Genomic DNA, 70938 nt, shown 5'->3' with positions numbered 1-70938 from the left:
TGGAATACTGTGTCCAGTTTTGGTCGCCATACCTTAAGAAGGATATGGCGTTACTCGAGAGAGTTCATAGAAGAGCGACACGTCTGATAAAAGGAATGGAAAACCTTTCATACGCTGAGAGATTGGAGAAACTGGGTCTCTCTTCCCTGGAGAAGAGGAGACTTAGAGGGGATATGATAGAGACTTACAAGATCATGAAGGACATAGAGAAAGTGGAGAGGGACAGATTCTTCAAACTTTCAAAAAATAAAAGAACAAGAGGCCATTCGGAAAAGTTGAAAGGGGACAGATTCAATACAAATGCCAGGAAGTTCTTCTTTACCCAACGTGTGGTGGACACTTGGAATGCGCTTCCAGAGGACGTTATAGGGCAGAATACAGTACTGGGATTTAAGAGAGGATTGAACATTTTCCTGCTGGAAAAGGGAATAGAAGGGTATAAATAGAGGATTACTGCTCAGGTCCTGGACCTGTTGGGCCGCCGCATAAGCGGACTGCTGGGCAAGATGGACCTCAGGTCTGACCCAGCAGAGGCATTGCTTATGTTCTTATGACATACTAGCTGATGCCCCGGCGTTGCACGGGTATTTAATTATAGCAATAACACTGTAAATGGATTCAAATAAAGATACTTTATAGTGGTGAATGAAATTATTTTTTTACAGCTTAATAAAAAGTACAATATTCAAATTATAATGTGAAATATTTGACAAAATGAATACAATACAACTAACGCAAAACGTGATTATAAATAACAATTTTAGTTTCACCTCCTGGAGCAAGAACATATAAATTATTGGGTGAACCCACCCTTGAGCAAGCAACATAGAGTTGTGGGCCGAGAGACCCCCAGAACATATCACCCCAGGTAGTGAGGGATCTGCATACCAAGTTTCGTTCAAATCGGGCAAGCCGTTTTTGAATTACAGTGAGAATGGCAGCTTTTTACATAATTTCCATTGACATGAATGGGTGAAATCTGATTTTCTGTTTGTAGCTCCGCCCACGTGTGCAGGTGGGCTGCGAGACCCCCAAAACATATCACCCCAATCAGATTTCACCCATTCATGTCAATGGAAAAAATGTAAAAAGCTGCCATTCTCACAGTAATTCAAAAACGGCTTGACCGATTTGAACGAAACTTGCTATGCAGATCCCTCACTACCTGGGGTGATATGTTCTGGGGGTCTCGCGGCCCACAACTCTATGTTGCTTGCTCAAGGGTGGGTTCACCCAAGAATTTATATGTTCTTGCTCCAGGAGGTGAAACTAAAAATGTTGTTTATAATCACGTTTTGCGTTAGTTGTATTGTATTCATTTTGTCAAATATTTCACATTATAATTTGAATATTGTACTTTTTATTAAGCTGTAAAAAAATAATTTCATTCACCACTATAAAGTATCTTTATTTGAATCCATTTACAGTGTTATTGCTATAATTAAATACCCGTGCAACGCCGGGGCATCAGCTAGTTATATATATTAGAAGGCAGGAGCATGCAAGTCGATGTAGAGGAAATCATTTTTGAGGAGGTTTTCATTGATGTGAATGATTGTTATGACGATGAGTATTGTTCCAGATTCCTGCTTGGAAGGAAAGTGTCTTGTCGCGGAATCTTTTGAATTGGCATTCTTTGGGATTCGGAAAGGCGAATAATAATGTTCTGTGTGAGAGGTGGAGTTTGTTTTGGAGAACAAAGTGCTTCAGAAGGTAGGAGGGTGCGGTACCAAATAGTGTTTTGAAACATAGGGAACTAAATTTAAAAATTATTCTGGCCTCTTTAGATAACGGTGTGCAAAAAAACTAATGAAAAGGAAAGAAAAAGGAAAAAAACGGAGAAAAGTAAGCCCAGGCAGAGGAAACCTGTTTAAAAGCCAAAAAGAGCCAAGAAATACCTCTCGATGTCCACTTAGAAGCCTTAAAAATGCTGAATAAAAAAATACATAATATATTTTAACATTACTAATTGTGGACCTTTAAAAAAAAAAATTTTAATAAAAGGTCCACGTTTTAAAAGGTGCCCAAAATTAAAAAACAAATCTAAAAGGGACTTACCAATTCTGAAGAACGCTGCAAACTGCAAGACATCGCTACTACATGACGGTGGAAAGTCACTGGACTAAATGTGCAGCTCTTGATGGAGACTACCTCCAACTTTGTTTGTTAGACTGAGAACTTTTCAGTGGCCCCTCATACAGAAAGAGGAAATCTATAGCTGGGCCCTGGAGGGGGATCCCTTTCTCCTTGATAAAACCTGCTTCCTTGGAGAAGAGCAAGTGTGTGATGAGCAAAGAAGGAGAAAGAAATGGGGGGGGGGGGGGGGAGATTGTTCTGAAGAAGGTCTCTTGGGTGTGGACCCCACCCCTTACAGAAGCTTTAAATCTGTCTGCTTGTAAGCTATTTTTAAACCCATAGCTCAGAGGAGCACAGGGAATCCAGGGTTCAAATCCTGCCTTAGGCAAATCACTTATTTATTTATTTAGATTTTTATCCCGTTCTCCCAGTAGCTCAGAACGGTCTACAGATAAACATACACAATGGAGAGTAATTAGACAAATAAGATGTACTATAGGTTAAGTGTTTGGACATACAGGACTGTGAAGTAGTTAAATACAGGGAGTATACAGCAAATTAAGAGTAGAGTTTAAGTATAAGTAGTTTAGTTTAGTATCAGTCGTTTAGATTGGTATGAGTAGTTTAGTTTAGTACAAGTTATTTGAGTTTAGATACAATTTATCCGAGTACAGACTAAGAGAGGACTGTACCGAAATTTAGGGAGAAATTAGACAGGGGAGGGAAGAGAAAGGGGGGTTTAAGGGGTGTGTGGCCTGAGGGTGACCTTAGTTGAAGAGGAGGGTCTTTACCATTTTACGGAATGTCAATAATGAGTTCTGTTGTCTGAGTTGAGGGGGGAGTTGGTTCCAGAGATGTGGAATGAAGTGGCTGTAGGATCGTTTGCGGGCAGTTTCTGAGAGGAGGGACCTTCCAGGGGGAATGCGTAGGCGTATTTCCGATTTTGAGCGGAGGGTGCGAGTGGGTGTGTAAATGGGAAGCTTGGATTTTATGTAGGAGGGGGTGGTGGTATAAATTCTTTTGTGGGCTATTGCTAGGGCCTTGAAAGCACAGCACTGGCTAATTGGGAGCCAGTGTTCAGCGCGGAGTGCCGGGGAGACAGGATCATGGTAGTTGAGGTTGTGTAGGAGGCGGATAGCTGTATTTTGGACCCGTTGGAGGCGTTTGAGATTATTTTTGGTTAGGCCATTAAATAGGGAGTTACAGTAATCCATTCTGGAGAGGACATATGTGTAAAGGAGTTGGGCGAGGTCAGGTGTGGAGATGTAGGGTTTGATCCTTTTCAGTTGGCGGAGGTAGTAGAAGGAGGTGGAGATTACTTGGGATATGTGGGCAGATAGGGATAGGTGTCCGTCTAAGGTTACTCCTAGGCTGTGTACCTGATCTGTTGCAGTTAGTAGAGTGGAGTCCCATGCTGGTGTGGGACGTGTGTATTTGGTGCTTTTTTTCCTCATCCATAAGAGTTCGGTTTTAGAGGCGTTAAGTTGAAGTTTGTTGTTTGACATCCAAGCTTTCATGTCAGATAGGCATTGTTGTAGGTTAGCAATTTGGGACGACTGGTTCTCGCCTAGTGGGAGGAGCAGCTGGATGTCATCTGCATAAGAGTGTATTTTAATGCTATATTTCTGTGCTATATCAATGACAGGCCTGATGTAGAGGTTGAATAGGAGGGGAGATAGAAGGACACCTTGAGGAACACCATATTTGATAGGCTTGGGGTGAGATTTGTGTGTCCCTAGTAGGACAGTTTGGGTCCTTTGATGGAGGAAGGAGGTGATCCATTGGAGGGCTGTGTCCTTGATTCCGAGGTCATAGAGTCTGGATGTGAGGAGGTGGTGGTCGACTGTGTCAAAGGCAGCGCTGAGGTCAAGTAGGACTAGTAGGGCATCACTGCCTTTGTCGAGTATTGCCCAGCTGTCATCAATGATATCAAGGAGTACTGACTCTGTGCTGTGGCCTTTTCGGAAGCCGGACTGGGCAGGGGATAGAGCAGCTTGTTCTTCAATGAAAGGGTGTAGTCGGTGGAGCACAATTCGTTCAAGGAGTTTGGAGACAAATGGGAGGTTGGAGACTGGGCGATAGTTGCCGGGTTCGTTAGGATCAAGGGTGGGTTTTTTGAGAGTAGGCTTAATAATAGCTGACTTCCAGCTGAGGGGAACAGTCCCAGTGGTTAGAGAGGTGTTAATGATGGGGAGGATGGATTCTGCCATAGCGTCTTCTGTGGACAGCAGGAGGCTGGATGGGCAGGGATCGAGGATGGTGTTGGAGGGTTTGAGTTCTCTCAGGGTTTCGAGGACCTCGGTATGAGTGGCCATATGAAATTGGGAGAGAGCGACGGAGGATGGGGTATTTGGAATCAGTTGGGGATGAATAGGAGTGGGTTTGGTGTTGGTGTCAAGATTATCTCGGATGGTTTGTACTTTGGACTGGAAGAAGTCCGAGAGAGTCTCACTATCAAGTCCTGTTTGATTGTTGTGACTTTTTCTTTGGGCGCTGGTGAAGAGTTAGTTTGTGAGGGTGAACAGTTGTTTGGATCTAGAAGGGGCTAGTTGAAGGAGGCGAGAGTAGTAGGTCTTTTTCGCTTCTAGGATGGCAGCTTTGTAGGTGATGGATATGTTATTCCAATGGGCTTTGGTTTCTGAGTTCGGGTGTTTGATCCAGATCCTTTCTGCTTTCCTCAGTGATCGTTTTATGGATCTGAGGTCACTGTTGTACCAGGGAGCAGGTGCTTTGTTGGTGATTATTTGGGTTGTTTTTGTCTGGACGAGGCTATTGTAGAGGGATTGGATGTTGGAGTGCCATACGGAGGCTGCCTGGTCAATGGAGTGGGGATGTCGGGTGCAGGTTTCGTTTAGGGTGCGAATGCCCGCGGCCATGGCTGGAGGGCTGACTGAGTTAGGGAGTTGACGTAGGGTGGGAGGAGTAGGGTCTTTGCGCGGGGCTAGGGTAGTTTCAAGTGGGAGTTCGAATTCAATGAGGTGGTGGTCTGACCATGGGACTGGTGTGGTGGCATAAGTTGTTTGTTGGGGCTCTGCAGTTGGGCCTCTGAGGGTGAAGAGCAAGTCTAAGATGTTGCCTGCTGAGTGCGTGGGGGTGGTTATAGCTTGATGAAATCCCAGGTCGGTGAGGGAGGAGAGGAAGTTGTCAATTTGTCCTGAGGTGTTGGGGTAGTCTGGGAAATTGAAATCTCCCAGGATGGTCAAGTGTTTGTATGAGATGGATAGTTCAGTGATGAATTCGAGGAGGGTCTCTAGGGTATCTGTTGGGGAGCTAGGGGTTCTGTAGAGGAGTATGAGGGCGATTTTGTGTTTGTGGCCTATGGTGAAAGCAAGGGCTTCTAGGGAGGGTATATTGATGGAGTTTATCAGTTTTGGTGTGGTGGAGGTCTTGATAATGGCAGTCACTCCACCTCCTTTTCCAGCGGTACGTGAGCAGGCTAGGGCCTGGTAGCCTGGAGGACAAAGTTTGCCTAGTGTTATCCCATCATTGCCTTGGAGCCAGGTTTCGGTGATCATGAGGGCGTCCCAAGTTTTGTCATAGATGAGGTCGTGTAGGAGGAAGGATTTGTTGTTAACTGATCTTGCATTTATGAGTGCCAGTTTGAGTGTCTTGCTGGAAGGGGCTTGTGGAGAGGGAAGAATGGGGATGAGGTTGGCAGGGTTTCTGGTGCGGCTTTTACTAAGCAGCGTTACGAAATGGACTTAGAGCGTCCTTACGCGGGTCTTCCCCATGCGCTGAACTCATTTCTAGCATGACGTAAATTCAGCCTTTTTCTATTTTCTTTTGGCCGGATGCTAAGATTATCATTAGTGCACAGCTATTTGCAAAAAGGACCACAGGAGCACGTAACGCCTCCAGTTTACAAGGCGCTTAGGGATCTGCATTATGGACACAGAACCCAGTTATGTCAGCAAATCCACCCCTATTCTCCACCTCTGACATAAAAATGCACAGAGATGCCAAAACTAATGCAGAACGCTTTAGCTTGTCGTGCACCTTAGGTGAACATTAGCGCCTGACGTAGCTTAGATTGTGAACTCTCTGGGGACAGGAATAGAACTAGTGCTCCTGAACATAACTCCCCTGAAACTACTTCTGAAAAATGCAAAATCCCTCCTCACTGGGTCACATTTGAAATATCCATTTACCCACAAATACATCCCTTTGTGGACTTTCTTGGACATGGCAGAGGTTTACTGGGAGCTTCTTTCTCGGTGACAGGTGCAGGCAGGGACAACGACCATGACGCAGAGGGGAGGCAGAGCTGGCACAGGTGAAAAGACAACACTGGCCTGCAATGGATGGTTATTACAGTTGCTGCCTGATAACAGATTCCCAGCCCTGTGACTACAACAGAGATTTGTGGGCAAGAGTTTAAAAATCCACCTCTTTCAGACTGCTTTCAAAGCCTAACTCCTCTCACCTTGGCTTCTGCATTCCCAAACCTATATGTCATGTCTGTCTGTCCAAGTTAGATCGTAAGCTCTTCTGAGTAGGGACCGTCTATAAATGTCAGCCCATCTCTTTGAGAGTGCTTACGACTCCTAACTCCTCTCACCTTGGCTTCTGCATCCCCAACCCTATATGTCATGTCTGTCTATTCAAGTTAGATCGTAAGCTCTTCTGAGAAGGGACCGTCAATAAATGTCAGCCCATCTCTTTGAGCCTGCTTTCGACTCCTCTCACCTTGGCTTCTGCATCCCCAACCCTATATGTCATGTCTTGTCTGCCCAAGTTAGATTGTAATCTCTTCCGAGCAGGGACCATCCTTGAATGTCAAAATGTACAGCGCTGTGTAGGCCTTTCAGTGCTATAAAAGTGCTAAGTAGCAGTAAGAATGTTCCTTCCCATGGTTCAGTTTTGCAATCCATCGGGTGTGAAGAGTTAGCACATGGATCAGGAGAGTCCAAAGGGGTTTATTTCCAGACATTCCCTTCTCGGAAAAGCTTACAATCTAACTTGGACAGACAGACATAACACAGAGGGTAGGGGATGCTGTAGCGATTGGAGTTAGGAGTTGAAACTAGCAGCAAGACAGAGAAACTGCTCGTGTTGGTGAAGATTTAAAGAGACTCTTTTGCCTCTCTTTGATCCGCTGCCGCAAAGCCCGCGGAACTCAGCCCACCCTCCAGGTCTGCCCTTGATCTTTAAATTCCACTTCACACAAGCCCGTTTCAGTTCTTATTAATCCCCCCTTTTACAAAATCACAAAAGCATTTTTTAGCACAGGCCAGTATGCTGAATGCTCTGCGATGCTCCCGACACTCGTAGAGTTCCTATCAGCATCTGGAGCAGCGCAGAGCATTCAGCACACTGGCCTGTGCTAAAAAACGCTCTCACGGTTTTGCAAAGGGGGGGGAGAGGTAAATTAGGCAACGTGGGCATATGTGAAGAGAACATGGGCCTCAGCACCACACAGTTCCTCTGCCCACTAGGGGTTGGCAGCCACAGCAGCTTTGTTTTGCATTTTATAGCAATTTTTGTGTGGCTGTCTAGAAAAGGTATGCAGGCAGATTAATAGGCTTAAAAATGATAAATCCCCAGGACCGGATGGCATTCATCCGAGGGTAATCAAGGAACTGAAAGGGGCTATAGCTGAACTGCTTCAACTAATAGCTAATCTGTTGATCAAATCTGGAAGGATTCCGGAAGACTGGAAGGTGGCGAATGTTATGCTGATCTTCAAGAAAGGTTGGAGGTGAGATCTGGGAAACTACAGATCGGGAGCGGTGGTAGAGGCATCATTGATCACCTTGATGGACACAATCTGATGAGGACCAGCCAGCACGGCTTCAGCAAAGGAAGATCTTGCTTGATGAACTTGCTGCACTTCGAGGGAATAAATAGTCAGATAGACAAGGGTGACCCAGTCGACATTATATATCTGGATTTTCAGAAGGAGTTCGACAAAGTTTCGCATGAACGACTACTTTGAAAAATTGCAAGCCATGGAATCGAAGGTGAAATATTCACGTGGATTAAAAACTGTCTGGCGGATAGGAAACAGAGAGTGGGAGTAAATGGACAATACTCGGATTGGAAAAGCGTCACGAGTGGAGTGCCGCAGGGTTCGGTGCTCAGACCCGTGCTCTTCAACATATTTATAAACGACCAAGAAATTGGTATGATGAGTGAGGTGATTAAATTTGCAAACAATACAAAGTTCTAAATCGTCGTAGAATGAATGATAGAATGTTTTTCTACTTTTTACCTTAAAAAATATTTCAGCCTTGGTCTGGGTACACATTTCTCATTTTCCAGGTACAAGTAAGTGCTATATACCTGCAAGTTAATCTAAGAAACACCGGGGAAGTACTTAGACAGTGAATCGAGGGAAGCAAGGAGGGTGAAGCCATGGGGAGTTGTAGCACTAACATGGATAATTATTGTGGCCCTATTGTAACAAGCTGTGCTAATCTTTTAGCCTGATACTCAATCTACTTCCTTGGGATTGAGTCAACGCTGAACCCTAATGCCAAGACCACGCCCCCTCAACCGCAGAGTGCTAGCTCTCGCCGGGAAAGTAGCCAGTCTGAGGAGGCAGACTCCATTTCTCAGGAGGCTGAAGCACTTGAGGAGATCGTATCTGTGGTGAAAACAGCGATGGAGAAAGGAGAAAGACAAGGCTTACAGGGGGAGAAGATCCCATAAACTTCAAGCTGGTTCAACATCTGCAAGTATATTTTCAATTGCTAAACCCACTAATGTTACCCTTGACTCTTTATGGGATTCAGTAGTTACGTTAGGATGGGCTGTGTCACCACACATTAAGGACTTAGAAAAGAAAGTCTTAGAACAAAAGGAGGACTTAAAATGAACTTAAACAGGATAATATTGTTGTAAAAGCATACATGGAAAAAAATTTAAAAAAGATATTGGAAGTAGATCATGTACAAACAACCTTAATTAGAGATAGCCTTAATTTAAGAAGAAAGGTGGAAATGTTGGAAAATAATAATCATTTAAATAATCTCAGATTATTGAATTTTCCAAAAGTACCTTCATTGTCTGCTAAAGAAGTCTTAAAGAAATATTTTCTTGAAGTATTTAATGTTCTTGAAGATACTTTTCCTCCTTTTTCAAAAAAATATTGGAGGAACAACGTTCTTTAGAGGGTGAACAGATGGCCTTAACAACGATCCTAGAAACCTCAATGAAGAAGGTAGTTAGGCCAGTGGTTCTGTCACCCGATAAGAACTGGACATTAAAGTTGTACTTCAAGAACAGACATAAAGAATTTCTTGGTCAGAAAGTTCAGATATTTCCTGATGTGACAAAAGAAACCCAGAAACATAGAAAACAGTTCTTGCTTCTTAAACCAGGGGTTACTGCAATGGGTGCATTATTTTTATTACGTTATCCATGCAAATGTATTGTAAAGTATAATTCTTGTAATTATATATTCTTCAAACTTTCACAGTTAACGGGATTTCTCTCAATGAAATGTCTTAATTAATTCGAATACAGTGGTGCCTCGCATAACGAACGCCTCGCACAACGAACGCTGCACACAACGAACTTCATGTCTTGATTCACACAACGAACTTCGTTTCACACAACGAACTTCGTTTCACACAACGAAGTCGCCCGAGCTGCCGATGTATTGCATCCTTCCGCGCAAGCACTGCAGGCAGTCGTTAGTCACTGCGCTTAACTGCCCTCTCTCACTGTATACAGTCGTCCTTTTAAGATAAACTCAATATTTTTTATATATCATGGCTTCTAAAAAAAGCAGGAAGGTGATTTCTGTTGAAATGAAACGGGAAATAATTAGAAGGAGTGAATGTGGGGTAAAAACAGTGTGACCTCGTCAAAGAGTTTGGCCTCAGCAAGACCACCATTTTCACCATTTTGACAAATTTATCTTTTTTTATGTCATCTTAGCATATTTTATGCTGCAGAACGAATTATTTTTTTTAACATGTATTGTTATGGGAAAACGCGTTTCACATAACGAACTTTTCGCATAACAAACTTGCTCCTGGAACCAATTAAGTTCGTTGTGTGAGGCACCACTGTACTCTTGTAATCATTTTCAGCTATCCACCTAATTGGTAATTTGATATCTTCTTTTTTCTTCATTTTGTTCTTTCACTCATGATTAGCACCTTGGATCTCTATATTTGGGACTTTAAAATTGATTAAGCAAATAATTTTTCTTGTAAATTAGTATTTCTTTCTTTTTTGTAACATTATTGATTATCTTAACCATATTCTGTACAATAAGTTTATTCTTGATAATTTGCTCAAATAAAAATAAATAATAATAAAGTTTAAAAATCATGCTAGGGCTTATTTTTGGGGAAACATGGTACTTAAACAGCACAAAGGATCTAATGTATACCACACAAACACTGCCACAGAACAGCACTGAGTGGAGTGGAATAAGCTTCCGGGATATTTACGACAGCAAACAAGATCGAGTAGTTTTAAGAAAATATTGAAGAAACACTTCTTCTGTAAGATGAAATATGGGACTTAGTCTATAGTTTTTTGATGCTTTAGGAGGTTTAACATTATCACTGTTATGTTTTACTGATGTTTGATTTGTTGTACTGTATGTGATTTTCTTTGTGTATGTACTCTTTTGTGAACCGTCTTGGGAAAGGCGGGGTTTGAATAAATAAATACAAATACACTGCTGAATTTTATTTATTTTTATTTTCATCTCGTTCCTTGTAATTTGAAGTTTGAACTGTACCAGTTACAGCTGGCAACATGAACAATTCTAAGGGTTGAGTCCCACGAGAGCCCATCAGTAACGGCTTGGAAAGAGTGAGGGAGAGTTCGCTTCTTCTCTTCCTTACCGAGCTCCCTGGCTGATGTTCACTCTTTCTTGAAGATCATCTTAGCTTTTGTTCCTTCATAACATAATGACTAAAATAGAAACAAAGCAAAAGATGTTTAACTAACCAGTTCCATGTTGCATCTATTTGCATATAACGGAGGCAGTGCATGGAAATGGGTCTCATGTAAATGGTGAAGTCCTGAACACCTAACTGGGTCGCAACCCTTGAGGACTGAGCTTGCCCACCCAGATTTCAGGATAACCCCAGTAGTTTGTAAGTCTTGTGCATAGGAGCCAACTTTTCAAAATGGTTAGGAGTGCTGATCTCCTGGTCAGAGTAAGGAGTTTGCTCAATATTGGGGGTGCTCAGAGCTGGCTCCTCTGGTCCTGTGGAATCAATGGAGGGAGTGCATGAGAGATTCTGAACCACTTTACAAAAGGCAGCGGTGCAAGGGTTAAGGACTGTAATCTCAATTCTGAGCTGCCAAACAAATTCAGTTTGTGGAATATCAAGGCAAGGATATCCCAGCTGCCAGCCATAGCAGTTCGGCCACTTGTAGTATCAGGGTCTTATCCAGAAGTCTGGTTAGATGAGTGTTTAGATCCCAAAGATTTGAAAGCTTGGTATGGGGCTACCAGCTGCCAAAACGAATAAGGGAAAGCGATATTCATAGAACAGTTTTGAAGTGGTAGAGGATCTGTGTGTGGAAGGGGGAAGGGTGCTAAACCCTGGGATAAGCTGAGGAGAGGAGAGAGCCCTCATCTCTCATGTTGCACTCAGTTCTAGGAGGAACCTCATAAGTGTCATTGTGCGTTCTCCAATTATTATTGTTTGGCGTTTCAGCGCCACTACACATGGCCACATGTATGTACACACTCTTGGGAAAAGGGCTGCCCTCTTTCCAGCGTGCTTTATTTTTGGCAAACAAGACAGCCACACAAAAATTGCTATAAAACGCAGAACAAAGCTTCTGTGGCTGCCAACCCCAAGTGGTCAGAGGAACTGTGTGGTGCCAAGGCCCATATTCTCTTCACACGCACCCTCGTTTCCTAATTTATCCTCCTTTACAAAACCACAAAAGCAGTTTTTAGCACAGGCCAGTGTGCTGAATGCTCTGCGCTGCTCTGGATGCTGATAGGAACTCTACAAGTGTCGGGAGCAGCGCAGAGCATTCAGCATACTGGCCTGTGCTAAAAACTGCTTTTGTGATTTTGTGATTAATAAGAACTGAAACGGGCTTGTGTGAAGTGGACTGGCTCTGGACACATTAACAGCGGTACTCGGATGTTCCTTATTCTGGCTTGGGATTTATTAACCGCATTTTTCATGAAGAGATTCAGGTACTCAAGTAATTTGCAAGATCTATGGACCTTCTCCAGCTTTCATCAGCATTTAACTCAAACAAACGCTCTGGAACTTTCTGGGAAAAGAGAAATCAGAGGCTTACCTGTATAAGCTCACCCCCGACAATTTCTCGTGTTGTGTTCAATACTTTGCCGTTATCTTTCCGAGTAAACACACCTACCATCTTATCTTTTTCTAGATTCCAAGTACCCTAAAACCAGATGGAACATGATATGAAAAGCTGAAGGGGAGAGAAGTCACCAGTCCGACACAGGAGACATATGCAATATAAGCTTATCTGGACGGCTACAAGAGGGGAACCATTTCTACTAATTGACCAGATAATTGAGGTTTTTGTGCATATTTTCATGGCCTTTTGTATAACATAAAACTAAGCAGTTTATGTAAAATTAATTGTTTTACTTTTTTAAAAAAAATTTTATAATGTTTAATATACAATTATACAAACTATACATCACAATTGGTTAACAAGGCCCTCTCTACAAAAGTAGGGGGAGACAGGCTAAACCAAGATATCATCAGAGAAATATTTACATGTAATGTTCAAGAAATGAATCAAAAGAAATTGGAAACAAACAAAACCCCAAATCCTTTTCACCATTTGCCCCCATTTAACCAGCCTAGCTGGAGCTTGATATAATGTAGTGATCATCAAATCCCAGATACAAATCGATGCACCTCATTTCTCCACTCAAGATGAGTATTCCAAACTTTGTGAAAGGGTCCCACTGTACCATATTTCTATGCAGTCAATTTTGACATGAGACATATATAATCTAATTTATGCAGCACCTTCTGTATAACAGAAATCTCAGCCTATATCAATGAAAGAACTATAAGCAACGTTGAAGTCCCTTAGAGTTGGATCCACTCCAGGTGGTGATGGGTTCACTCTAGAGTTTTACAAATCATTTCAAATTACTCTTTTACCTCATCTTTTAAATTTATATCAGGCTCAATTAACTAAAGGTTGTATTACAGGTATTATGGCAGAATCTTTAACTATGGTTTTGTCAAAGCCAAATAAAGATCCTACGTTAGTTTCAAATTACAGGCCTATTTCTTTGATTAATGTAGTTGCAAAACTTCTGGCTAAGTTATTGGCTTTACGTTTAGCCAAGGCTCTCCCTTATATTATTGTTATGCACTAAACGAGGTTCGTTGTAGAGAGTTGCGCGGGGACAGAAATCCCACCCATCCCCACCTGTCCCCGTCAAAGTCCCACCCGTCCCCACCCATCCCCGTGAGGAATCCCACCCGTCCCCACCCGTCCCTGCGAGGAATCCCTCCATCCCCACCCATCCCCGTGAGGAATCCCCTCCGTCCCCACCCGTCCCCGCGAGGAATCCCCTCCGTCCCTATAAACTACAGAAATAGTTATTTCATTTAATTGTGCTACTGAATTAAAGGCTCTGGTAGAAACCCATTTACAAATAAGCAAAAAGATTTTATTAATTTGGAAATATTAATTGGGAAGAATACATACTTTGTAAACGGGTTTCTACCAGAGCCTCTAATGTTTATAAATTTTTACCAACACAACTAATATACTACTTTATCCTAAAGCAAAAAAAAAAAAAAGAATTTTTTTCCTACCTTTGTTGCCTGGTTTCTGCTTTCCTCATGTTCTCATTCAATTCCTTCCATCCACTGTCTCTCTTCTCTCTGCGTCTTCCATTTGCTCTGTTACTGTGCCTCTCCCTTTCTCCCCCCTTCCAAATTGGTCTGGCACCCATCTTCTTCCCTCTGCTCCCCCATAGTCTGGCATCTCTGTCTTCTTCCCTGCCAGCGTCTTCTCCCCACTTTCTCTTCCCCTTTTCCTTTCAGCGTCCTTCTCCCCCCCATCTTCCCCATGTCCTATCAGCGTCCTTCTCCCCCCCTCTGTCTTCCCCATGTGCTTTCAGTGTCCTTCTCCCCCCTCTGTCTTCCCCATGTCCTTTCAGCGTCCTTCTCCCCCCCGTCTTCCCCATGTCCTTTCAGCGTCCTTCTCCCCCCGTCTTCCCCAAGTAATTTCAGCGTCCTTCTCCCCCCATCTTCCCCATGTCCTTTCAACGTCCTTCTCCACCCCTTTGTCTTCCCCAGTGCTTTCAGCGTCCTTCTCCCCCCTCAGTTTTACCTTAAGCGTCTTTTCCTCTCCACTCCACCTTTCCTCCCTTTCTCCCTCCCTGCCCCTTACCTTTGTGGCGTTTCCCCGCCCAACTGACAACAGAACAGGCCCGGTCCGACAAGCCTCCCTGCCCTGTAGCCGCAAATCTAAATTACCTTCTTACAGCAGCTGGAGTATTGAAGCTGCAGTAAGAAAGTAATTTAGATTTGCGACTACAGGGCAGGGAGGTTTGTCGGACCGGGCCTGTTCTGTTGTCAGTCGGGCCGATAACAGAACAATGCTTGGACGTTTATGCCTCTGGCCCTGAAGCAGTGGATTGATAGTTGTATCCACGAAACACTGGCCGCGTCGGCAGTAGACTGGCAGCATATATGGCAGCATATGACAGTACACGTAGCAATGGCAAAAGCTGAGATAAGTGTTTAGCTGTCAACTATTTTTTCAAACCGAGGGAGTAATGCATCTATGGATATGTATGGGATATTATGAGACAGTTTTTAAGTTGAGCTTAAGCCCCTAAAAAGTATATTATTTAAAACTATTAAAAAAATTATTAAGAATAAATTATTAAGACTAAGCAAGGAATTAAGCTAATGAGAAATGACTGAAAATTATTATAATATAATCTCAGGTTTTTCTGGCCGATGTCTGGAGCAAGGAGCAGAAAACAGTACGCTGATGGTTCAGTCTATGATAAGACTGTGCGTAGGCTCCAATTCTGAGGCCTTTTCCTGAATAAGTCTCTAGTTATACTAGAAATAAGATACTGCTAATAGAGCTACACCATAGAATATTCTGGATGCACCTCCTATGTAAAGTGGTATAGATTTGTTAATTTGGTATAGTGTTTCTTTAGCCACTTTGGGTGATAAATTTTTTAGACTTTATTTTTTAATCATCTTTTCTCAATCTCTGGTTGCACTTCCTTTTGTCTGTGCTCTTAACTCTGTTTTCAAGACCTTTTTATCCATTTGCTGATTTTCTTTTCTTCACTTTCTGCCCTACATCCATCGTTGGCATTAACCTTTAAAATTCAACTTTCTTCCATTTTCCTGCTTCCTTCTCAATCTGTTTCCATGTCTTCTCCTCCTCTCCATCCATGTGCACCATCTCCTCCCTCTTTTTCCCCTATTTCTATCAATCCTAAACAGCAATTCTTCCATCTTTGTTTCCTTCCCCACTCCTCCCATTCCTGTGCACCGTGTCCTCCCTCTCCCCCCCCTTCTGTGTTCCAATGTCTCTGTTTTCCCCCTTCCTATGGTCTGTATTTTTTTTTCTCTCCTTCCCACAGTTTGGCATCTTCATCCCTTCCTTCCTTTCCCTCCTTCCCCTTACTGTGGTCTGGCATCTCTCTCTTCCTTCCCTTCCCCTTCTTCTGGTCTGACATCTCTCCTTCCATCCTCCCTTGCCCTGATCTGGTATCACTTTCTTCTCCTTCCCGCAGTCTGGCATATCTCTCTCACCTTCTTTCCTTCCCTCCTCTCCCCCTTCCCGTGGTCTGCTATCTCTCTCCTCTCCTCGCAGTCTATCATATCTCTCTCTCCCCTCCTCCCCTTCCATCCCTGCTCTGCACCATTGTCTCTCTCTCTCCCTTCTGTTTTCCTTCCTATTCCCCTCTATCCCACCCCAGCCTCCCCCATTCTACTTAAGAAGCTGTTCCAGGGGCCTTCCTGACCTGGCATTTCCTCTCCTTTCTGTCCATGCTGGTCCAACATCTTCCTCACCTTCAGGCTTACAGACACATCCATTTTTGTTGCATGGGACCACAGCCTTGGCAGCAATTTTCAAGCGCCACATGTGACGCCTTTCTGTGCTTTCCTTCTGCTGCAGTCAGTCCCCAATGACGTAACTTCGGTCACAAGAGGGCACCCGCTTAAACTCAGAGGAGGGAAATTTAGTGGTGACACCAGGAAGTACTTCTTCACGGAAAGGGTGGTGGATCATTGGAACAAACTTCCTAGGCAGGTGATCAAGGCCGCCAGCGTGCTCGACTTTAAGAATAGATGGGATATCCACGTGGGATCCCTACGAGGGTCGAGCTAAGGAACTAAGTCATCAGCATTCAGACTTAATGGGGAGGGTCAGTAGAGTGGGCAGACTTGATGGGCTGTGGCCCTTTTCTGCCGTCATCTTTCTATGTTTCTATGTTTCTAACTTCCTGTTTCTGCCTGGATGAACTGTAGCAAAAGGAAAACCTGCAAGTACTGTATTTTTCGCTCTATAAGACGCACTTTTTTTCACCCAAAAGTGGGTGAAAATGTCGCTGCATCTTATGCAATGAAGATACTTTTTAAAAAAAACAACACCCCACCCCCACCCCATCGTACTTTTTTAAAGGCCTGTGCCCAATATGGCTCTCCCTAATGTCGGTGAGGTCCTTTGTAAGCCTCCTTTCTCTCCCCCCGAGTGTCCAGATCCAGTGTCCTGCCCGGGCCTTCGCGATGGGTGGGGCCTTACCTCCAAGCCGCTTGCTGCACTCAGTGAAAGATCATCTTCCGTGCTATAACCGCCACTGAAATAATTACAACAGCCTGCTGAGTGACCGTAGCAGGCTGCCATTGGCCTCCGAGGCACGTTGCCTCTGCCTTGGTCTAGCCCCTGATGTCGGAGGAGGGGGAGGGACTACGGCAGAGGCAATGTGCTTCGGAAGCCAATGGCAGCTTGCTGCGTTTGCTCAGCAGGCTGCTGTAATTATCTCAGCGGCGGTCACAATGCCGAAGATAATCTTTTGCTGAGTGCAGCAAGTGGCTTGTAGGTAAGGCCCCGCCCATCGCGAGGTCCCCGGCGGGACAATGGATCTGGAGTCTACAGCACTTAGACACATCAAAGGCACCATTGGTTAATAGGAAGCCTAAGAGAACAGATAAATATCAAGTCTTATCTGCCTAAAAGTTGGAACATCCAATAGAGTATAGAGACGGTGAAGCTATTTTCATATCTGGGTCTTTGACAGCTGCTGCAAATAGCTGAACACAGCTAGTTCTTAATAATTGTAGTGTATTAAATGTTTTTTTGTAGATTTATGATTTGTCTGTACAATTACATTCTGTAATTTTAAAAAGCACCTTAGCCACTGCCCATGGAAGAGCATTTTTGGCACATGCGGACTGGAAAAAATTGCATGAAGACTTTAGGAAATTGGAAAACTGGGCATCCAAATGGTAGATGAACTTTAATGGTGATGCATAATAATCCAAATCATAGTTACTGAATGCTAGGGTCCACCTAAGGGTCAGCACCCAAGATTCTGGTCACCAGGAGGGGGGGGGAGGAGAAAGACAGAAAATGACCTGGGGGGAAGAGAGAAAGAGACAGAAAAGGACCTTGAGGAGGGGCGGGATAACAGACTTAAAGACAGGGCAGATGCTGGACTAGAGGGTGTAGAGAGGGGAAACACAAAATGTTAGCAGAAGGAAGATAGAGGGAGAAACCTGAAACAAAGGGGGAGGCAGAAGAGAGGGGTGCAGATGTTGGACTTGGGGGTGTATAGAGGGAAGAGAGAGAGAGAGAGAGACTGCAGAGAGGTGGAAAGATGTTGGACCAGGGAGGGAGGAAGGAAGGAGAAACAGAGAAGCAGAGAAAGACCTGAAAGAAAGGAGGACAAATGCTGGACATGGGGATGGGATGTGGAGTTGTAAGCAAAAGAGAGAGAGAGAGGCCTGGAGCAAAGAGGAAAGACAGGAGGCAGATGCTGGACTATGGGAGGTACAGACAGAAGAGACAGAGGGGGAGAGACCCTGAAGAAGAACAGAGTTGCAAGATCATAACAGAGGAGGGAGAGAGAGGGAGACCTAGAACAAAGGTGGTGGTTGGACACTGGATCTGGGGAGGGTAAGCGGAGAGAAAAGAGATAGAGACCTGGACCCAAAGGGGATGGGGCTGGATTGTGAAAGAAATGTTAGATGCACAGTCAGAAGGAAGTCCAACCAGAAATTAATTAAATCACCAGACTACAAAGGTAGGAAAAATGATTTTATTTTCAATTTAGTGATCGAAATGTGTCCGTTTTGAGAGAAAATGAAAGGAGAAAATTGCATTACAATTAGTAGGGGAGGGGGGACAGGGTGCAGAGCCTGGCAAGGAGAGTGGGGTTGGGTGCAGAGCCTGGCAGGGAGTGAGGTGGGCTGGGTGCAGAGCCTAGTATATGTTAGTACACAATTTGGTTCAGATTGGTTTTTTCTTGTTTTCCTACTCTAAATCTAGGGTGCGTCTTATGGTCAGGTGCGTCTTATGGAGCAAAAAATACGGTAGTTGCTGAGAATCGGTGCCATGGACGGCAATCCCCTTAACAAAAATGGATGTGTCTGCAAGACCAGGAGAGGAAGACGTTGGACTGGCGTGAATAGAAGGGGGTGGACATGCTGACCCACTAGGGGCCCCTCAGAGCTCAGGGCAGCTGTCCTGTTTCCTCCCTCCTAACGCCGGCCCTGATTAGACTTGTTGTCCCTGGACTCTTACCTCAACCTCTGTGCCGTCAGCCAGGGAATAATCAAATTGTACTCCGAGTGTGAAGTTGATGACTATGGTACAGAAAGTGCTCGATTCTGTGAGGTTAAATTTGTTTCCATTCTGCTTAATTGTGATCTTCATGGGGTCATGAGCCGCTAGCTTCCTCTTTATTGCATCCAAACCTGCAAAAAGAAAGAAGTTTTACTTAGGCCCTGGGGGGAGTACTCTGTCAAAGTAAATACCAAACTCTTTCCAGATGAATGTGCAGGAAGCGAGCGCCTTAAACCCCCCCCCCCCCCAAATGTCTGGAAGGAAGACATAGGCTGGAGAGAAAAAGGAGGACGGATTGTGACATCTGGGTTTTACTTCCATTGAAAGCAACGGAGGCAAAGAGGACAGATTGAGACAACTGGGGGAGAGGGGGAGGGGGTTCTACTGAAAGCAATGGAAGTAAAACCCAGAAATCTTAATCCGTCCTTCTTTTTTTATATGGTAACAGGGGGAAACTCAGCAGAGCATCAGTACATGCATGGAATTGTGGAATAAATGGAATGAACTGAAGGGTCTCAAGAAGCCTATATGAGGCAGAGCAGCCAAGTTATTCAGTCCAGAAGGGAAACTTTTTGGCCAGTCCTGGATTTCTGCCAACCTCATCTTGGTGCATTATGGGACCTGCAGCACTGATTTCAATGGATAGAATCAGGGACTACAAATACCACACTGCTTTAGGATGTAATTTTAAAACCAGGACTGGCCAAACCGTCTCCCTTCTGGAATGGATAGCCTGGTTCCCCTACAGATATGTCACCTAATACAAGCTCAGAAAAAGGTCTCAATGATATAATATGCCTCATCTCATCACCACATGTTCAATTTAAGACTAGGGACAAATCTTTAGTGCGCTTTGGTTAGCGTTACTGATTAGCTCCTTGTCCATCACCCTGTGTGCTTCTAATGCCCTGGAAGAAGGTGCCAGAGGGGTACAAAAAGCCCAGCTGGGATCCAGGGATTTCCTTTCCCCTACTCACTTTTTCCAGAAGTACTCTAAGCCACCTTTTGCTGCCCCTCCAAGAGGAGGAAGAAGTTACCCCATTTAAGGAAATTCCTAGTAGGGATACAGAAAGCTCACAGTCCTCTACAAGTCATGCACTGACCATGCAAAGAAAGCAGCTGGGCACTTCTGTTCGCAAAGGGCTGAGATCCGGCTCACCCATCGTTTCCAAGAACTTTTCATAATTTTCATTGCAATCCACCGTCCAGGTACCATCAAAATACATGCTGGTGAGGGAGGGAGAGGAGGCTCGTCTACAGCGTCTTTGCTCAAACTGAGATGAAGGACAGCTCTGCCCAGCTGCAATTTATGAACTCCCTGCTAATGTGGCCGGCTAAAGCTCAGAGGCCACCCACTGGCCACGCCCTGATACCTGCAGCTCAGAAGCCCGGAGGGGGCACAAGGGCTGCCTGGCATGTGCAGTCCTGCTGACTGTAAAAAAAGAGCTCTGTGGCAGCCACTCCTCCCTGCATGTCACATTCTCTCTCCTGCTTTCCACCCTCACCCACATGCCCAGGAGCAAAGGAGAAGCTTGGTTTAATGTGGAAAGCTTGGTTTAATGTGGAAAAGTGCTAAGTAATGCATTTAGGCAGAAAGAACAAGGAACACGAGTATAGAATGTCAGGTGCAACTCTGGGTAAGAGCAAACAAGAAAAGGACCTGGGTGTACTGATAGATAGGACCCTGAAGCCGTTGGCACAATGCGCGGCAGCGGCAAAGAAAGCAAACAGAATGTTAGGCATGATAAAGAAAGGAATCACGAGTAGATCGGAGAGGGTTAAAATGCCACTTTATAGAGCAATGGTCAGACCACACTTGGTCTCCCAACCTAAAGAAGGATATAAAACTGCTGGAGAGGGTGCAGAGACGAGCAACGAAGCTAATAAAAGGTAAGGAGAACTTGGAATACGAGGAACGACTTAAGAGACTGGGATTGTTCTCCCTTGAGAAAAGGAGACTGCGAGGGGATATGATCGAGACTTTCAAAATACTGAAAGGAATTGACAAAATAGAGCAGGAAAAAAAATTATTTACAATGTCCAAAGTGACATGGACAAGAGGACATGGACTGAAGCTAAGGGGGGGACAAGTCCAGGACAAATATCAGGAAGTTCTGCTTCACACAACGAGTGGTGGACACCTGGAATGCTCTCCCAGAGGAGATTATTGCGGAATCCACCATTCTAGGATTTAAAAGCAAACTAGATGCACATCTCCTTGCGAGAGGCATAGAGAGATATGGGTGACTAAAATTACGCCAGGTGTACACCTGACTGGGCCTCCACATGTGTGGATCACTGGACTTGATGGACCAAAGGTCTGATCTGGAGATGGCAGTTCTTATGTTAGTGAGCCCAGTCTAAGACTACTTTCCAGCTCTCTCGCCTTTGAAATGCTCCCTGATTTTAGGGAGAGATTTAAGAACTGGGTGAATTTTCTCCTAACTCCTCTGTCCTTGGGTTCAGCACCCCCTACCCTCTATGTCATGTCTGTCCAAGTTAGATTGTAAGCTCTTCCAAGCAGGGACCATCCATGAATATGAAAATGTACAGCGCTGTGTAGGCCTTTCAGTGCTATAGAAGTGCTAAGTAGAAGTAAGAATGTTCCTTTCCATGGTTCAGTTTTGCAATCCACTGGGTGTGGAGAGATGGCACATGGCTCAGAGGAGAGTCCAAAGAGATTTCTTTCTGGGATTCCTCCTCCTGTGCCACAGGGCAACCGATACTCAGCCTGGTACCATTGGTGCTGTTAAGGTCACATCCGCATGCTGGGTGGAGGCTGGCAGGGAAGAGATGTCTGTGCTCCCAGTACCCTGTGGCAGCACCAGTGAGAGTCAACCAAGAAGCAGGAGTGGGAGGAGAGCTATGGGGCCACCTGCTTTGATAAGATAGCCTGGAGTTCTCCTGCTACATTTCCAAAAGCAACAAATATCAACTTTTCCCCATGTATCAAGACGCTCACTTTTTATTTCCTGTGTTTGTTGACTAATACTGCTACTAATCACTTATGTAGTGCTGAAAGATGTACACAGTGCTGTTCATTTATAGACAGTCCCTGCTTCGAAGAGCTTACATTGTAATTTGGACAAACAGACATGACATAGAGGGTAGGTGTGATGAACCCATGGTGAGAGTTGAAAGCCATTGACATTTATAGACGGTCCCTGCTCACAAAAGCTTACAATCTAACTTGGACAGACAGACATGACGTATAGGGTTGGGGATGCAGAACCCAAGAAGAGAGGAGTTAGGCTTTGAAAGCACTCTCAAAGAGGTGGGCTTTTAAACTCTTGCCCACAAATCTCTGTTTTAGTCACAAGGTTGGGAATCTGTTATCAGGCAGCAACTGTAATAACCATTCATTGCATGCCAGTGGTGTCATTTCTCCTGTGCCTCCCCCTCTGTGTCCTGATCTTTGTCCCTGCCTGCAACTGTCTCATGAAGCTCCCAGTAAACCTCTGTCCAATAAATTCCACAAAGGGGTGTATTTTTTCGTAAGCAGTCTGTTTGAACAGAGCACCTGTTATTTTGTGACTTACAACTTTGCAGGTTTGGTCGTATTTGTTATTTTACTGGTTGTCCTGTGTTTGATATTTTTCTATGTGTTATGAATATTTTTAGCAGTTGCATTACTATTTTTATTTGATTCAGTTGAATCGCCTTTTTGGTATCTGTTATTTATCTTTATGAATTCTCAATGCACATTTTTATACTTACTCATTATTTATATTTATAGGATATGATTAAATATTTTTATTCATGTTTTTATGCTTAGTGACCCCTGATGCAGGTGTCGTTCAGTCACCGAAACACAGTGCTGTGTCTAGCTCCACAGTGGAGTGTTCATTCTCCGTTCCCACTTTCTTCTGTGTGTTTATGTTCAAATATATTTTATTGAGCTCAACAGAAAAAAACAAGCAACAGCATATAAGATATCAAAAACAAGCTCAAGTTATATCAAATGAACCCACAACATCGGACAAACCATCCTCCTCCACCCACCCCACCCCAGGTCCTCCTTCCAAGTATAACCCCTAAAATGAACTGTAGTACAGTGCAAAAATATTTAGGCATACACAAAAGAACACAACAATATAGAAAAAGATATCAACAGTTAAGCAAGCGGCTACGAGCCAAGGGAGTCATGGTGGTCCAAAAGGGCTCCCAAGTGTGTTGAAAAGAGCGCCCAGAGAGAGAGGAAAAGTCCAGCACATCTCGTTGTTCCCACATCAGGAGAGTAAACATCCGGCACCGCCAGAAAGAGTAGTCCGGCCCCTCCCCATCAAGCCATTTAATTAGAATACATTTCAATGCAATAAGAATTGTCCACTTAAGGAATGCAGCAGCCAATTGGCCCATCCAGTCTGCCCATCCGCAGTAAACATTATCTCTTTCTCTCTCCCAGAGATCCCACGTGCCTAACAGAAACATAGAAAGATGATGGCAGATAAAGGCCAAATGGCCCATCCAGTCTGCCCATCCGTAGTAACCATTATGTCTTTCTCTCTCCGAGAGATCCCATGTGCCTAATAGAAACATAGTAAGATGATGGCAGATAAAGGCCAAATGGCCCACCCAGTCTGCCCATCCGCAGTAACCATTATCTCTTTCTCTCTCCCATAGATCTCACGTGCCTAACAGAAACATAGAAAGATGATGGCAGATAAAGGCCAAATGGCCCATCCTGTCTGCCCATCTGCAGTAACCATTATCTCTTTCTCTCTCTCAGAGATCCCACGTGCCTAATAGAAACATAGAAAGATGATGGCAGATAAAGGCCAAATGGCCCACCCAGTCTGCCCATCCGCAGTAACCATTATCTCTTTCTCTCTCCGAGAGATCCCATGTGCCTAATAGAAACATAGAAAGATGATGGCAGATAAAGGCCAAATGGCCCACCCAGTCTGCCCATCCGCAGTAACCATTATCTCTTTCTCTCTCCCATAGATCTCACGTGCCTAACAGAAACATAGAAAGATGATGGCAGATAAAGGCCAAATGGCCCATCCTGTCTGCCCATCTGCAGTAACCATTATCTCTTTCTCTCTCCCAGAGATCCCATGTGCCTAACAGAAACATAGAAAGATGATGGCAGATAAAGGCCAAATGGCCCACCCAGTCTGCCCATCCGCAGTAACCATTATCTCTTTCTCTCTCTCAGAGATCCCACGTGCCTAACAGAAACATAGAAAGATGATGGCAGATAAAGACCAAATGGCCCATCCAGTCTGCCCATCCGTAGTAACCATTATGTCTTTCTCTCTCCGAGAGATCCCATGTGCCTAATAGAAACATAGTAAGATGATGGCAGATAAAGGCCAAATGGCCCACCCAGTCTGCCCATCCGTAGTAACCATTATGTCTTTCTCTCTCCGAGAGATCCCACATGCCTAATAGAAACATAGAAAGATGATGGCAGATAAAGGCCAAATGGCCCATCCAGTCTGCCCATCCGCAGTAACCATTATGTCTTTCTCTCTCCCAGAGATCCCACGTGCCTAATTGAAACATATAAACATGATGGCAGATAAAGGCCAAATGGCCCACCCAGTCTGCCCATCCGCAGTAACCATTATCTCTTTCTCTATCCCAGAGATCCCACGTGCCTAATAGAAACATAGAAAGATGATGGCAGATAAAGGCCAAATGGCCCACCCAGTCTGCCCATCCGCAGTAACCATTATCTCTTTCTCTCTCCCAGAGATCCCACGTGCCTAATAGAAACATAGAAAGATGATGGCAGATAAAGGCCAAATGGCCCACCCAGTCTGCCCATCCGCAGTAACCATTATCTCTTTCCCTCTCCGAGAGATCACACGTTCCTAACAGAAACATAGAAAGATGATGGTAGATAAAGGCCAAATGGCCCACCCAGTCTGCCCATCCGCAGTAACCATTATCTCTTTCTCTATCCCAGAGATCCCACGTGCCTAACAGAAACATAGAAAGATGATGGCAGATGAAGGCCAAATGGCCCACCCAGTCTGCCCATCCGCAGTAACCATTATCTCTTTCTCTCTCCCAGAGATCCCACGTGCCTAATAGAAACATAGAAAGATGATGGCAGATAAAGGCCAAATGGCCCACCCAGTCTGCCCATCCGCAGTAACCATTATCTCTTTCCCTCTCCGAGAGATCCCACGTTCCTAACAGAAACATAGAAAGATGATGGCAGATAAAGGCCAAATGGCCCACCTAGTCTGCCCATCCGCAGTAACCATTATCTCTTTCTCTCTCCGAGAGATCCCATGTGCCTAATAGAAACATAGAAAGATGATGGCAGATAAAGGCCAAATGGCCCACCCAATCTGCCCATCCGCAGTAACCATTATCTCTTTCTCTCTCCCAGAGATCCCACGTGCCTAATAGAAACATAGAAAGATGATGGCAGATAAAGGCCAAATGGCCCACCCAGTCTGCCCATCCGCAGTAACCATTATCTCTTTCCCTCTCCGAGAGATCCCACGTTCCTAACAGAAACATAGAAAGATGATGGCAGATAAAGGCCAAATGGCCCACACAGTCTGCCCATCCGCAGTAACCATTATCTCTTTCTCTATCCCAGAGATCCCACGTGCCTAACAGAAACATAGAAAGATGATGGCAGATGAAGGCCAAATGGCCCACCCAGTCTGCCCATCCGCAGTAACCATTATCTCTTTCTCTCTCCCAGAGATCCCACGTGCCTAATAGAAACATAGAAAAATGATGGCAGATAAAGGCCAAATGGCCCACCCAGTCTGCCCATCCGCAGTAACCATTATCTCTTTCCCTCTCCGAGAGATCCCACGTTCCTAACAGAAACATAGAAAGATGATGGCAGATAAAGGCCAAATGGCCCACCCAGTCTGCCCATCCGCAGTAACCATTATCTCTTTCTCTATCCCAGAGATCCCACGTGCCTAACAGAAACATAGAAAGATGATGGCAGATGAAGGCCAAATGGCCCACCCAGTCTGCCCATCCGCAGTAACCATTATCTCTTTCTCTCTCCCAGAGATCCCACGTGCCTAATAGAAACATAGAAAGATGATGGCAGATAAAGGCCAAATGGCCCACCTAGTCTGCCCATCCGCAGTAACCATTATCTCTTTCTCTCTCCGAGAGATCCCATGTGCCTAATAGAAACATAGAAAGATGATGGCAGATAAAGGCCAAATGGCCCACCCAGTCTGCCCATCCGCAGTAACCATTATCTCTTTCTCTCTCCGAGAGATCCCATGTGCCTAATAGAAACATAGAAAGATGATGGCAGATAAAGGCCAAATGGCCCACCCAGTCTGCCCATCCGCAGTAACTATTATCTCTTTCTCTCTCCGAGAGATCCCATGTGCCTAATAGAAACATAGAAAGATGATGGCAGATAAAGGCCAAATGGCCCACCCAGTCTGCCCATCCGCAGTAACCATTATCTCTTTCTCTCTCCGAGAGATCCCATGTGCCTAATAGAAACATAGAAAGATGATGGCAGATAAAGGCCAAATGGCCCACCCAGTCTGCCCATCCGCAGTAACCATTATCTCTTTCTCTCTCCCAGAGATCCCACGTGCCTAATAGAAACATAGAAACATGACGGCAGATAATGGCCAAATGGCCCACCCAGTCTGCCCATCCGCAGTAAACATTATCTCTTTCTCTCTCCCACAGATCTCAAGTGCCTAACAGAAACATAGAAAGATGATGGCAGATAAAGGCCAAATGGCCCATCCTGTCTGCCCATCTGCAGTAACCATTATCTCTTTCTCTCTCCGAGAGATCCCATGTGCCTAATGGAAACATAGAAACATGATGGCAGATAAAGGCCAAATGGCCCATCCAGTCTGCCCATACGTAGTAACCATTATCTCTTTCTCTCTCCCAGAGATCCCACGTGCCTAATAGAAACATAGAAACATGACGGCAGATAATGGCCAAATGGCCCACCCAGTCTGCCCATCCGCAGTAAACATTATCTCTTTCTCTCTCTCAGAGATCCCACGTGCCTAACAGAAACATAGAAATATGATGGCAGATAAAGGCCAAATGGCCCACCCAGTCTGCCCATCCGCAGTAACCATTATCTCTTTCTCTCTCCGAGAGATCCCATGTGCCTAATAGAAACATAGAAAGATGATGGCAGATAAAGGCCAAATGGCCCACCCAGTCTGCCCATCCGCAGTAACCATTATCTCTTTCTCTCTCCCATAGATCTCACGTGCCTAATAGAAACATAGAAAGATGATGGCAGATAAAGGCCAAATGGCCCACCCAGTCTGCCCATCCGCAGTAACCATTATCTCTTTCTCTCTCCCAGAGATCCCATGTGCCTAATAGAAACATAGAAAGATGATGGCAGATAAAGGCCAAATGGCCCACCCAGTCTGCCCATCCGCAGTAACCATTATCTCTTTCTCTCTCCCAGAGATCCCACGTGCCAAATAGAAACATAGAAAGATGATGGCAGATAAAGGCCAAATGGCCCACCCAGTCTGCCCATCCGCAGTAACCATTATCTCTTTCCCTCTCCGAGAGATCCCACGTTCCTAACAGAAACATAGAAAGATGATGGCAGATAAAGGCCAAATGGCCCACCCAATCTGCCCATCCGCAGTAACCATTATCTCTTTCTCTATCCCAGAGATCCCACGTGCCTAACAGAAACATAGAAAGATGATGGCAGATGAAGGCCAAATGGCCCACCCAGTCTGCCCATCCGCAGTAACCATTATCTCTTTCTCTCTCCCAGAGATCCCACGTGCCTAATAGAAACATAGAAAAATGATGGCAGATAAAGGCCAAATGGCCCACCCAGTCTGCCCATCCGCAATAACCATTATCTCTTTCCCTCTCCGAGAGATCCCACGTTCCTAACAGAAACATAGAAAGATGATGGCAGATAAAGGCCAAATGGCCCACCCAGTCTGCCCATCCGCAGTAACCATTATCTCTTTCTCTATCCCAGAGATCCCACGTGCCTAACAGAAACATAGAAAGATGATGGCAGATGAAGGCCAAATGGCCCACCCAGTCTGCCCATCCGCAGTAACCATTATCTCTTTCTCTCTCCCAGAGATCCCACGTGCCTAATAGAAACATAGAAAGATGATGGCAGATAAAGGCCAAATGGCCCACCTAGTCTACCCATCCGCAGTAACCATTATCTCTTTCTCTCTCCGAGAGATCCCATGTGCTTAATAGAAACATAGAAAGATGATGGCAGATAAAGGCCAAATGGCCCACCCAGTCTGCCCATCCGCAGTAACCATTATCTCTTTCTCTCTCCGAGAGATCCCATGTGCCTAATAGAAACATAGAAAGATGATGGCAGATAAAGGCCAAATGGCCCACCCAGTCTGCCCATCCGCAGTAAACATTATCTCTTTCTCTCTCTCAGAGATCCCACGTGCCTAACAGAAACATAGAAATATGATGGCAGATAAAGGCCAAATGGCCCACCCAGTCTGCCCATCCGCAGTAACCATTATCTCTTTCTCTCTCCGAGAGATCCCATGTGCCTAATAGAAACATAGAAAGATGATGGCAGATAAAGGCCAAATGGCCCACCCAGTCTGCCCATCCGCAGTAACTATTATCTCTTTCTCTCTCCGAGAGATCCCATGTGCCTAATAGAAACATAGAAAGATGATGGCAGATAAAGGCCAAATGGCCCACCCAGTCTGCCCATCCGCAGTAACCATTATCTCTTTCTCTATCCCAGAGATCCCACGTGCCTAATAGAAACATAGAAAGATGATGGCAGATAAAGGCCAAATGGCCCACCCAGTCTGCCCATCCGCAGTAACCATTATCTCTTTCTCTCTCCCAGAGATCCCACGTGCCTAATAGAAACATAGAAATATGATGGCAGATAAAGGCCAAATGGCCCACCCAGTCTGCCCATCCGCAGTAACCATTATCTCTTTCTCTCTCCGAGAGATCCCATGTGCCTAATAGAAACATAGAAAGATGATGGCAGATAAAGGCCAAATGGCCCACCCAGTCTGCCCATCCGCAGTAACCATTATCTCTTTCTCTCTCCCATAGATCTCACGTGCCTAATAGAAACATAGAAAGATGATGGCAGATAAAGGCCAAATGGCCCACCCAGTCTGCCCATCCGCAGTAACCATTATCTCTTTCTCTCTCCCAGAGATCCCATGTGCCTAATAGAAACATAGAAAGATGATGGCAGATAAAGGCCAAATGGCCCACCCAGTCTGCCCATCCGCAGTAACCATTATCTCTTTCTCTCTCCCAGAGATCCCACGTGCCTAATAGAAACATAGAAAGATGATGGCAGATAAAGGCCAAATGGCCCACCCAGTCTGCCCATCCGCAGTAACCATTATCTCTTTCCCTCTCCGAGAGATCCCACGTTCCTAACAGAAACATAGAAAGATGATGGCAGATAAAGGCCAAATGGCCCACCCAATCTGCCCATCCGCAGTAACCATTATCTCTTTCTCTATCCCAGAGATCCCACGTGCCTAACAGAAACATAGAAAGATGATGGCAGATGAAGGCCAAATGGCCCACCCAGTCTGCCCATCCGCAGTAACCATTATCTCTTTCTCTCTCCCAGAGATCCCACGTGCCTAATAGAAACATAGAAAAATGATGGCAGATAAAGGCCAAATGGCCCACCCAGTCTGCCCATCCGCAATAACCATTATCTCTTTCCCTCTCCGAGAGATCCCACGTGCCTAACAGAAACATAGAAAGATGATGGCAGATAAAGGCCAAATGGCCCACCCAGTCTGCCCATCCGCAGTAACCATTATCTCTTTCTCTATCCCAGAGATCCCACGTGCCTAACAGAAACATAGAAAGATGATGGCAGATAAAGGCCAAATGGCCCACCCAGTCTGCCCATCCGCAGTAACCATTATCTCTTTCTCTCTCCCAGAGATCCCACGTGCCTAATAGAAACATAGAAAGATGATGGCAGATAAAGGCCAAATGGCCCACCTAGTCTACCCATCCGCAGTAACCATTATCTCTTTCTCTCTCCGAGAGATCCCATGTGCTTAATAGAAACATAGAAAGATGATGGCAGATAAAGGCCAAATGGCCCACCCAGTCTGCCCATCCGCAGTAACCATTATCTCTTTCTCTCTCCGAGAGATCCCATGTGCCTAATAGAAACATAGAAAGATGATGGCAGATAAAGGCCAAATGGCCCACCCAGTCTGCCCATCCGCAGTAAACATTATCTCTTTCTCTCTCTCAGAGATTCCACGTGCCTAACAGAAACATAGAAATATGATGGCAGATAAAGGCCAAATGGCCCACCCAGTCTGCCCATCCGCAGTAACCATTATCTCTTTCTCTCTCCGAGAGATCCCATGTGCCTAATAGAAACATAGAAAGATGATGGCAGATAAAGGCCAAATGGCCCACCCAGTCTGCCCATCCGCAGTAACTATTATCTCTTTCTCTCTCCGAGAGATCCCATGTGCCTAATAGAAACATAGAAAGATGATGGCAGATAAAGGCCAAATGGCCCACCCAGTCTGCCCATCCGCAGTAACCATTATCTCTTTCTCTCTCCGAGAGATCCCATGTGCCTAATAGAAACATAGAAAGATGATGGCAGATAAAGGCCAAATGGCCCACCCAGTCTGCCCATCCGCAGTAACCATTATCTCTTTCTCTCTCCCAGAGATCCCACGTGCCTAATAGAAACATAGAAACATGACGGCAGATAATGGCCAAATGGCCCACCCAGTCTGCCCATCCGCAGTAAACATTATCTCTTTCTCTCTCCCACAGATCTCAAGTGCCTAACAGAAACATAGAAAGATGATGGCAGATAAAGGCCAAATGGCCCATCCTGTCTGCCCATCTGCAGTAACCATTATCTCTTTCTCTCTCCGAGAGATCCCATGTGCCTAATGGAAACATAGAAACATGATGGCAGATAAAGGCCAAATGGCCCATCCAGTCTGCCCATACGTAGTAACCATTATCTCTTTCTCTCTCCCAGAGATCCCACGTGCCTAATAGAAACATAGAAACATGACGGCAGATAATGGCCAAATGGCCCACCCAGTCTGCCCATCCGCAGTAAACATTATCTCTTTCTCTCTCTCAGAGATCCCACGTGCCTAACAGAAACATAGAAATATGATGGCAGATAAAGGCCAAATGGCCCACCCAGTCTGCCCATCCGCAGTAACCATTATCTCTTTCTCTCTCCCAGAGATCCCATGTGCCTAATAGAAACATAGAAAGATGATGGCACATAAAGGCCAAATGGCCCACCCAGTCTGCCCATCCGCAGTAACCATTATCTCTTTCTCTCTCCCAGAGATCCCACGTGCCTAATAGAAACATAGAAAGATGATGGCAGATAAAGGCCAAATGGCCCACCCAGTCTGCCCATCCGCAGTAACCATTATCTCTTTCCCTCTCCGAGAGATCCCACGTTCCTAACAGAAACATAGAAAGATGATGGCAGATAAAGGCCAAATGGCCCACCCAATCTGCCCATCCGCAGTAACCATTATCTCTTTCTCTATCCCAGAGATCCCACGTGCCTAACAGAAACATAGAAAGATGATGGCAGATGAAGGCCAAATGGCCCACCCAGTCTGCCCATCCGCAGTAACCATTATCTCTTTCTCTCTCCCAGAGATCCCACGTGCCTAATAGAAACATAGAAAGATGATGGCAGATAAAGGCCAAATGGCCCACCCAGTCTGCCCATCCGCAATAACCATTATCTCTTTCCCTCTCCGAGAGATCCCACGTTCCTAACAGAAACATAGAAAGATGATGGCAGATAAAGGCCAAATGGCCCACCCAGTCTGCCCATCCGCAGTAACCATTATCTCTTTCTCTATCCCAGAGATCCCACGTGCCTAACAGAAACATAGAAAGATGATGGCAGATGAAGGCCAAATGGCCCACCCAGTCTGCCCATCCGCAGTAACCATTATCTCTTTCTCTCTCCCAGAGATCCCACGTGCCTAATAGAAACATAGAAAGATGATGGCAGATAAAGGCCAAATGGCCCACCTAGTCTACCCATCCGCAGTAACCATTATCTCTTTCTCTCTCCGAGAGATCCCATGTGCTTAATAGAAACATAGAAAGATGATGGCAGATAAAGGCCAAATGGCCCACCCAGTCTGCCCATCCGCAGTAACCATTATCTCTTTCTCTCTCCGAGAGATCCCATGTGCCTAATAGAAACATAGAAAGATGATGGCAGATAAAGGCCAAATGGCCCACCCAGTCTGCCCATCCGCAGTAACTATTATCTCTTTCTCTCTCCGAGAGATCCCATGTGCCTAATAGAAACATAGAAAGATGATGGCAGATAAAGGCCAAATGGCCCACCCAGTCTGCCCATCCGCAGTAACCATTATCTCTTTCTCTCTCCGAGAGATCCCATGTGCCTAATAGAAACATAGAAAGATGATGGCAGATAAAGGCCAAATGGCCCACCCAGTCTGCCCATCCGCAGTAACCATTATCTCTTTCTCTCTCCCAGAGATCCCACGTGCCTAATAGAAACATAGAAACATGACGGCAGATAATGGCCAAATGGCCCACCCAGTCTGCCCATCCGCAGTAAACATTATCTCTTTCTCTCTCCCACAGATCTCAAGTGCCTAACAGAAACATAGAAAGATGATGGCAGATAAAGGCCAAATGACCATCCTGTCTGCCCATCTGCAGTAACCATTATCTCTTTCTCTCTCCGAGAGATCCCATGTGCCTAATGGAAACATAGAAACATGATGGCAGATAAAGGCCAAATGGCCCATCCAGTCTGCCCATACGTAGTAACCATTATCTCTTTCTCTCTCCCAGAGATCCCACGTGCCTAATAGAAACATAGAAACATGACGGCAGATAATGGCCAAATGGCCCACCCAGTCTGCCCATCTGCAGTAAACATTATCTCTTTCTCTCTCTCAGAGATCCCACGTGCCTAACAGAAACATAGAAATATGATGGCAGATAAAGGCCAAATGGCCCACCCAGTCTGCCCATCCGCAGTAACCATTATCTCTTTCTCTCTCCGAGAGATCCCATGTGCCTAATAGAAACATAGAAAGATGATGGCAGATAAAGGCCAAATGGCCCACCCAGTCTGCCCATCCGCAGTAACCATTATCTCTTTCTCTCTCCCATAGATCTCACGTGCCTAACAGAAACATAGAAAGATGATGGCAGATAAAGGCCAAATGGCCCATCCTGTCTGCCCATCTGCAGTAACCATTATCTCTTTCTCTCTCCGAGAGATCCCATGTGCCTAATAGAAACATAGAAAGATGATGGCAGATAAAGGCCAAATGGTCCACCCAGTCTGCCCATCCGCAGTAACCATTATCTCTTTCTCTCTCCGAGAGATCCCATGTGCCTAATAGAAACATAGAAAGATGATGGCAGATAAAGGCCAAATGGCCCACCCAGTCTGCCCATCCGCAGTAACCATTATCTCTTTCTCTCTCCCATAGATCTCACGTGCCTAACAGAAACATAGAAAGATGATGGCAGATAAAGGCCAAATGGCCCATCCTGTCTGCCCATCTGCAGTAACCATTATCTCTTTCTCTCTCCGAGAGATCCCATGTGCCTAATAGAAACATAGAAAGATGATGGCAGATAAAGGCCAAATGGTCCACCCAGTCTGCCCATCTGCAGTAACCATTATCTCTTTCTCTCTCCGAGAGATCCCATGTGCCTAATAGAAACATAGAAAGATGATGGCAGATAAAGGCCAAATGGCCCACCCAGTCTGCCCATCCGCAGTAACCATTATCTCTTTCTCTCTCCCACAGATCTCAAGTGCCTAACAGAAACATAGAAAGATGATGGCAGATAAAGGCCAAATGGCCCATCCTGTCTGCCCATCTGCAGTAACCATTATCTCTTTCTCTCTCCGAGAGATCCCATGTGCCTAATGGAAACATAGAAACATGATGGCAGATAAAGGCCAAATGGCCCATCCAGTCTGCCCATACGTAGTAACCATTATTACATTACATTACATTACATTAGGGATTTCTATTCCGCCATTACCTTGCGGTTCAAGGCGGATTACAAAAGGTTAATTTAAAAAAGACAGAGTTACAGTGATTTGCTAGAGAGGTAAGTTGTAGATCTTAGGAGCATTTAGAGGTCGTGTTGTTATTGCTGTTTCAGGAATTTCTTGAAAAGTGTGGTTTTTATTTCTTTTCTGAACGTCCTATAGTCTGGGGTGGTCATCAGAAGGTTGGAGATCTGGTTGTCCAGTCTTGCGGCTTGGGTGGCTAGGAGGCCGTCGTGTAGTTTTGTTCTTTTTACTTCTTTGATTGGGGGGGGTATGAATGGGGAGTGCGTTTTTCTGTGTCTGGTACTGGGTGCTTGAATGAGGCGATTGTTCAAGTATGATGGGCTGTCTCCGTGTAGGGTTTTAAATAATATGCAGTAGAATTTGAATTGGATTCTTTCTTGGATTGGGAGCCAGTGTGAGTTGATGAAGGCTTCAGTGATGTGGTCATGTTTTTTCAATGAGTAGATGAGTCTCAAAGCTGTATTTTGGATTGTTTGGAGTTGTCTTATCGTGGTTGCAGGACATGGAAGGAAGAGTATGTTACAGTAGTCCAATATACCTAGTATTAGGGATTGTACTATAAGTTGGAATTGTGTTCTTTCAAAGAATTTTCGGACTTGTCTCAGGTTTCTCATGATTGCGAATGATTTTTGAATTGTTTTATTTATTTGCGGTTGCATTGTGCAGCATCTGTCTATGGTCATGCCTAGTAGTTTTATGGTGGTTTGGATGGGATATTTGGTTGCGTTTATGTCTAGGCTGGTTGTGGTTTGGATCTTGTCATTTTCTAGGAGGATGAATTTGGTTTTGTCTTGGTTGAGTTTAAGTTTGTGATTTTCCATCCAGGTTGTGACTGCTTCAAGTGTTTGGTGAAGTTTGTCTGTCATGGTAGGTTTAGAATGATCGTATGGGACGAGGATGGTGATGTCATCCGCATAACTATAGGAGGTTATGCCTAGATTATCCAGATGCGTTCCTAGAGAAGCAGTGTAGAGATTGAAGAGGGTAGGGGATAGTGGAGATCCTTGTGGTACGCCGCAGGGGTTTGACCAGGATTCTGACTTTTCTTTGTTTGATTTTACACTGTAGGTTCTGAGTTTTAGGAATCCTTCAAACCAGGAGTATACTTTATCTGAGATGCCTATTGCATCTAAGATCTGTAGGAGGATGTTGTGGTCTACTAGGTCGAATGCCGCCGATAGGTCCAGTTGAATGAGTAGCATTTTTTTCCCTGTACTAAGTTGTTGTCTGACGGTATCCATAAGGGAGCCTAGTAGTGTCTCTGTGCTGAAGTTTGTTCTGAAGCCTGATTGCATGGGGTGGAGTAGGTTATGGTCCTCTATGTAATTGGTGAGGAGTTTGGCTACTAGGCCTTCTATAATTTTGACATATAGCGGAATTGAGGCTATAGGTCTAAAGTTAGATGGGAGGTTTTGTGGTGCTTTTGGGTCTTTTTGGATTGGGGTGATGACAATTTCGCTGAGGTCAGCAGGGAATGTGCCTTCTGTGAGCGTGATTTGGATCCATTGTAGAGTTATGGTGCGGAATTTTACACTAGAGGTGGTAAGGAGATATGAGGGGCAATGGTTGAGGTCACAGGAGGCATGGCTGTATTTTTTGTAGAATTTGTTGAATTCTGACCATTGTATGTTAGGGAATTGAGTCCAAATTCTGTCTGCTGCGATTGCCTCTTTTCCTGTAGGGTGGATTGTGATTGGATTTTGATGGGATGGGTTAAGGATGAGTGTGGCTCTGGTGTTGGTGATTTTGTTCTTGAAGTGTTCTGCTAAGAGGGTGGGTGATGGTGGAGGGGTGTTCGTGGTGGTAGTGTATGGTTTGGTGTCTGTTAATTCTTTCAGGATTTGGAATATTTTTTTGGAATCTTGGGTTTCCGTGCCTATGAGATTAGTATAGTAGCTTTTCCTCTTATCTTTTAGTAGCTTTTTGTATTGTTTGTTGATTTTTTTCCAGTCGGTTTTTGTTTGATCTTGGTTCTTTTTTCTCCATTTTCTTTCTAATCTTCTACACTGTCTTTTGAGTTGGAGTAATTCATTATCAAACCATTGGTCTGATTTCCTGCTGGTTCTGGTTTTGGTTTGTAGGGGTGCCAGATCATCAAGGATGTTGGTGGACACTTTTTTCCAGTGGGAGATGAAGTTTTTTGGGTCGCAGTCTTGGATAGTTTCGTCTACATTTGACCAGAAAATGGTTGGGTCGATATGTTTGCGTGAGGTATAAGTGGTTTTTTTTGATTGAGGTGTGTGTTTGGTCTTGGTCCAATTGATGTTGAAGTTATAAATGTAGTGGTCTGACCATAGGGATGGGGACCATGTTCCGTTAGGAGTTTGGATTGCTGGATTGGATGGTTGGTGAGACATGAATGCAGAGAGATCCCACGTGCCTAATAGAAACATATAAACATGATGGCAGATAAAGGCCAAATGGCCCACCCAGTCTGCCCATCTGCACCATTATCTCTTTCTCTCTCTCTGAGAGATCCCACGTGCCTAATGGAAACATAGAAAGATGATGGCAGATAAAGGCCAAATGGTCCACCCAGTCTGCCCATCCGCAGTAACCATTATCTCTTTCTCTCTCCGAGAGATCCCATGTGCCTAATAGAAACATAGAAAGATGATGGCAGATAAAGGCCAAATGGCCCACCCAGTCTGCCCATCCGCAGTAACCATTATCTCTTTCTCTCTCCCAGAGATCCCACGTGCCTAATTGAAACATATAAACATGATGGCAGATAAAGGCCAAATGGCCCATCCAGTCTGCCCATCCGCAGTAACCATTATCTCTTTCTCTCTCCCAGAGATCCCACGTGCCTAATAGAAACATATAAACATGATGGCAGATAAAGGCCAAATGGCCCACCCAGTCTGCCCATCCGCAGTAACCATTATCTCTTTCTCTATCCCAGAGATCCCACGTGCCTAATAGAAACATAGAAAGATGATGGCAGATAAAGGCCAAATGGCCCACCCAGTCTGCCCATCCGCAGTAACCATTATCTCTTTCTCTCTCCTAGAGATCCCACGTGCCTAATAGAAACATAGAAAGATGATGGCAGATAAAGGCCAAATGGCCCACCCAGTCTGCCCATCCGCAGTAACCATTATCTCTTTCTGTTTCTGAGCGATCCCACTGACTATCCCAGGCCCTTTTGAATTCAGACACAATCTTTGTCTATGGGTTTCTGCAAAGGTACTTGTGAACTGGATTGGCCTCTGTGGAAACAGGAAACTGGGCTAGAAGGACCATTGGTCTAACCCTATAGCTGTTCTTATGGCTAAGGACAGGCACAAAACAGAATTCTTAGTACAGTGCTTTATGGTTGTATGGTATACACAGGATTTTATTGAGACTATTGAAGTAGGCTTTTTCTAACCGAAACACAATTTGTGTCGAGTCTTGTGTGTCAAAGCTTTTCAATGAAGACTTTTGTGAACACTGTTGGCTGACTCTGCTGTTTTTTGCCTTATGGCTAAGGATCCTGGTGAATGCAGTGGGGCTCAAGAACAGATGGTACTGAAGCAACTGGGTAGAGCCAATGAATGCACCTGAGGAACAATGTGATGCTCCTGGCTTAAAAAGACAAATGTAGGCTCTGACTCTTGACATATCGTTACCATATGGCTCCAGAAAAATGAGAATGGATTGAGACATCCAGGTTTTACTTCCATTGAAAGCAATGGAAGTAAGGAGGACAGACTGAGATATCTGGGTTTTACTTGCATTGTTTTAAATGGAAGTAAAAAACAAATGTCTCAATCCATCCTCCTTTTCTGGAGCCATATGGTAACCATACCTTGACGTACATCTTGGATTGTCCAACCAGTTATGATGCTTTGGAAACAAATATAGGTTATCATGAAAGGTCACAATCAGATGTCTGGGAAAACTCGGACATGTCTTTTTGAGAACTGTCTGGGTGCCCGGATGGTATTTTAAACGTGGGGGAGTCTGTCTGGGTTTAGCCTGACTCTCTCACCTACCTCCTCCCTGTGCATAGCTCCTAATTGAATCTTTGGGCAGCTGGCGGCAGCAATGAGGTGAGCCTACTGTCACCAGACTGCCCCAGAACCTGCCACTCTGCAAGTTCTGCCTACATGGGAACAGGAAGTTGGTGCAGGGAGGCGGCTTTCTGGGAAGGTCAGTGGCAGCAGGCTCACCTCGTTGCTGCTGCTGGCTGCTCACAGATTCAATTACAGCTGCTGGGCTCAGGGAAGAGATAGGTGGGGAGTCGGGAGCTGGTGATGTTGTAAAGAGAAGCAGTGTTGGAGTAAGGAGGGAGGCTGGAGAAACAGGAGGGAGAAACAGCATGGATGGAGGGAGGGAGGACTAGAGAAGCATCATGGAAAGGAGAGAGTGCTGGAAAAAAGAGCACGGAGTAGGGTAGTGCTGGATGGGAGGGGTGAGGCAGAAACAGCAGAAGAGGAGGTTGGAAGTAGAGAATGACACGGGGATACATTTTTTCCCGTCCTTGCGGGAACTCATTTTCCTGTCCCGTCAAGTTCTTTCCCTGTCCCTGCCCTGTTCCCGCAAGCTCCATCCTCATCTGCATAACCCTTAAACACTTTAAAATCATAAGTGTTTGAGGCTTGTGCGGTTAAGGAAGAATTTACAGGAATGGGGAAGGGACAGTGATAAAACTCAAGGGGATGGGGAAAAATTTGTGCCCTAGTCATTCTCTAGTTCAGGGGTGCCCACACTTTTTGGGCTTGTGAGCTACTTTTAAAATGACCAAGTCAAAATGATCTACCAACAATAAAATTAAAAAAAACCACAACGCACACTGTACGCATAGAAAATGTTAATCATCATTCCTATTCCAGGGTTTTTCAAAGAGGTCAAAGCAGATGACTTTATGCACTGTCACCTCAGTAACAACCATACAAAAATAGACAAATATACCCCCCTCCCTTTTTACTAAACCACGATAGCAGTTTTTAGCGCAGGGAGCTGCGCTGAATGCCCAGCGTTGCTCTCAACGCTCATAGGCTCCCTGCGCTAAAAACCTCTATTGCGGTTTAGTAAAAGGGGACCATATTGTAAAATATAGACAGCAGATATAAATTCAGACACATTTTGATCACTAAATTTAAAATAAAATCATTTTTCCTACCTTGTCTGGTGATTTCATGAGTCTCTGGTTGCACTTTCTTCTTCTGACTCTGCATCCAATCTTCCCTTCTTTCAGCCTGTATGCTTCCTCTCCTCCTGACCTCATTCCCCCCCCCCCAACGTTTTATTCCTCTCTCCCTGCCCTCTCTTTCTTTCTCTCTTCATGCCCCCTTTCTTTTTTCTGTTTCTCTTCTTTCCTTCTGTCTTCCTGCCTTCCCTCTTTCTCCCTCCCTGCCCTCCCCCAAGCCACTGCCACTGCCGCTGCCATCGGATAACAGGTCCCCAAAGCCTGCCATCGGATAACAGGTCACCAAGCTCTCCCTGCTTCGGGCCCACCAGCATTTCTCTCCCCGACGTCAATTCTGCCGTCGGAGAGGAAGTTCCACTGGCCAGAACTTCCTCTCCGACGGCATAATTGACGTCGGGGACAGGAAGGCTGATCGGCCCAAGATCGACTTATTAAGAGAAATGCTGCCGGGTCCTGCCTTTGAGGAAATAGAAAGTAGGCAGGACCTGGCAACAAGAAGAGCAAATCGCAAGCTTCACTGACCTGTCTCCCGCTTTAGCCCGCGAACGGGGTTCTAACATGTGCATGCCGGCTTCCCTTCTCTCCTTCCCCCCACCCCGACATAACTTCCGGTTTCAGAAGGAAGAGAAGGGAAGCCGGTACAAGCACACGTTAGCCCCCGGAGCATAAGTTCTCCAAGCCGTTTTTTTTTTAAAATGTTGAGCAGTGGCGGCAGCAGCAGAATTCAGGAGCGGGCCAGTCAGGAGGGGAAAAAAGAGAAGGGAAGAAGGGAATCCGCTCTGCGATTGACTGGGGTCACCTGAGCGAGGGAAGACATGAAACCTGCAAACCAAATGGAGCAAGCTTCATCCAAAGCAAGGCAAATCATAGGCTGCATACGCAGGAGTTTCGTCAGCCGCAAACCGGAAGTCATTATGCCACTGTATAGATCCATGATGAGACCGCACCTGGAGTACTGTGTGCAATTCTGGAGGTCGCATTACCGCAAGGATGTGCTGAGACTGGAATTGGTCCAGAGAATGGCCACCAGGATGGTCTCGGGACTCAAGGAGCTCCCATACGAGGAGCGGTTAGGGAAGTTGCAGCTCTACTCACTCGAGGAATGTAGAGAGAGGGGAGATATGATCGAGACATTCAAGTATCTCACGGGCCGCATCGAGGTGGAGGAAGATATCTTCTTTTTCAAGGGTCCCGCGACAACAAGGGGGCATCCGTGGAAAATCAGGGGCGGGAAACTGCACAGTGACACTAGGAAGTTCTTCTTCACTGAAAGGGTGGTTGATCGCTGGAATAGTCTTCCAATCCAGGTTATTGAGGCCAGCAGCGTGCCAGATTTTAAGGCCAGATGGGATAGACATGTGGGATCTATCCGCAAAGATAAATAGGGAGGGTCATTAGAGTGGGCAGACTTATTGGGCCGTGGCCCTTATCTGCCGTCTATTTCTATGTTTCTATGATTTATTGGGCACCCCTGCTCTAGTTGGAAGTTGAGTGAGGGGCACCTGGGGAGGGGGGAAGGAGGGAGAGAGAGAGAGAGAGAAGCACTGAGAGGTCTTATAGAACAGTGGTTGCCAACCCTGTCCTGGAGGGCTACTATCCAGTTGAGTTTTTGGAATAGCCCTGATGAATATGCATGAGAGAGGTGACAGGTGTGTATCTCTGCTCCATACATATTCATTAGGGCTATCCTGAAAACCTGACTGGCTGGTGGTCCTCTAGGACAGGGTTGGGAACCACTGTTATAGAAGATGGGAAGGGGGAGCAAGGAAATAGGCGGAGTCCTCTTTTTTGACTTTACAAATATGGCAATCTTAAGCAAAGCAACAATTACAGATCTGCCTCTTTCCAATCACAACATGGCGGAATCTGAGCCTGCGCACTGGGAGAGAGAGAGAGAATCCGAATGAGGCGCTTGAGGGTAAGGGGCGGAGCGCCTGCGCAGTGTGAGAGGGCGGGAGTCTGAGTGTGGAGAAGGGCAGGGCTGAGCTTGCGCAGTGGAAGAGAGAGAATCCGAACGAGTGAAGCACTTGAGGGTAAGGGGGCGTGGCGAGGCACCTGCGCAGTGTGAGAGGGCGGGAGTCTGAGTGTGGCGAAGGGCAGGGCTGAGCTTGCGCAGTGGGAGAGAGAGAGAATCCGAACGAGTGAAGCACTTGAGGGTAAGGGGGCGAGGCGCCTGCGCAGTGTGAGAGGGCGGGAGTCTGAGTGTGGCGAAGGGCAGGGCTGAGCTTGCGCAGTGGGAGAGAGAGAATGCGAACGAGTGAAAGCACTTGAGGGTAAGGGGGCGGGGCGAGGCGCCTGCGCAGTGTGAGAGGGCGGGAGTCTGAGTGTGGCGAAGGGCAGGGCTGAGCTTGCGCAGTGGGAGAGAGAGAATGCGAACGAGTGAAAGCACTTGAGGGTAAGGGGGCGGGGCGAGGCGCCTGCGCAGTGTGAGAGGGCGGGAGTCTGCGTGTGGGGAAGGGCAGGGCTGAGCTTGTGCACTGGGAGAGTCCGTTGGTGCGGAAGCAAAGATGGAAGGTGTCCGGGAACGTCGCGTGCTGCCCGAGGCTGACGAGCCGTCGAGCGAGAGAGCGGAGCGTCGGGGCTGCCTGTCCGTCCTCCCCCGACACGACTACTGGTTCGACGTGTGGTGCTTCCTCCTCTTCGACCTGCTGCTCTTCATCGTCATCTACCTTCTTCCCTGAGCGCTGACCCCGCCCCCCGGGTCGCTTTGGCTTCCGCTGCGTCACTTCCTGTTGCAGGGCCGAGAGAGCGGAGTAGGTGGTCCTGGGGCCCTTCCTCTCATGTGCTCTACCAGGAATGTAGCTCATTGGTTCCCGGCCTTTCGGAACTTTTGACTAAACCAGTATCCTGCAGGACATCTAGACATTGTCTGAGCCGCCAGCAGGGTTCAGGCGCGGCGAGCCGTTTGCCTATAGGATGTCTTTCTCTCTTGCCGCAAGAAGCACTTTCTCGAGCCACCGCACACTAAACCAGGAAGTGCGCAGAAATGGCACTCATGCGCAAAGGCCCTTCAGTGGAGGGTGCCAGCAAGGAAAAGGAGAGGCAGCGATTGTCTACAGGACATGGCTCTCCACACTTGAAATCTCAGGAGGCACACAGTTTGCAATACACTTCTCTAGGCAGTCAGCCGGCACCTCTACTTCCCAGCGTCTCACAGCATACAATTTGCAATACACTGGACTAGACACTTATTAAGGGCCATTAGCTCTAGCATGGACTACACCCCCCCCTCCAATTTCTTGAGAATGAGGCAGTGCTTGGAATGGAATCCCTTCTCATCCCCTGGTGGCACAGGCTTAACTTCTTGGAAGAGAGTTCCTCTACAACCACAACCCAGTCCTCAGAGCTCATCTTTACTACTCCCAGTGGACAATTTGGAGGACACTCGCACCGGTGAAAGGTGTACCCTTTGTCCTTCACCCCAGGGACTTTTTTTTTCTTTCCATTTTTTATAAATATACCATTTTTGTTCTAGTAGGCCTCATTCATTGCATCTGAGAAATGCAAGGTCAGGCATTTGGTCTGCAAAACCCTGAGCAAATGGAACTATTTGGGGGTAAACAACTTAGGTGCACAAAAGAGGAGTATGACTTAGGTCTCATATTATGTGATGATCTTAAGTTGCCCAAACAGGTTGAAAAGGCAACAGTGAAAGTTAGAAGGATGTTTGGGTGCATAGGGAGATGAATGGCCTGAAGGAAGAAGGAGGTATTGCTTGTTGCAGGTTTCTGGGTCTCATTGCATCTTTTCAAGTAGAATGGAAAAGTCTGTGGTGAGGTTAAGCTGTTCTGCCCATGAAATTGGGTTATATGTTCCCTCAGGATTGCTGCAGCTGGCATTGCACTTGTTTCAGGTTTCTGGGTCTTGCTGTGTCCTGTCAGCTAGAAACCAATGTTTCAACCATCATGCTGTGTGTGAGGTCTGCAGTTTGTCTTTGTAAATAGTGGTCCACTGCCCTGATTGAGAACAGGACAGTCTGTTGGTCACCGATTTGAATTTAGATGGGAAAGTTAGTTGGTCTCTCTTTTTTTTTTTTGTTTTTCTTCATAGAAAAGCCTCTGCTGAGTTTAAAGATATTCTTCCTGTGAAGCCAAGTTACATGATGTCTCAGGGTTTCCACAGCTTCCTTCACTCGTTAACCACACCACTTGACATTTGGTCTTCCTTTCCTCCTTTTTTAATACATGAAATATATCTAGTCTGGGCTTCCAGGATGGTAAATTTGAATAACATCCACACCTGATGTAAATTTTTGACCTTTGTAGCTGCTTCTCTAATTTTTTTTTTTTTTTTTTTACCAGTCTCATGTTTATTCATTTATTTATTCATTCAATTTTCTATACCATTCTCCCAATAGAGCTCAGAACGGTTTACATGAATTTAATCAGGTTCTCAAGCATTTTTCCCTGTCTGTCCCGACTGGCTCACAATCTATCTAATGTACCTGGAACATTAAGGGGATGATTAAGTGACTTGCCCAGGGTCACAAGGAGCAGCATGGGTTTGAACCCACAACCTCAGGGTGCTGAGGCTGTGGCTTTAACCACTGCGCCACACTCCCATGTTATCATAGTCTCTTTTTTTAAAGTTAAGTGCTGTTATATTGGATTTCATGTGTGAACTTATTCCAGGGATTATATCAAATGTGACCATATTATGATCACTGTTATCAAGCGGCCCCAGCACCATTACCTTCCTAACCAATTCATGTGCGCTTCAAAAACTAGTTCTAGAATTGCTTCACCTCTTGTTGGTTCCTGAACCAGTTGCTCCATAAAGCAGTCCTTGATTTCACATCAAGGAATTTTATTTTCTTAGCATGCCGTGGATGTTACTTTTACCCAGTCAATATCGGGATAGTTGAAATCAACTATTATAATAAATCGAGACCCAAGTGTGTTCAACCAATTCACAAATATATACACACTCAGTTATTTAAACCTCAGCTTAAGAGTTTTTCTCACTCTGCTCACAAACCATACTAAAATTCTTTGAAAGATCACTACCACAATTTTAAACAAAAAAATATAGTGGGAAAAAGACCTCAGTTAAGCTTCATGGGTCTGAAAAAACTCCACTTCTTAAAACATAGTAATAGTAAAGTATAGAGAAAGCTCAAAAAGCTAGGTTACTATATACACACAATGTGTATACAGTTTTCAGTAACATAGAAGGTGAAAACAAATACTCAGCCACTAATTCTTCCTGCTGCAAATTAATTCTTCACACTGCTCCTTTGCAGTCAAATGCTGAAAAAACATCCATTTCAATAGTAAGATGCTGAAAATACCTCTGTCCTATGGGCAGAGTAAGAAAAATTCATAAGCTAAGGGTTAAATAACTGTGTGTGTGTATATTTGTGAATTTGTAGTTGAAATCACCCATTAAATAATAATAATAATTTTATTTCTTATATACCGCTGTACCGTGAAGTTCTAAGCGGTTTACAGTAGAAACAGAAGAAATGCAATAAGTAAGATTAATTAAGATGAAGAGAGAGTACTTAGAGTTCCCTGACTGTCCCAAAGGCTCACATTCTTGCTAAAGTACTTGAGAAAAATAAATTAGTTAGGTTATAAACATAGAGTAGAAGAAGGTAGGAAAACAGTTCATAGGAAAATTAATTTTGAATACATTATACATTATATATTGTTCAAGGCGGAATACAAATTATAGGAGATTTGGACATTACCAAAAGAATTGCGTAATAAAGATTATCTAGATAAATTACATAACAGTGATTCATGTACATTACATGGTGTGGTAGAGGATTCAATTATGAAAATTACATATCAGGGAATCAAGTGATAAGAGAATATAGTGGAGAATATCAGTATATACGGTTTACAGGTTGGAAGTTACCTAATAATGTCATAAGAAGTTTATTGGATAGTGTGGAAAATGTTTATATAGGAATCAGAGTATGTATGATAGGAAAGGTTCTAAGAATTGATTAATGTGTTATTCTATAGAGGGAGAGCTTGTGCATAAAGGGAGGATATTAGTTGGTAATGACGTTACCCAGTGTATTAGCCTCCCTAATTTTTGATAACATTTCAGCATCTGTCTGTTCATCCTAGTCAGGTGGATGGTAGTACACCCCTTACACACAAAATTTCTACCCACAGGGATTCCAGGGTGTGTTTATGTTCCTTTAGAATTTTTAGTCCGTTCGATTTGACATGTACATCCTGGACATATGGATGATTCAACTGGACTCTACAGACCTAGATTTTCACTTGTGTATGCTGGACACCTTGCTGGAAACTAGAGACATATTTTCCCATAGCCAGGCCCAGACTGTTTGCAATGCTAACAATGATGTTCTTGTTTCCCTGCTGGGAGAATATCCCTTCAAGGTTATGCTGATCTGTTATCACTGCTATATGACTTCATAAACTTCATATGCCAGACACCCAAGAAAGTCATAAAACTTTTATAATGAGCAAGGAGCTTTGCTCATGTGGGTGTAACGAGATGAAAGAACTTGGTACCAAACCATGGGTTTCCTGTCTCCCAACCAAGCTATGGGAACCAGACAGCTGGATTGTTGAAAGGCCATCTCGTTGCCAACTTTTCATCTTACAAGGACACCAACTCGAATATGCAATGCATTGTAACACCTCTAATTAGCAGCTGCATGTCTCCGTGCTGAAAGAATAAAGTTCAGCAACAGTTCTCTGTTTCTGTAATGCCCCCCTTTTACTGGGGGGGGGGGTGTGGAGGTGAGAGAGAGGCGTGGATAGTTTTTATACTAACAATAAACAAATATTGTCTGTTTTGGAAGATACAATGCCGTCTTGTAGTTATTCCAATGAGGTAAACAAAGCAGCCTTTTTATCTCAGACTCAAGGCCCTCCTTAACATATAACACTACGCCTACACCAGTTTGATCAACCTTATCCTATCATGGGCGATATATGTAGTTTTTATCCATATATGACTGTCCCATTGGTTACCTTCTTTCCACCAGGTCTCAGAGGTGCCTATTATATCTATCGTTTCATTTAATTTTCATCTTGTTTCTTATGCTTCTGGCATTTCAAACCATTTTTATCATATCTATTTATAATTTGCTCAGCTGTTGGCATGGATAATTTGCAATCTTTAACATCCAATAAGTCTCTGGCTTGATCTCTGGGATGTAATGGAAGGAAAAGTTAGTTATCTGATAAAGCACAGTTACTTACTGTAACAGGTGTTATCCAGGGACAGCAGGCAGATATTCTTAACGCATGGGTGACGTCACCGACGGAGCCCCGGTACGGACCTTTTTAACTAGAAAGTTCTAGTTGGCCGCACCGCGCATGCACGAGTGCCTTCCCGCCCGACGGAGGAGAGCGTGGTCCCCAGTTAAGATAAACCAGCTAAGAAGCCAACCTGGGGAGGAGGGTGGGACGTAAGAATATCTGCCTGCTGTCCCTGGATAACACCTGTTACGGTAAGTAACTGTGCTTTATCCCAGGACAAGCAGGCAGCATATTCTTAATGCATGGGTGACCTCCAAGCTAACAGAGAGGGAGGAGGGATGGTTGGCAATTAGGAAAATAAATTTTGTAACACAGATTGGCCGAAGTGTCCATCCCGTCTGGAGAAGGCATCCAGACAGTAGTGAGTAGTGAACGTGTGAACTGAGGACCAAGTGGCAGCCTTGCAGATTTCCTCGATGGGTGTGGAACGGAGGAAAGCCACAGAAGCAGCCATAGCTCTGACCCTGTGGGCCGTGACAGCACCTTCCAGTGAGAGACCAGCCCGAGCATAACAGAATGCAATACAGGCAGCAAGCCAGTTGGAAAGCGTCCGTTTAGAGACAGGACGACCTGGACGGTTAGGATTGAAGGTCAGAAAGAGCTGAGGGGATGAGCGGTGAGCCCTGGTACGGTCAAGGTAGTATGCAAGGGCACGCTTACAATCCAGCGTGTGCAACGCCTGTTCCCCAGGATGAGAATGGGGTTTAGGGAAAAAGACAGGCAACACAATGGACTGGTTGAGGTGAAAAGCCGAGACCACCTTGGGAAGGAATTTAGGATGGGTACGCAGAACCACCTTGTCATGGTGAAAAACAGTGAACGGTGGATCGGCGACCAGTGCGTGCATCTCACTAACCCTCTCCCCCACCCTCAGTCTAGCATATGCATGTCTGTTTGGACTCCTTCCCTCCCTCCGTGCTCTTCTATACCAGGAGCTACTGCCGCCCCCCCCCCCAGGCCTGCATGTTTCCCCCTTCTTTACACCAGGACCCACCTTCTTTCTAGTGTCCTCCAGCTTCCCGGTCTCACCTTCAAAGCAGCCTGCAGAGGATCACTGGTCGGTTGTGGCGAGCCTGGTGGGCTGCTGTCTGCTTCTGTAGCGCGTTCCCTCTGCCGCTGTCCCGCCCTTCCTCTGACGTACGGGACCGTAGCAGAGGGAATGTGCTGCAGGGGTCGACGGCGGCCTGCTGGGTTCGCTGCGGCCGGCCAACAGTTCTCTGCGGGCTGCTTTGAAGGTGAGACCGGGAATGGAGGATGGATGAAGGGAGGGAAGGAACAGAGGGTCTGAGTTTGGCATCCCTGATTAGGGGCATGCAAAGTAGGAGTGCAATAGAGTCTAGTGCCTGGTGAAAGCCTGTATTCCAAGCAGTTGCCTGATCTACGAGCATCCATAAAACCATCCTGTGTGAGCTTGCTAAGATCTCGAGTGGGAATGGGTTGGGGTGCTGCAGCAGTTATATTCTGCTGTATAGTATAGGTGAGAGAAACTAAAGAGTGATCAGTCCCCAGGGTAGGGGAAGCGGTAAGGTAATAGCTACAGCGTTGGTGGAGGAAGTCAACAATAGAATTAGATCTAGGGTATGGACATTGTGATGATTTGCTTCCTGTACATATTTTAGGTTAAGATTGGAAAGTAGAGCTACCAGATCTTGAGAGAAAAAAGCAGTAGGGTCATCAAGGTGAAGTCCCTTAAGATCACAGGATGCACAGTGGACATGCAGTATGTACTCAAAGTTTGGAGTTTTTTAAAAGATTGAGGAGGGGGATAGAAGAAAGCAATTGGAGGGAACAGAGGGTAAACAAAATTTCAGAGATTCCAAGGAAGAATAGGATTGTGGAGAGAAGCCAGATGTACCAAGGTTGGAAGAATATATGTCATCAAATCCCCCTCCCCCATTGTGCAGACCGATTACAGAGGAAGTATTTGGAACCCAGAGGAGTGGTTTGATTGAAATAAGATGCATCTGTTTCAGATAACCAGGTCTCTCTGAGGCATAGGATATTAAAATTATGTGAAAGAATGAGGCCATGAATAAGGAAGTACTTATTGCACAATGAATGTGTATTGAGAAGTCCAATAGTGAGAGACTGTGTCTTGTTCTTAAGGGAGCATTGAAAGGTAGGGAATAAAAGGAAAGGACAAACATGTTCTACCTTGGACGAGGTGAGAGGAGGTCAGCGTTGTGGCAGTCTATGATCCCATATGACCAGAATGTATTGTGGCAAACACATAGGAGCAACAAGGGGTTCAAGGAAGTTAAAAAAGGCAGGTAGAAGCCATCCATAGCATATTATAGTAAGTGTACACTCAGGGTGTGCACAAAGAAGCAGGACCTGCTTCTTGTCCACGCTCCTGTGGCATTCGCCACTAAGGATGTTCAAAATAACAAATACAAACTTGTGATGTCACTTCTGGGTTGGGGCAGGTCTCAGTCTGGGAACCACAGTGGTTCTGGCAGCTTAGGCATGTGAGAGGCAGTAGGAACTGGGAGCAAGCTCTGTAAGACACAGCAACAAACAGAGTGAGGATACAACAAAAAAGCAGAATTTATGGAGAACCAGCTAACTGGATTTATAAGGATGTACACGATACTGGTATTATGAGTGTAAATAAGTAGGATTTAGAATGAACATAGTACACGATACTGGTATTATGTGCTTTTATATGTTGGATGGGTGTATTATGGTATAAATGCATAAGATGAGTGTATATATAGGGTGAATTTAGTATTCTCTGGTGCAGGGGTGCCCACACTTTTTGGGCTTGCGAGCTACTTTTAAAATGACCAAGTCAAAATTATCTACCAACAATAAAATTTTAAAAAACATAAAGCACACTGTCCGCAGAGAAAATGTTAATTATAATTTATATTTTGGGTTTTTTTTCAAAGAGGTCAAGGCAGATGACTTTAAAATATGCAATGTCACACCTCAGTAACGACTATACAACAATAGGCAAATATACCCCCTCCCCTTTTACTAAACTGCGTTAGCGTTTTTTAACACAGGGAGCTGCGCTGAATGCCCCGCGCTGCTCTCAACACTCATAGGCTCTCTGTGCTAAAAAACGCTATTGCGGTTTAGTAAAAGGGGGCCATACTGCAAAATATAGACAGCAGATATAAATTCTCAAAACGAATCAGGGGCGGGAAACTGCACGGTGACACTAGGAAGTTCTTCTTCACCGAAAGGGTGGTTGATCGCTGGAATAGTCTTCCACTTCAGGTTATTGAGGCCAGAAGCGTGCCAGATTTTAAGGCCAAATGGGACAAACATGTGGGATCTATCCGCAAAGATAGATAGGGAGGGTCATTGGAGTGGGCAGACTTGATGGGCCGTGGCCCTTATCTGCCGTCTATTTCTATGTTTCTATGTTTCTAACCCTCCTGGCAGAGGTGATGGCAATGAGGAAAAGCACCTTCCATGTTAGAAGTTTGAGCGAAGTTGTGGCAAGAGGCTCAAAAGGGGGTTTCATGAGGGCTGATAAAACCACATTCAGGTCCCAGACGACAGGAGGAGGCTTCAGAGGTGGTTTGACATTGAAGAGGCCTCTCATGAACCGGGAAACCAGTGGATGAGCTGTGAGAGGTTTTCCGAGGATAGGCTCATGAAACGCAGTGATGGCACTGAGGTGGATTCTGATTGAGGTAGACTTGAGGCCAGCGTCGGACAGAGAGGGCAAATAGTCCAGTACAGTTTCCACCGCTAATGAGGTGGGATCGTGATGATGCAGTAGACACCAAGAGGAGAACCGGGTCCACTTCTGATGGTAACATTGGAGGGTGGCCGGTTTCCTGGAGGCATCCAAAATGCGACGGACAGGCTGAGACAGATTCTCTGGAGAGGTCAGCCCGAGAGAAACCAAGCTGTCAGGTGGAGCGAGGACAGGTTGGGATGTAGTAGAGACTGATGCTGCTGTGTAAGTAGAGTAGGAAACACAGGAAGAGGAATGGGCTCCCTGGAGCTGAGCTGGAGCAGGAGGGAGAACCAGTGTTTGCGAGGCCACCGAGGAGCGATGAGAATCATGGTGGCTCTGTCCCTACGGAGTTTGAATAATGTCCGCAACATCAGAGGCAGTGGAGGAAAGGCATAGAGGAACCGATCCGTCCAGTCGAGCAGGAATGCATCTGGGGCCAGACGATGAGGAGAGTAGAGTCTGGAGCAGAACTGGGGCAGCTGATGGTTGTGAGGAGCTGCAAAGAGGTCCACCTGAGGAGTGCCCCAGAGAGTGAAGATGGAGTGGAGTGTGGGAGGATCCAAGGTCCACTCGTGAGGTTGAAGGATGCGGCTGAGACTGTCGGCCAGGGAGTTCTGTTCGCCCTGGATATAGACGGCCTTGAGGAAGAGACTGCGGGCCGTGGCTCAGGTCCAGATGCAGATGGCCTCCTGACAGAGGAGGGGAGATCCGGTGCTGCCTTGCTTGTTTATGTAATACATGGCGACTTGGTTGTCTGTGCACAGGAGAAGAACCTGAGGGTAGAGAAGGTGCTGGAAGGCCTTGAGAGCATAGAACATGGCTCTCAGTTCCAGGAAATGATGTGATGTAGACGCTCTTGAGGAGTCCAGAGACCCTGGGTGCGCAGATCTCCCAGGTGAGCTCCCCACGCATAGGGGAGGCATCCGTGGTGATGATCCTGGAGTGAGGGGGCAGATGAAAGAGGAGACCCCTGGAAAGATTTGAGGAGTTCAACCACCATTGAAGAGATTGCTGAAGAGACGATGTCACAGAGATGGGATGAGAAAGAGGATCCGTGGTCTGTGACCATTGGTTGGCCAGAGTCCATTGAGGTGTCCGGAGGTGGAGTCGTGCCAGAGGAAGCACATGGACCGTCGAGGCCATGTGGCCCAGGAGGATCATCATATGCCGAGCTGGAATAGAGCGACAAAGGAGCACCTGACAGCAGAGATGGAGCAGGGTCCGTTGGCGGTCGGAGGGAAGAAACGCCCTCATCAGAGTGGTGTCGAGAACTGCTCCAATGAACTGAAGTCGCTGTGTGGGAAGCAGATGCGACTTGGGGTAGTTGATCTCGAATCCCAGGAGATGGAGGAAAGAGATGGTGTGTTGAGTGGCTTGTAGCACAAGCGGAGACGTAGGTGCTTTCACCAACCAATCATCCAAGTAGGGGAATACCTGGAGGTTGTGAGACCTGAGGAAGGCCGCCACCACAATAAGGCACTTGGTGAACACCCTGGGCAATGATGCGAGGCCAAAAGGTAGCACTTTGTACTGATAGTGGCGGTGCTGTACCTGAAATCGGAGGTAGCGACGTGAAGTCAGATGGATTGGAATGTGAGTGTAGGCCTCTTTGAGGTCTAGGGAACATAGCCAGTCGTGTTGAGAGAGAAGAGGGTAAAGTGTGGCCAGGGAGAGCATCCTGAACTTTTCCTTGACCAGACACTTGTTGAGGTCCCTGAGATCGAGGATGGGACGGAGGTCTCCCGTCTTCTTGGGAACCAGGAAGTAGCGGGAGTAGAATCCCTGACCCCTTTGGTCTGGGGGAACTTCTTCGATGGCATTGAGAAGAAGGAGGGATTGGATCTCCCTCAGGAGGAGTGGAGTTTGGGAGGAATGAGAAGCAGACTCTACGGGAGGATTGTCTGGTGGAAGAGTCTGGAAGTTGAGGGAATAGCCGTGGCGGATGATGTTGAGTACCCACTGGTCTGATGTGATGACCTCCCAACGTTTGAGAAAAATTGTGAGGCGGCCTACGATAGGTTGAGGAAGAGGCACCGAGGATTGGAGACTGGCTATGCTCTGGAGAAAAGAGTCAAAAGGGCTGAGATGGTTTTGACTGCGGGAGAGGCTTGGCCGGTTGGTGAGACTGTGAACGTGCTTGAGATTGGTGCTACTGACGTGGTCGGCGAGGCTGTTGATGCTGAGGCGGGTTGAGGGGTCTGGCCGAAAACCTGCGTTGGTAGGAAGACTGCTGTTTGTAGGGGCGAGCAAGTGGAGTCGTCTTTTGGGGTTTGATCAGGGTATCCCACCTGGTCTCGTGTGCCGAGAGTTTCTGGGTAGTTGAGTCCAGGGACTCCCCAAAGAGTTCATCACCAAGACAAGGTGCGTTGGCTAGGCGGTACTGGTGATTGATATCAAGGTCAGAAACCCTCAGCCAGGCCAAGCGCCTCATGGCGACAGCCATGGCAGAGGCTTGAGAGGTCAGTTCAAAAGAGTCATAAATGGATCTCGCCATAAATTTCCGGAGTTGGAGTAAGCTGGAAATTTGCTGTTGAAAAATCGGGATCTTACGCTCAGGGATGTACTTTTGGATGGAGGAGAGTTGTTACACCAAATGCTTCAGATAGAAGGAGAAGTGGAAGGTGTAATTATTAGCTCTGTTGGCAAGCATGGAATTTTGATAAAGGCGCTTGCCAAATTTATCCATCGTTCTGCCTTCTCTGCCAGGAGGTGTGGAGGCATAGACACTTGAACCCTGGGTGTTCTTTAAGGTGGACTCCACAAGAAGGGATTCATGGGGCAGTTGAGGTTTATCGAACCCCGGGATAGGAATGACCCTGTACAAACTATCCAGTTTTCGAGGGGCACCTGGTACCGTGAGGGGGTTCTCCCAATTCTTGTAAAAAGTTTCCCGTAAGATTCGTGTACGGGTAACTTTAAAAATTCCTTGGGAGGTTGTTCGAAGTCCAGGGCGTCAAGGAAAGCCTGGGATTTCTTAGAGTCGGACTCTAAAGGGATAGATAGAGCTGCAGACATTTCCCTTAGAAATTTTGTGAACGAGGACTGTTCAGGTTTGGAACTGGTATCGACCATCGAGGGTTCCTCGTCTGTTGATGAAGCCTCATCAACAGACTTGGTTAATGGAAGTCGCTCGAAGGAAGGAAAGGTGACTAGTGGAGTCCCTCAGGGTTCGGTGCTGGGGCCAATCCTGTTCAATATGTATGTGAGTGACATTGCTGAAGGGTTAGAAGGAAAAGTGTGCCTTTTTGCAGATGATACCAAGATTTGTAACAGAGTAGACACCAAAGAGGGAGTGGAGAATATGAAAAAGGATCTGCAAAAGTTAGAGGAATGGTCTAATGCCTGGCAACTAAAATTCAATGCAAAGAAATGCAGAGTAATGCATTTGGGGATTAATAATAGGAAGGAACCGTATATGCTGGGAGGAGAGAAGCTGATATGCACGGACGGGGAGAGGGACCTTGGGGTGATAGTGTCCGAAGATCTAAAGGCGAAAAAACAGTGTGACAAGGCAGTGGCTGCTGCCAGAAGGATTCTTGGCTGTATAAAGAGAGGCGTAGTCAGTAGAAGGAAGAAGGTGTTGATGCCCCTGTACAGGTCATTGGTGTGGCCCCACTTGGAATATTGTGTTCAGTTTTGGAGACCGTATCTGGCGAAAGACGTAAGAAGACTTGAGGCGGTCCAGAGGAGGGCGACGAAAATGATAGGAGGCTTGCGCCAGAAGACGTATGAGGAGAGACTGGAAGCCCTGAATATGTATACCCTAGAGGAAAGGAGAGACAGGGGAGATATGATTCAGACGTTCAAATACTTAAAGGGTATTAACGTAGAACAAAATCTTTTCCAGAGAAAGGAAAATGGTAAAACCAGAGGACATAATTTGAGGTTGAGGGGTGGTAGATTCAGGGGCAATGTTAGGAAATTCTACTTTACGGAGAGGGTGGTGGATGCCTGGAATGCGCTCCCGAGAGAGGTGGTGGAGAGTAAAACTGTGACTGAGTTCAAAGAAGCGTGGGATGAACACAGAAGATTTAGAATCAGAAAATAATATTAAAGATTGAACTAGGCCAGTTACTGGGCAGACTTGTACGGTCTGTGTCTGTGCATGGCCGTTTGGAGGAGGATGGGCAGGGGAGGGCTTCAATGGCTGGGAGGGTGTAGATGGGCTGGAGTAAGTCTTAACAGAGATTTCGGCAGTTGGAACCCAAGCACAGTACCGGGTAAAGCTTTGGATTCTTGCCCAGAAATAGCTAAGAAGAAGAAAAAAAAAAAATTTAAATTGAATCAGGTTGGGCAGACTGGATGGACCATTCGGGTCTTTATCTGCCGTCATCTACTATGTTACTATGTTACTCATCATCGGTACCGGGTGGGGATTCTTCCCATAAGTCCGGGTCCCTGACGTCGGTGTGCACGGGGCGGGACGGTGGTGCGGACGGCTCAGTGTGGCGAGTCTTAGAGATTTGCCAGAGCGCATCGAGACGGTACCGGGGGAAGAAAACCGGTGCCGGTCCTGGTCACGGGGGGACTGTTGTCGGTCTCGATGTCGGGGAGGGTCTGCATCAGAGCGGGGTTGCACCGGAGGATGAAGTTCAGCCGCGAGTACCGGCATGGAGGTGTTCAACGGTACCGATGGTGTCGACACCGGTGGTATGGTGCGAGGCTCGGGCCGGTCCGGTACCGGAAGGAGCGGGGCCAATATTGCGGGCAACAAGTGCTGGAGTTGCTGTTGAAGTTGTTCCTGCAATTGACTATGGAGTATGGCCGCAATGCGGTCGTCCAGAGGAGGCACCGGTACCGCTTTTTTCTTTTTCGGTACCATAGGTGCCGCTCCATGCCCCGGCAATGAGGAGGCCGATGACGAGGCACTCACCGAGATCGGGGCGGAGCGTTTGCGGGGTCGGCGTGATGCCGGGAGGACCGGCGTTGCCGGTGTGGCAGGAGGGTGCTCAAGGGAAGTGGAAGGCTTCTTAGCCGGCTTACCTGGTGCCAGCGACCCCGAGGATGGATCAGGCGTCGTCGAAGTAGTCGGTGCCGACTTTTGTGGTGACGATGACGGCGCGGCCGATTCCATGGCAGACTCGGTACCGAACAGGATGTTCTGTTGGATCTGTCTATTTTTTAAAGTACGTTTTTTAAGAGTAGCACAGCGGGTGCAGGTGTCAGCCCGATGCTCTGGACCCAGGCACTGTAGGCACCAATTGTGCGGGTCAGTGAGAGAGATCGGGCGTGCACACCGCTGGCACTTCGTAGCCCTTTCAGGACCAAGGGACATATTTGTCCCATAACTTTAAAATCCTATAAATTTTGATTGGGATAGTCTACAGTTCTAAATTTGATATGTACGGATTCCATATGATACTGCCTTTATGTAAACAAACTGGTTCCGACATTCATTCATTAGCGTCGTTGCCAGATTGACGAGAAGATTCACTTGCCACACTGTCCATAAGCCAGAAGTGTGATTTTTTAAAATAAAAATAATGATATTTCACAAAAAAAATCAATTTTTTGGCATCTGCAAGCCCTTTTTACCATAAAAATGTCGTCAAAACCACAAAAATTGGCCTACGATCCTTATGGTCCTGAAAGGGTTAAAGCCCGGCTGAGGGGGCATGAAGGGAAACACGGCCTCCGCAAAATCAAAACCGGAGGCCTGTATGGTGGCAACAGGCCCTGCCGGGGCCGGCCTGAAAAATAAAAGAAAATAAAGTTTTGGTTTTTTTTCAAAAAAAATAACGAAAAAGAAACCCGAAGGGAAAAAGAACAAAAAAGGAAGAATTTTGCGAGCGGGAAGGCAAAATCTGAAATTTCAACGGCCGTTGAAACACATGCGTCTTCTTTGCTCCGCGGAAACGAAGAAACTGGGGACCACGCTCTCCTCCGTCGGGCAGGAAGGCACTCGCGCATGTGCGGTGCGGCCAACTAGAACTTTCTAGTTAAAAAGGTCAATACCGGGGCTCCGTCGGTAACGTCACCCATGCATTAAGAATATGCTGCTAGCTTGTCCTGGGATAATTTTCTTTCCTTTAGTCCCAAGAGATGAATCCAGAGGTCATTCCTATCCTGGTTCTCTGACTGTGTGTTTGGGATTTTCATTGCTTGCAGATTCACAATGGAGAGGTGAGGGGATGAAAGAAAGGGCTAGGGTGGGCAGTTTATTTCTGCGACCCTCTCTTATGTTATTTTTTGGTTCCAGTTTAGAGGTAGGAATGTCTTTCTCTATTCATGTTACCTTAATGTATTGTTATGCATACTGAATAGAAAGGCTGTGGCACCGGACCCTTGTAGCAGAGCTCTTTGTTTTCTCTTATCTCCATCTGCTTGTTGATGGATATAACCCACAAGTCTCTGAATTGATTTCTTGGGAACTAGAGGAAAGAAAATAATTGGGTAAGAACTAATTTTTCCTTTGTGGTCAATGTTCAAATCTTTTACAGTGTCAATGGGGCCTCCTAGTTTAGGTGGAGACAGTTTCTACAGCTATGCCTCCAGGGCTGCCACTTCGATTCCTCTTAGACCAGTGGTCTCAAACTCAAACCCATTGCTGGGCCACATTTTGGATTTGTAGGTACTTGGAGGGCCTCAGAAAAAATAGTTAATGTCTTATTAAAGAAATTATCATTTTACATGAGGTAAAACTCTTTATAGTTAATAAATCTTTTCTTTAACTGTTAAAGGAAAGATTTATAAACTATAAAGTTTTACCTCATGCAAAATGATAATTTCTTTAATAAGACATTAACTATTTTTTCTACAGCCCTCACAGTTAGTTTAATGTCTTTTCTTTCTCAAAACTGACACATTTCAATCACTATATTGAAATAAAATCATTTTCCCTACCTTTATTTTTCTGTGCTTTCAATGTAAATCATATTTATTAAATTTCAAATACAAACAAAATAGTAAAAAAAATCATTTCAAATACAAGAAGAAAACCAAAATTTACAGAGTTAATATATAAGAAACAATATCACTAAAAGCAAATATACCCAATTCCCTCCCCTTTTTAGAACTGTAATTAAATATTAAATAATATGCGACTGCGAGTGTGTGGTGTTAATGTATCTAAATAAGGTTGCCAAATAGTAAAAATTTGTCTTCCCTGTCTAGTGTCCCATTCTGATAATTGCATACTTTCCATTGTTAAAATGTGTAACATTCTAGAACGCCAATAACTATATGTTGGTCTTAAGGGTCCAATCCAAAGATAAAGTATGACTTTCAAACCTGATAAGATTGTTCTTTGAAGAAAGCCTTTTAGGCTTCTTGGAATAGGACGCTTAACATCAAAAATCCAAAATATATTATAACTATTGCAATGCCAATCATTCCTCACATTTGCTCAACTTTAGAAAAAACAACATTCCAAAATTGGCGTATCAAAGGACATGTCCAAAACATGTGAGATAAATTAGCTTTAGGGTGACCACATTTCAAACAAGAGCCTAATGTAGCAAAAGTCGCCCTATAAGTACGCCAGGGAGCAATATCTATTCTACAAATAAATTTATTACCCATTTTGTAATAGGTGATATCAGAAAGAAGACCATATAAAATCTTTAAAAATCTTTGAATATGGAATCCCTGAAGGTGAATTTTCTGTGCTTTTAACTGTTTCCAGGGCCTTCTTGTCCATTGACTGGTTTTCTCTCCATCTTCACTTTCTGCCTTTCATCCATCTTTGGCATTAACTTAACATTCAATTTTTCCGCTCTCGTCTCAAAATCTACTTTTCCATGTCTTCACTTCCCTTCCTATCTCTCTCTCCTTCCCCCCAGTGGTCCGACAGCTCTCTCCTTCCCTCCTTCCCAGTCTAGCATCTCTCTCCTCCTCCTCCTACAACTATTATTTCTATAGTGCTACCAGACTCCACTCCTTCCATTCCCTGGTCTGATATCTCTCCCTTCCTTTAGTCATCTGCCCCCCAGTGTAACATTTCTCTTTCCCTTCATCCTTTCTGCCCCCTGCAGTCCATCTTTCTTCCCTTTCTCATTTCTGACACCCCTCCCAGTCCAACATTTTTTTTCTCTTCCTTCTGCATGCTTCTTCTCTGGTCCTCCTTCCCTCAAACAAAGAACATCTCTCTCTCCCTCCCTTCATGAGTCCAACTTTTCACTCTCTGCCCTATCCCCCTTCCCCAATGTAACATTTCTCCTTCCCTCCTTACTGTCCTCCCCATCCATCTTGCCTTTTCCATGAATCCAACACTTTCTGCCTCCTGCTCTGCCTTCTACTTTCTCTCTATCCTTGCCTCTTCCCTCAGTGGCATCCCTCCTTCAAACACCCCAACCCAACATGCTCTCTCCCCATGCACCATCTCACCTTTCTCTCCTGTGTGTAGCACCTTTCCTTTCCCTCCCTTTCTGCCTGGTCCAGCAGTACCTCTTCTCCCTTCCTTTTACCTCCCCCTGTCCTGCAGTACCCCTTCTCCCTTCCTTCCTCCCCTCCCCAGCAATACCTCTATTTTGTGGCCCGCGGTCTGTATGCAATCTCTCACACTGGGCAGGAAGAGAGGCACTGGTGTCAGCTGACTTTAAACTTCCTGCTGCCGTCGTGTATGCCGGGTCTCCTGCCTTTGTCTTATCTCTGCACCCTTGGATCAGCAGTGGCAGGCTAGAGAAAGGAGGTAATGAGTCCCGGCAGATACGCAAAGGCAGCAGAAGTTTCAAGTCAGCCGGAACCTCTCTTCCTGCCCAGTGTGCGAGATTGTGTACAGACCGCAGGCCACAAAATAGGCCCTGGGGGCCGCAAGTTTGAGACCGCTGTCTTAGATGAAGATGTTTCTTTTAGATAAGGAATCTACTTTAACGTGGTCTAGTTAGGCCTTGAATTTTTTCCAGACTTAGAAGTGGATAGTTAGTTTAAGCTTTCTTAGTTTCTTTATCGTTTCAATTGCTTTTCAGAACAGTTTCTCTGTTTCCCCAAATGCTGTGTGCTGGTCTACTCTTCTTTTATTGTATTTGTGGCAATTTAAAATAATTCTTTTTCACATTTTCCTCATTTTGTCATAGTTACCTTTTTGAAGGTTGCTGGTAAATGCTGATGCAATAGATTTTCTTAATCACTGGATTCTGGAGATTTACTCATAATTGAGCATATTATGAACACTGTTGCCATATGGACCCAAAAACATTACCTCTGATACCAAGTGCTGTATCCATTAAGGACTAGATCTAAAACAGATACTCCTCTTGTTGGTTCCTGAACCAGCTGTTCCATGAGGTAGTCCATTGTTCACCTGGGAATTGTACCTCTCTCCCACTTCCTTACATTTACTCAGTCAGTACGGTAGATCATCAAAAAAACAAAAAAAGGAATTCAAGCTACATCAAAACACAAATATCAAAACATATGCAGCCTGTAATAGACCATTATAGAAACATGACAGCAGATAAAGGCCAAATAGCCCATCCAGTCTGCCCATCCACAGTAACCATTATCTTTCTCTGAGAGATCCCATGTGCCTATCCCAAGCCCTCTTGAATTCAGACACAGTCTTTGTCTCCACCACTTCTGGGAGACTAGTCCACGCATCTACCACCCTTTCCGTAAAAAAGTATTTCCTTAGATTACTCCGGATTGGCATGGATATAGAAGAACCAAATCAGATATTACTTTTAACAATGGCATATACAGACCAGGCAGGAGCCACTATATGCATTTATTGGCATATGAGAGCTTCTTTGTCTGAGGTCTTTATCTTCTTTTAAAAATTAAATATATTTTGTTTTATTAAGATTTGGCATACCGCTCCTGCATGTCGCTGACCTAAGCGGTTTACAGTGCAACAATTGATTAAGGAAAGGAACTCCATTGAAGATAGGAAAGATAGAGATAAGATACATATATCCTAACGAGCGTTCGATGAGGATGAAAACAAAGATTACATTTGGTTCTTTTAGTATCAAGAAAGTGGTACCATAATAGTCTCTTACAGGCTGTATTGGGTTTTAATATTGTTAATTGATAACACTATAATGGGTGATTTCATAGTTTATGTAATCCTACTATTCTTCCCCTAAAAGAAGAAGCCACAAACTACTGTACACTGGGGAAGGTGTGGCTTACTGGTAGTGCGGCTGCTACCTCTGCACCCAGAGATTGTGAGATCAAATCCCAGTGTTGCCCCTTTTGACCCTAGGCAAGTCACTTAATTCTCCACTACCCACCACTTTGAAATGCCAAAAGCCACAAAAAGGTCGTACATAAGTTTCCATTAAGAGCAAGACAGATTTCGCACACTTCTGTTGTGAATTTCCAAGGTTATTTAAATTTTTACTCCCCCCTCCCCCCCCCCGATCTTGAAAAACCGCAAATTCAGTTTTTCATGGGGGAGACTGGAGAGGGCAGCCGGAGCGCCGGCGAGTGCAGGAAATCACTTGCTGTATGCTCCAACCGCCTCTTCCTGCACTAAATCGGGCCTTACCAATGAGGAGCTGCGTGTCAAAGCAGCTCCTGATTGTATAAGGCCCAACTTCCTGCATTGGATAAGGCCCGATTTCCTGCACTCGCCGGTGCTCCGGCTGCTCTCTCCTGCCTCTCCCGCTGCCCTCTCCTTGTCGGCGGTTCGCGGTCAGAAAATATCGTGAATGACTGGGACTGCGAACCGCTGACCGTGAATGACTGGGGGGAACACTAGTCAAGGACAAGAAAAGAGCATTTCTTTCATACAAACGCACCGGGGAGAAAGAAGCTAAAATTGAATACAAGACATGGTCTGCAGTGGTCAAAACAGCAGTCAGGGAGGCCAAACTTCGAGTGGAAGAAACTCTAGCAAAGAACATTAAGAAAGGGGACAAATCCTTCTTCAGGTATATTAGTGACAGGCAGAAGAACACAAACGGGATAGTACGTCTTAGAACAGCAGATGGGATTTATGTGGAAACAGATTCCGAAAAAGCCAAACTACTGAACGATTACTTCTGCTCAGTCTTTACCTGCGAGGCACCTGGACACGGGCCACAGCTGGAAGCAAAGCCAAGCAAGGAAGATCCATTTCAGAATTTTGGATTCTCACCAGCTGATGTTTACAGCGAACTGTCAAGACTCAAGGTAAACAAAGCCATGGGACCAGACAAATTGCACCCACGAGTACTCAGGGAGCTGTGCGATGTCCTGGCGGAACCATTAACCATGCTCTTCAATCTCTCCCTAAGTACAGGGAGAGTCCCCCTGGACTGGAAAACAGCTAACGTCGTTCCACTGCACAAAAAGGGTTGCAGAGCAGAGGCTGCAAATTACAGACCAGTAAGTCTCACATCAATAGTGTGTAAACTCATGGAAACACTACTTAAATGTAAATTAGACACGATTTTGGATGAGGGGAATCTAAGGGATCCTAGTCAACATGGATTCACTAGGGGTAGGTCATGCCAATCCAATCTTATCAGCTTCTTTGATTGGGTAACAGGAAAGCTGGACTCGGGAGAGTCTCTGGACATAGTGTACTTGGACTTCAGTAAAGCTTTCGACAGCGTCCCACACCGTAGACTATTAAACAAGATGAAATCAATGGGGTTAGGTGAGATACTAATTGCATGGGTCAAGGATTGGCTGAGTGGAAGACATCAGAGGGTGGTGGTCAACGGCACCCTCTCTGAGACATCGGAGGTGACCAGCGGAGTGCCACAAGGCTCGGTCCTGGGTCCACTCCTTTTTAACATATTCATAAGAGACTTGACCCAAGGGCTTCAGGGTAAAGTAACTCTGTTCGCTGATGATGCCAAACTATGTAATATAGTAAGTGAAAGCAATCTGCAGGATAGTATGACGCAGGATCTGCTTACGTTGGAAAACTGGTCCTCGACATGGCAGCTGGGCTTCAACGCTAAGAAATGTAAGGTTATGCATCTCGGTAGCAGAAATCCATGCAAACCTTACACCTTAAATGGAGAAACACTAGCTAGGACTTCAGAAGAAAGAGACTTGGGAATAATCATCAGTGCAGACATGAAGGCCGCCAAACAAGTGGAGAAGGCCTCATCCAAAGCAAGGCAACTTATGGGATGTATCAATAGAAGCTTCGTTAGCCGCAAAGCTGAAGTCATAATGCCACTGTACAGAACCATGGTGAGACCTCATCTGGAGTACTGTGTGCAATTCTGGAGGCCACATTACCGTAAAGACGTGCTTAGAGTTGAGTCGGTTCAGCGGATGGCCACCAGGATGATCTCGGGGCTCAAGGGTCTCTCGTACGAAGAAAGACTGAACAAATTGCAGCTCTACACTCTAGAGGAGCGCAGGGAGAGGGGGGACATGATTGAGACATTTAAATACATCACGGGACGTGTCGAGGTGGAAGAAGACATCTTCTTTCTCAGGGGACCCTCGGTCACAAGGGGGCATCCATTCAAACTCAGAGGAGGGAAATTCGATAGTGACATAAGGAAGTATTTCTTCACAGAAAGGGTGGTAGATCACTGGAACAAACTTCCAGAGCAGGTGATCAAGGCCACCAGCGTTATTGACTTTAAGAATAAATGGGATGCCCTAGTATCCTTACGAGGGTCAAGTTAAGGAACTAGGTCATTAGTACTCAGACTTAATGGGGTGGGTCAGTAGAGTGGGCAGACTTGATGGGCTATAGCCCTTTTCTGCCGTCATCTTTCTATGTTTCTATGTTTCTACATAAAATACAAATAATCAGTTCAAGAACATAGAATACAAATAATCAATGAGCCTAGGTGGATGCAGTCTAGCATGAGTAAATAAGAAGAAAGGCAATTCAAGATTCTGAGCAGGTCAAAGACCATCTTCACATTATCGAAAAACTTGTTCTCCCAAGAGTCACACAACGCCCAACAAACAAACTTAGTGAATCTCTCTCTGCTTTCTTCCATGGCAGAGATACCTGAAGCTCTGCCAAACATCCCAAAACGTATACAACATGAAAACCCATGCATTGTTCTCCCCAGAAATTTTTTCCAGCGGGGTGGTATGAAAAAGTAGCCGGGTGGGGTGGGATGGGGAAATTTGGTGGTGGAGAAAATTAACCCCCTCTTTTACTAAGGTGCGCTAGCATTTTTAGCGCGCGCAAACCCCTGCGCTACGTGGGAAAACTAGCGCCAACTCAATGCTGGCGTTAGCATCTAGTGCGCATGGCAATTCCTCCGCGCGCTAAGCGCACACTAAAACCACTATCGTAACTTAGTAAAAGGAGCCCTAAATGTATACTATTTTTATTAGTTAATTATTATTATTATTTTCCAATGTTCAATATGACTTCCTTTTTTAACGTTTGACACTTGTGCCAGAATATTTTTACTAAATTTAAGAAGTATTTGCCCTCTTTCAAATGGTATAGAGGTTTAAAAAAGGGAAAGGCATTAATGACGTCATTAGGTTCAATCTAGCCATTTATTTCTGCATGAATTTAAACAACTAAAAAAAAAGATAAATATAGCTCATCCAGTCATACAAGAAATGGCTCTACAGCAGGGGTACCCACACTTTTTGGGTTTGCGAGCTACTTTTAAAATGACCAAGTCAAAATGATTTACCAACAATAAAAATTTTTTTAAAAAACACAAAGCATACTGTACGCAGAGAAAATGTTAATTATCATTTATATTCCACGGGTTTTCAAAGAGGTCAAGGCAGACGATTCTATGCAATGTCACCTCAGGAACAACTATACAAAAATAGACAAATACACCTCCTCCCTTTTTACTAAATCGCAATACTGTTTTTTAGAACAGGGAGATACACTGAATGCCCTGCGCTGCTCTCGATGCTCATAGGCTCCCTGTGCTAAAAACCGCTATTACGGTTTAGTAAAAGGGGGCCATAGTGCAAAATATAGACAGCAGTTATAAATTCTTAAAACAGACACATTTTGATCACTAAACTGAAAATAAAATCATTTTTCCTACCTTTTTGTCTGGTGATTTCATGAGTCTCTGTTTGCACTTCCTTCTTCTGACTATAAATCCAATACTTTTTTTTCTTTCTGTCTCTCTCCCCCTGCCCCCCCAAGCCATCACGCCAATTTCTCCACATCCTCGATTCTTTCCCTACCCCCTAAGCCACCATGCCGATTTCTCCCTGCTTCCACGAGCCAGACCAGGAATGTACAAACGCCGGACTCGCAAGACTTCACCTCTGATGTCAATTCCTACGTCGGAGAGGAAGTTCCAGGCCAGCCAGGCAGCGATTGGCTGGCCCAGAACTTCCTCTCTGACATCAGAATTGACGTTGGAGGTGAAGTCTTGTGAGTCCGGCGCTTGTACGCGCCTGGCCTGACTCAGGGAGGCAGGAAGAAAAAGATTGCCAAGGCAACGCGATTGACTCACATTGCCTTTGCGATCTACTGGTAGATCGCGCTCGACCATTTGGGCACCCCTGCTGTTATGGTATCCTGTCCTGACCTGAGGAAAGGGGTTTAGTCCCCAAAAAACTGCCTTATTTCCATTTCCTATTTATAAACTTTAATCAATAGATACAATACTACTTGATTCTATATAAAGCAACAAAAATTTTTTTTTCTACCTTTTGTCGTTTCTGCTTTAATCATCTTGTCTTCACTCTTCTTTCTAGCCAGCATCTGTCCGCTCTGTCTTCCATGCATCAGCCCCTTCCATCCACTGTCCGCCCGCTCCCCGTTCCATATGGCAACTTCCCTCTTTTTATTCTCCTTCAATAAACTGTCTATCCTGTGCCCCTTCTCTTCTCCTTTGTACATGATTGATTTCAGCTCTGCCACCTCTCCATTTTTCTCTCTCTGTTAACACCCCGTCCCCTATGCTCTGGCAACTCTCTCTTCTCCATTCTTTCCTTCACACCCCACAGTCTGGTATCTTCCCTTCCCTGATTCTCTGGCATCTCACTTCTTTCCTTTTCTTCCATCTCTCCCTCCCCCTCCATGCTCTGACATCTCCTTCCTTTCCCCCTTCCTTTTCCCTTGGTCTGGCATACTTTCCTCCTTCCCTCCAATCCCTGGCATCTCGTTTCATTCCCTCCCTCATCTTCTTTCTCCCTCCAGTTGGGTGCAGCAAGTCTCTCCCCCTCTGCTCCCTTTCCTCCTTCTGTCACCCAAGGCCTGGCGTCATGAACTTCTTCAGGCAGCAGCATTCAAAATTTGCTGCCAGCTTCAGGCCTTCTTCTCTGTTGGGTCCTGCCTTCATAGAAACAGAAGTAGGCAGGACCCGGCAGAGAGGAAGGCCTGAAGCTGGCAACAGCAGTGAATTGTAAATGTTGTTGCTAGTAAAGAAGTTCATGACACCAGGCCGAGCACCCGGGACAGACTGCTACTCTCCCACCCACCCCCACGACCCTCCTATCTCTCCCTCCCTCCCATCATGAGACTCTAAACAGCACTGCTCTACTCTAAGCAGGCTGCTTCAGGGCTTTCTCCTGCCGTGATTCCCTCTGGCATGTCACTGATGAGGGAAGGAGGGAGAGATAGGAGGGTCGGATCGGGTTTGGGGGGGGGGGGCGCCCGGGATGATGATGAGGCTGCTGCTGCCAGCGAATCCAGCAAGATGAGGCCCCAAAGCACAGCATTGGCGGGGCCCCCCTGACCATTTCAGGCCCTAGGCCTTTGCCTACTGGGCCTATCCTTTAATCTGGCCCTGCTTCCCCCCCCCCCCCCATATGCCCTGACATCTCTCTTTTCCACTCCATGGTATGGAATTTCCTTTCCCTCCCTCCCATGGTCTTTGCATCTCTTTCCTCCTTTTCCTGATCTTCCTTCTCCCTCCTTCCCTCTCTCTCCCCAATTGGGTGCAGCAGCATTTCTCTTCCCCTCCCTCCATTGGGTACAGCAGTATCATCAGCATTTCTCTTTCTTCCCCCCAATTTGGTACAGCAGAAGCAGCATTTCTCTTCATCCTCCCCCCTAATTGAGTGCAGCAGCATGACTTTTCCCCCTCCCCCTATTGGGTACAGCAGCAGCAGCATCAGCATTTCTCTTAACCCCCTCCCAATTGGGTACAGCAGAAGCACCAGCATTTCTCTTCCCCCTCCCTCTCTAATTGGGTACCGCAGCACTTCTCCTCCCATTCATCCCCCCCTGTCTCACACACCCGGCAGATTCACTACAGACAAAGGCAAGGTGCAAGTTTCCCTTCGTTGCTGACCTATCTCCCAAAGATCAGCGACAGAGGGAAGCTTACAACTTGCTGCTCTTGCTTACTTCGGCCTTTCTCGTTGCTGGGTCCTGCCTTCGCGGAAACAGAAAGTAGGCAGGACCCGGCAGTGAGAAAGGCCCGAAGTAAGCAAGAACAAGTAAGCTTCCCTCCGTGTCTGGCCTATCTCCCGCATGCTCCAGGGCTCTAATGGTCCGTGCCGGCTTCTCTTCCCTACACCCCCCCCCCCCCGACGTAACTTCCAGTTTCGAAGGGAAGCCGGGTTCGAGTCGCTTGCTGGGTTTTGTTTTGTTTAAAGTCCGGCGGGAGTCTTTCGGTGGCTCTTCAGGCTGCACATTAAGCAGTGGTGGCAGCAGGATTCGGCAGATAACAGCCGGGCGGTAATCTAAATTTGCTGGGCGGAGCGCCCGGCTGAAAAGCGCTGGGGAGAACACTGCCATGAAAGACAAACCCTTAACAGCTTCAAACCAGTTTCCCACGATGACCTAAAAAGTATAGCAGACTCCCTATACCCCACAACCTCGGTCCTAGACCCAGGCCCCTTCACTACACTCCTAGCAACAAATGATGTATTCATGGAATCCATCTTACCTTTAATAAATGAGCCCTTAAAACTCAGGCGTAATACCCCAGAGCTGGAAATCTGCTGTGGCGATCCTTTGGCAGGAGATCAGACATTTTAAATTTTGTCTGCTTTTGGAGGGTGCTCTGTAAACCTGAAATTGCAGTAAGCCCTCTGGACAGCTTGCAGATTAGATCGGGTCTCCAGGATCGGGAGCCATCTCTCCCCTGGTTCATCCGCAAAGGGGTACAGGCAGGCTGCTGTGGTTCCAAGGAGGTACGCAGGGATCGGAACTGTGCCGCGTATCTTCCCTGATTTCCCTGAGGGGTCCTGGTGGTTGTGATCTGAGGTGACAGGGAAGGTGAGGCGGTCAGAAGACCTGAAAAATCCAGTTTAATCAGCTCCTGAGGTACAGTGGTGCCTCGCATAATGGACGCCTCGTACAGCGAACGCTGCGCATAACGAACTTTTTGTCTTGCTCCCTATAACGAACTTCGTTTCACACAACGAAGTTGCCCGAGGGGCCCGGGGGGGGGGCGGAACTACTCTCGCCGAAGCCGGGAACAGCAGCACCCTCCTGTCTGAATGCAGTGTTCCATCATCTCCCTCCACCTTACCTTAGATGCCGAGTTTTCCGGCTTTCTTTTTCAGCCAGCCACACACTTTCAAAGAGCAGCACATGCGCGCATGCTCTGTTGTTCAATCTTCTCCTCTGACGCAACCGGAAACCGGAAGTTGCAGGAGAAGAGAACATTGATCAACTTCAGCAGCTGCGCGTGCACAGCTTTTTGAAAGCGTGCGGCTGGGTGAAAAAGAAAGCTGGCAAACTCTGCATATAAGGTGAGGTGGAGGGAGGGAAATGTAGGGCTGCAGAACGAATTATTTTGTTTTACATGTATTCTTATGGGAAAACAGGGCTGCAGAACGAATTATTTTGTTTTACATGTATTCTTATGGGAAAACGCGTTTCACACAACGAACGTTTCACATAACAAACTTGCTCCTGGAACGGATTAAGTTCGTTGTGTGAGGCACCACTGTACTGATCTCCTTGCTTGTACTGTGTTTTACAGGCTGCCATAGACTTTCATTGCAGCACATGTCTCTGTGGTGTCTGTGAGTCACAGAGTTTGCTGATTTTGGGGGGGGGGGTGCTTAAATCGGGGTTTTGGGGAGTTTCCCTGCATGCCCTGGTCCCCCCACCTGTAAAATACTAAAATCGCAGTTTTTCACATTTTCCTGCATTTTTTGCACCCGCGGTGGCCATCTTGGATTTTCTTTAAACTTTTTAAAACTATATTTTATCCCAGGACAAGCAGGCAGCATATTCTCTACATGTGGGTGACGTCATCCACGGAGCCTTGTCGCGGACAGCTTTTCAAGCAAACATGATTGAAGATCTTAAAGTTTGCTAGTGCTGCACCACGCATGCATGTGCCTTCCCGCCCCACTAGAGGCCGCGTCTCCTCAACGTGGTCCTCAGCAGAGAATGACACAGTGACAAAATTCATCACCGTTCCCGTCCCCGCGGATAACTGCGGGAAACCATCTTCATGTCATTCTTTAAGGAGAGAGGGAAGAATCAGAGTATGAATGGCCACAACCACTGACCCGCAAGCTTTGCTTTGAAGAATGCTGGTGTAGAAGGACCGAGGTTGAAATAGACACTAGAAAATGACATGGAATTATTTCCCGCGGTTATCCGCGGGGACAGGAACGGTGATGAATTTTGTCACCGTGTCATTCTCTAGTCCTCAGTTCTTAGTTTTCCGTGGAGCCAGAAAGCCCTGTCTCTCTTCGCTGCGAATCTAAGTTCCTTTCTTGCACTGTGGTTTCTTTTATTATTTTATCAGGAATCGCTGTGCTGCGTCTTTTTCAATCGACTTTCAAAAAAAAAAACCAAAACCAAAAACACACCAATTTTTTTGTTTCCCTCAAGGCAGACTTCTCCCGCCAGCCGTCCTCGGTCGAAACGTTGGCCCAAACGTACTTCTTCCTCGAGGCAACGGTCCGCCAAACGGCCCAGGGCTTCTCCCCCGAGGCGGGGTAGGTCACCAGGCCCTCGCACTACGGGGTCCATCAAGCCCTCGGACCTAGTGCTGTCTGATCCTCGTCTTCGCCGTTCTCCCGTACAGTCTCGGTCTACGAACTGAGGGGCTTCGAGGTCGAAGACACCAGCCTCTCTGCCAAGTCGGAAGGACTCTTCTTCCCGGGGCTCGCCGGGGCGGGCTCCCCGGACCTCCGTTCCTGGGACCCCTGGGTCCTCACCTTCTAGGCTCTATAAGCGCAGGCTGTCATCGACTCCTCGTTCTCTCAGCGGGACCTCTTCGACGTCCATGCTTGTGGACACTGACCTACCAGCGCAGTACTCGAGGGAGGCTTCCCCCTCGTTTTCTGCTGCCCCAAAGTCCCGCTCAGCTTCGCCCCTAGAGGGGCATTCGGCAGGCAAGCTGTCCTCCTTCACCAGGTTCGTGAAGGACATGGGCAAGGTGTTGCAACTGGACCTCCAGTCGGGATCCAGGTATACCCGGGAATATTTGGAGGAGATGGAGCTTCCTTTAACCACCAAAGGAATCCCTTCGCCTCCCCTGGAACCCAGTTTTGCAGCAAACTTTCTTCTGGAATTTGGAGATGCCATACTCTATTCCGGCCATTCCATCCAAGATGGAGTCCAGGTACTGGACGATCCCCCATAAGGGGTTTGAAAAGGCTCAGCTCTCCCACCAATCTTTGGTGGGGGTATCTTCCCTGAAGAAGTCTAATCCTTCCAAGGTCTACGCGGCTGTCCCACTGGGCCGGGAAGGCCGGACTATGGACAGGTTTGGTAGGCGCCCAGTGTTCTCCCTAGCACCTTTTAGCCGGGTGCTCTGCCCAGCTAATTTAGGTGAGTGCCCGGCTGTCATCTCAGTCGCGGATTCGCCTCAGCCTGACTTTTTTTTTAAAGCGCCAGGAAGTGGGGAAAATTATGATGCCAGGACTCTGGCGAGGCCCCCACCCCCGAATTGGGGGCGGCTTTCGGCCATAGAGCCAGTCCCACGGGATGTCTTGGGCTCCGGGAGATACTCGATTTACTTCATCGTACTTTTATGCATTTGTAAAACTGTATTATTCTAATTTGTTAAAAATTACTGTTCCTGATGTTTTTTTTACTATCCTTACACTGCCTTGAATTGAAATGCTAATGCGGTATATTAATAAACATTTATGTTATGTTAACCTCCCTAGCACTTCCCGATGTAACATTTAACCAGTCAATGTTGGAGTAATTGAAATCACCCATTATTATAGCGTTGTCCATTTCTCCAGCTTTCCTAATCTCTGAAAACATTTCTTCATGTCTGCTCATTTTGTCCCAGGTGATGGTAGTATAACCCCATCTTTCTAGTCCTTCCCTTCCCACATGGAATTTCTCTCTATAAGGATTCCACACTGCTATCTATATCATACAGAATGTTTATTTAATTTGATTCAATTCCCTATTTAACATATAGTGCAACCCCCCCTCCAATTTGATTCACTCTATCCTTGCAATATAATTTATACCCAGGTAACACATTGTCCCATTGACTGTCTTCCTTCCACCTGGTCTCTGAGATGCCTCTTATATCTATTTCATCATTCAGTGCTACATACTCTTAAATGTCCTATTTTATTTTTTGACTTCTAGCATTTGTATTCAGACACTTCAAATTGTGGTTTTTCCTTGCATCTACAGGCTGCTGAGAAGACAGAGAAAATTTGAGTCTTTTACTCCGCCTTCCTCTTAAACCCTCCTGGCTTTCTTTCACCATTACTGGAATCTCTATACCGGGACTCCCTAAATATCCTGTTTCAATAGTATCCTTCAAGAATACCTCACACTAAACCATCCGCTCCTGGGCGACTGTCGGCTTTCCCCCCATCTCAGTTTAAAAGCTGCTCTGTCTCCTTTTTAAATGTTAGCGCCAGCAGCCTGGTTCCGTCCCACTTAAGGTGGAGTCCATTCTTTAGGAACAAGCTCCCCCTTTTCCAGAAGGTTTTCCAGTTCCTAACAAATCAAAATCCTTTATCCCTGCACCATCGTCTCATTGAGACTTTGGAGTAGAGAATGACATGGTGGCGGTTTAGCCGCGGGTAACCCGCCAAAAACGGGGAATGAAAATTAGCAGCCTCTGCGGGGACGGGGACAAGGCCATCACCGCCCCGTGGAGCGGTGAATGGTCTTGTCACCGCAGTGAGGCATAAAGGATTGTGTGATTCCCGCAGCCCCCACCCGCACGCTGGCTCGATCGTTTAACCAGCTTCCTCTCTCCACCTCACCTTAGTTTGCTGGCTTTCT

General features: G+C 45.9%; 1 protein-coding gene across 2 annotated transcripts; it reads right to left on the bottom strand.

The window, feature by feature from the left end:
- Positions 1 to 10710: 10710 nt before the first annotated feature.
- LOC117357463 (fatty acid-binding protein, intestinal-like) lies at positions 10711 to 39049 on the bottom strand. 2 transcript variants are annotated; one of them, XM_033938118.1, is made up of 4 exons: positions 38997 to 39049; positions 18796 to 18968; positions 12313 to 12420; positions 10711 to 10953 (listed from the first exon to the last, which is right to left on the bottom strand). In XM_033938118.1, exons 2-4 carry the CDS (start codon positions 18925 to 18927, stop codon positions 10903 to 10905), a joined length of 291 nt encoding a protein of 96 aa, XP_033794009.1. In that variant the 5' UTR covers positions 18928 to 18968; positions 38997 to 39049; the 3' UTR covers positions 10711 to 10902. The 2 variants fall into 2 exon arrangements, with proteins under 2 accessions (XP_033794009.1, XP_033793998.1); XM_033938107.1 differs by lacking the exon at positions 38997 to 39049 and adding an exon at positions 19997 to 20168 and having other exon boundaries at positions 10712 to 10953.
- Positions 39050 to 70938: the final 31889 nt, after the last annotated feature.

The sequence above is a fragment of the Geotrypetes seraphini genome, chromosome 1 (assembly GCF_902459505.1).
Source record: "Geotrypetes seraphini chromosome 1, aGeoSer1.1, whole genome shotgun sequence".
Taxonomy (NCBI): Eukaryota; Metazoa; Chordata; class Amphibia; order Gymnophiona; family Dermophiidae; genus Geotrypetes; species Geotrypetes seraphini.
Note: the sequence above shows the minus strand (reverse complement) of the source record. Positions and strands in the feature narration are given on the sequence as shown.

What these genes read in the sequence shown, in the direction of transcription:
- LOC117357463 (XM_033938107.1), bottom strand. Translation starts at nt 20,063, where the DNA reads ATGTATTTTGATGGTACCTGGACGGTGGATTGCAATGAAAATTATGAA. An exon ending in AAAGTTCTTGGAAACGATGG is followed by an intron (nt 18,969 to 19,996) that starts GTGAGCCGGATC and finishes TTCTTTTTGCAG; the next exon opens with GTTTGGATGCAATAAAGAGG. An exon ending in CTGACGGCACAGAGGTTGAG is followed by an intron (nt 12,421 to 18,795) that starts GTAAGAGTCCAG and finishes ATCTGGTTTTAG; the next exon opens with GGTACTTGGAATCTAGAAAA.